At 43.5% G+C, this 72089-nt stretch overlaps 1 protein-coding gene across 1 annotated transcript; it reads right to left on the reverse strand.

Annotated features, from left to right (window-relative positions):
* Positions 1–5694: 5694 nt before the first annotated feature.
* LOC126413232 (uncharacterized) lies at positions 5695–44747 on the reverse strand. Its single transcript, XM_050083130.1, has 4 exons — positions 44722–44747; positions 36750–36879; positions 23113–23285; positions 5695–5875 (listed from the first exon to the last, which is right to left on the reverse strand). The coding sequence occupies exons 1-4, from the start codon at positions 44733–44735 to the stop codon at positions 5695–5697; spliced, it is 498 nt and encodes a 165-aa protein (XP_049939087.1). The 5' UTR covers positions 44736–44747.
* Between the last annotated feature and the right edge of the window lie 27342 nt (positions 44748–72089).

Below are 72089 nucleotides of genomic sequence, written 5' to 3' on the forward strand. Positions count from 1 at the left end.
TCCTTTTGAGTGCACAAACATTTCCGACCCATTCGCTCACGGAACAAAACACCGAGCCCGCACAATCATTCAGCACAGAAGCCTCATCAATAAATCTGCATGTGTATCCGTGTATCCGTCGGTAAAATTACAGCCGACTATGTGGTGGTTAAACAGAACTTAATTCTAAATAATGAAGTGGTGGTGAAAGGACCACGGCAGAAGAATTTACCTATTTCACGTAATACTGTAACTGTCCATGTCAGATAAATCCTTTGTGGTAAATGTCTCCAGTTTCTTACTCCCTTACGGTTAAATGCACGCTGAGACACGGCAGGGCTGTATATGTTTCTACTAGGTGGATACGTTTTTTGTATATTTTTGTGTGTCTTAGTTATTTATCTGATGAAGGCGAGCCGGCCGCGGTGGTCTAGCGGTTCTAGGCGCGCAGTCCGGAACCGCGCGACTGCTACGGTCGCAGGTTCGAATCCTGCCTCGGGCATGGATGTGTGTGATGTCCTTAGGTTAGTTAGGTTTAAGTAGTTCTAAGTTCTAGGGGACTGATGACCACAGATGTTAAGTCCCATAGTGCTCAGAGCCGTTTTTTTTTTACGAAGGCGATACTGAATCGCGCCATAAAGAAACTTAGAACACAAAATACGACAAAAATAATGTTTGCTAAACTTGATGGTTGACCTCTGTACGGATTTTACATTCTAAATTGTGATTAGAAATAGTAACATCAATAACGAAGTCAGTTGTGATCAACGTTAGATTTCCAGTGGTTCAAAATAATCGTCTTTCCACAAATAACAGTTCAGACTGCTATTCTAAGTATTGGATCATTAAAAATGCCAGTGGCAAATTAAGATTAAACTTTTTTATTAATACTAATTAGGTATTTGTATCAGAAATTAATAGTTTATGTGGTTGGTAGTACATTATTCCAGACTGATTGTTATCAGTAACAATATGTTTGGGAAGTTTGTAAAACTACACTGCCTGACAAAAAAATTGAAACAGCCAGAACATATGGTCAGGTGTCAATGTAATTTCGTACACATACACACCACCGACAGATACGTAAATGATTAAGAGTTTCAATTATTTGTGACATTTTCCCGGCGGATTGAATATTCCATCTTTATCCGCGAGTGCATACGGGATATCACTAAACATTTATACAATATTTCGACTGACAACCTTTCAGCTATTCTCAAGATTTCTAAAACGCTTTCCACTGTGGAGTTAATGCGCATGTGTTAGAGATATCCGAGCGGTTCTAGGCGCTACAGTCTGCAACCGCGCGACCGCTACGGTCGTAGGTTCGAATCCTGCCTCGGGCATGGATGTGTGTGATGTCCTTAGGTTAGTTAGGTTTAAGCAGTTCTAAGTTCTAGGGGACTGATGACCTCAGAAGTTAAGTCCCATAGCGCTCAGAGCCATTTGAACCATTTTTTGTGTCAGAGATAACACTGTTATCAGTTGACAGTGTTATCTCTGAAGCAAACATGGTGTATTAGTCTTGTTCATGTCCAGCGCTAGTATCAGGCGTGGTAGCGTATACAAGCGGCGTAAACAGTATCATATTTTCAGTGTTCGCTGTGAAGGACACGGAGTCTCCACGTACTTGTGTGAGGCGGTGTTATCAGCACCTGACGGAGCTTGAGAGGGGCCTCATTGCGGGTTTCATTTGGCCAGCTGGTCGAATCGTGCAATGACCACATTTATTGGGCATTCGGAAGTGGCCCACGTTGGACTGCATGGCAACATGAAAGCACGCATACTCGTCCTTATGATTCTGGCCTACCACGTCTGACCACGACAAGCGAGGATCGCAGTGTCCTACACCATGCGTTACCTAATAATGTTACACGTACCCTGATATGGCGACAGATGAGAACACGAAAGGCATCTAGGAACATTGTCGAGCATGGTCGTTTTGTGGTCCAGGCATTACGTTGTCGGGAGCCATAATGTTGCAGGGGCGTAATCACCTCTACATCTTTCAGCTCCGTTGATATTTATTAACGCCTGTAAAAAAATTTAAAAAATCGGTCAAGGTTAATGAGACACTGATCTCCATCCCCATGTGGGTCTTTTTGGGTGCACATTCGGCCCCGACCGCAGCGATCTACACAAGTGGAGGAACTCTTGGAAAGTGAGGAAATTCGGCGAACGGACAAGCCTGCCCGCTCCCCCGACGCAAATCCAGTCGGGTGCATGAGGAACGTATCGCAGCACGCCCACGCGCACCAAGGGCCGTCCAGCAGCTGTCCACAGCGTTGGTGGAGGAAGAACATGCCCCACCACCAGAACATCTCTCCAACGTTGTGGCCGAGATGGGGAGCACGTTGCTGTCCGTGGTTATCAAACATCCTATTCAGAAACACGCCTCGCGTTTTTGTGGTGTGCAGAATAGCATCACAAATCGACGTGACTTCAGGGTAATTATCATCTTGGAATAGCAGTAACGTTTCTGTTCGTCTCATTGTATTCATTTCAGTTACTTTCTGTACTACATTGTAGCAGTTCTTTCTAGCTTCTTCGAGCTGTGTCAGTTGGCTGTTACACTTCAGGCGAAAGTTACTTTAGTGCTTAAATTTGCACATCAGTGTATGTTCCCAAGGGACTAAAGCGGGAGACGGTAGTCCAGTTTCAGGTTGTCTGACGGACGGGTTCCAGGTGCAACGAGAATTTGACTCTCGATGTTTCGTGGAACTATTGACCGAATTCAGAAACTTGAAGTGCTGTCATATTCGGTTCATTAAGAGGCATAATCTTATGTTAGAGGCGTAACACGACGACACGAGCATTACAGTTACGAAGCGTGTGTATCTCATGAGGCAGCGCAGCTCAGCTCACGTCGCGCAAATTACACACACCATGTTCATCGAATATTTGAGAATCAGAGCACTAAGTGACTGCCCAAAAACTTTATACACAATTTAGAAAATTTTCGAAACTTTTTGTTGCTGCCGTTTCGCCTAGGTTGTATGGTCTGCCTAAGTTGCATAAGGAAGGGGTTCCTCTACGCCCTATTGTTAGTAATTTGGGTGCACCCACTTATAACCTGGCACAGTATTTATCATCTGATCTCAGACCATTTGTTGGCAAGTGTGAACACCATATATCCAGTTCGGTGGATTTTATTCGACGAATGGGATCTTTGAAGTTGAGTCCTTCAGATCTGTTAGTGAGTTTCGGTGTGGTACCCCTATTTACACGAGTTCCTCTGGAAGAGTCCCTTAGTTTGATCAGTGAAAAACTGGATGAAGAGCTGGTGAAGCTTTGTCGTCATGTGGTGACCTCCACGTATTTTTTATTTAACGGTTACATTTTTGAACAGAATGACGGAGTGGCTATGGGTAGCCCTTTGTCATCCATAGTCGCCAACTTATTTATGGAGGACTTCGAGGACATGGCACTGAGGACTTCAGCTTTGCAACCAACGTGCTTCTGGAGGTACGTGGACGATACCTTCTTCGTCTGGCCGCATGGACGTGATGCTCTTAACAGATTTTTGGACCACTTCAACTGTCTTCATCCCCGTATCAAATTGACTATGGAGGTTGAAAATGAAGGGATGCTTCCATTTTTAGACGTAATGGTTTATAAACAACCAGATGGAACTTAGGGACACAGTGTTCACCGAAAGCCGACACACACAGATTGGTATCTGCACCCTAAGAGTTGTCATCCACCACACCAACGTAGTGGCGTCCTTAGGACTTTGGTACGGAGAGCATATGCCATTTCCGACGCAGACAGCTTAACCCAAGAACTTGAGCATTTGATGACTGTTTTTAAGGAAAATGGATACACCGAGAAGCAGGTTCGTCGGGCTATGGAGTTTGGACCATCTCCGGAGGTGTACGAAGAGGAACATAGATCTGTGGCCTTTGTTCCTTATGCTGGAGGCTTATCGTTTAAGATTGGACGAATTTTAAGGAATTTTAACATTAAGAGTGTGTTCCGTCCACCTTCTAAGATTAGGGCCCTGCTCGGCTCTGTGAAGGATGATTTGTGGCTTAGGAAACCCGGGGTGTACAAAATTCCGTGTCAAATGTGGGAAAGCTTACGTTGGCCGTTCTATTCGCACAGTGCATGACAGGTGTGTGGAACATCGCCGTCATACGAGGCTACAACAACTGGAAAAATCGGCGCTAGCAGAACACTGCCTAAAGGAGGGACACAAAATGAAATTTGAGGAAACTTTTGTGTTTGCCAACATTTCCGGTTTTTGGAACAGTGTCTATAAGGAGACGATTGAAATTAGGTTGGCTAATAATGTAATCAACAGAGATAATGGGTTTCCTGTTAGCAAAACGTGGAATCCTGTATTATCTCGCATCAAAACTGAACGTTCTTCGGTGCGGCCTTGATTGCGATATATCGTTGCCAGCAGTGTTTCACTAAGGGCGGCGCGACCTCCCTGTTTTTGAAGGCAGAAACCGTGATGGCCGGCGCGTGCGCCGTGTACTGAACGATGGCCTATATAGGACGTCGATTTGCAACCTGGCGTCAGTTCTCAGCGGGACTCATCAGCGGAAGCAGCATTTTCCTGAAGATGGCGACCAGTTGGATCGCCGAAATATCGAGACAAGTTGATTTTAGGATCCGGCAGCAAACCCGAAGAGACTTTCAGTTCCTTGATGCCTTAGGCTGTGTCATATAAACGGATCGCTTCTTTTGGTCAAGTTGTGCCACAAATTTATGTTCTCTCCAGTTCAGTTCAGCATCTTCTTATTAGTTAAATGATCTACTCATCTAATTTCCAGCTCTCTCGTGTAGTACTATATTTCAAAAAATTCTTTTCTATTCTTGTCTGAACTGAATGAGACTTTCACTCTGCAGCGGAGTGCTGACTGATATGCAACTTCCTAGCATATTAAAACTGTGTACTGGTCCGAGATTCGAACTTGGGACCTTTGCCTTTCGCGGACAAGTGCTCTACCAACTGATCTACCCAAACGCGACTCACGACCCGTCCCCACAGCTTCAGTTCTTCCAATAACTCGTCTCCTACCTTCCAAACTTAACAGAAGCTCTTCTGCGAACCCTGCAGAACTAGCACTCCTGGAAGAAAGTATATTGCGGGCCATGGCTTAGCCACAGCCTGGGGGATGTTTCGAAGATGAGAATTTCACTCTGCACTTGAGTGTGAACTGAAATGAAACTTCCTGGCAGATTAAAACAGTGTGCCGGACCGAGACTCGAACTCGGGACCTTTGCCTTTCGCGGGCAAGTGCTCTAACCACTTGCCCACGAAAGGCAAAGGTCCCGAGTTCGAGTCTCGGTCCGGCACACTGTTTTAATCTGCCAAGAAGTTTCTTGTCTGAACTATTTATCACCTACATTTCATATCCGTACAATGCTACACTCAAGACAAGTCCGTTCAGAAAAGTGTTCTTACCTCCCAATTTAATAATCGATGTCATTCACACTTCTCAAAAATTAAACTTGGTTTCTCACTGTAGCCCGGAGAAAACTAAGAGCAAACAGTTGTCAATCTTTCTGTGCTAATGATCACTATCCGTAAAAGGGAGTAAGTGCCTTAACTTTATTAATGGGAAATCGTAAATCAGATCTGGCGTTCACTTACGTATATAATAAAGAGGGCAGATTTTCTTTTCAGTTTCCTTTAATGTTTCTTTTTCACGGACAGAAAAAACTGGCACACGTCAGCAGCATTCGTTTGGCTGCCACAGCTGCTCAGCGATCCCAGTGCTGTGAGTCCACGGACAGGGTGGAGACGGCGTCGAGCGGGCCTCGACCCCTGGGGCAGGCCGCGTACCGCCGCCGGCACCCTCCGCCTCCGCCGCCGCCGCTGCCGACCCTGCCCGCCTCCCGGGCCAGCACGTGCTCTGCCAGACCGGCGTCGCCGTCGCTTGGCCTGCGCACACCACTCGCTCACTTTTAAATCTGCTAATGATTGGTCCTCTTTCAAAATCTTATTTCATGCCGTTATGATCCTCTGACCAAGCTTCCACTATCATTGTATGAAATCAAGTATGTTAGTTAACTTAAATAATGTTTCGTAAAAGATCTGAATGCAAAGCGTCTTTAAGCTGTTGTAACCAGTCGCATTTATTACACTGAGGCGCCAAAGAAATTGGTATAGGCATGCGTGTTCAAATACAGAGATATGTAAACAAGCAGGATACGGCGCTGCGGTCGGCAACGCCTATACAAGGCAACAAGTGTCTGGCGCAGTTGTTAGATCGGTCGCTGCTGCTACAGTGGCAGTCTATCAAGATTTACGTGAGTTTAAACGTGGTGTTATAGTCGGCGCACAGACAATGGGACACAGCATTTCCGAGGTAGCGATGAAGTGGGGATTTTCACGTACGACAACTTCACGAGAGTACCGAGAATATAAGAAATCCAGTAAAACATCAAGTTTCCGACATCCCTGTGGCCAGAAAAAGATCCTGCAAGAACGGGACCAACGACAAGTGAAGAGAATCGTTCAACGTGACAGAAGTGCAAACCTTCCACAAATTACTGCAGATTTTAATGCTGGGCCATCAACAAGCGTCAGCGTGCGAACCATTCAACGAAACATCATCGATATGGGCTTTCGGAGCCGACTCGTGTACCCTTGATGACTGCACGACACAAAGCTTTGCGCCTCGCCTGGGCCCTCAACACCGACAATGGACTGTTGATGATTGCGAACATGTTGCCTGGTCGGACGAGTCTCGTTTCAGATTGTATATAGCGGATTGAAGTGTAGGTGTATGGAAACAACCTCATGAATCCATGGACCCTGCATGTCAGCAGGGAACTGACGTGGCTGGTGCAGGCTCTGTAACGGTGTGGGGCGTGTGCAGCTGGAGTGATATGGGATTCTTGAGACGTCCACATACGACTCTGATAGGTAACACGTACGTAAGCATTCTGTCCGATCACCTGCATCCATTCACGTCCATTGTGCATCCCGATTGACTTGGGCAATTCCAGCAGGACAATGAGACACGCCCAGAATTGCTACAGAGTGGCTCCAGGAACATTCTTCTGAGTTTAAACATTAGTCGAGTCCATGACACGTCGTGTTGTGGCACTTCTGCGTGCTTTCGGCGGCCCTACACGATATTAGGTAGGTTTATTACTTTCTTTGGCTCTTCATTGTAAATAATAGTTTATATTACGTGTTTCGGAGGATCATACCTCCAGTCATCAGGTGCCTTTACATCGATTATTAATAGCGTAAATTTTAAATGTGCCGCGTAATGGTGGCAGACTGCAGCGAATCAGCGATGCTGTTTTTCTCCACTGCAGGCAGTGCTATAATTCTGTAAACTGGGATATGTGACCTAGGTTTAACACTTCTGCAAACAAAACTAAACTTGCGATTAAACTTATTATCTATTTGACATGAGCTCAGTAAATTAATTACATTACGCTGCAGACCTGTATAAGCAGTATACGTTAACGCTTCGGAAGACAGCCAGAAAGAGAGCGCGGGACAAAGATAGAAAACCTTGTCTATATATAAATCGGTTGAAGACTGCAGATGAACACTTATCAGTACAATGATATCGTTTAATTTTTGAAATACCGTTATTGTCTTTGTTAAATTACACGAAATGCGGAAATAACTGTAAATTTTCTAAGGCGCACACGTCGCCACTACAGAGAAAAGAGACGTATACTACAACTTAGGGTATGGATCGTCTTAGATGCCGGATATGGCTGGCAATTTTAGTCGGAATTTTGGAACAGGAAAACAAGAAGGAAAGCTACAACATTGTAGCACTGAGCACACAATACAGAGCCAAGATGGTCGGTTTTGCGAAAGAGAGTTCATACGTGCAGCACTGTTCGTGAACAGATAGAAGAAGAAAGATTTCTGGTTGTATTTCAGATTGAAAGATCAGTTTGGTTGCAAGAGGAAATTAGGGACGAGAGAGGCGGTACTTGCAGTTAGCATTCTGCTCCAAATGCAAATACGGAAAAATAAGCCATCCTAAGTCGTCTCTGCAGATCCGGAAAAGGTGTTTAAAATGCCATATGGCAATGGAAGTTCAGAGTGCTGAAGAAAGCTGGCTTCAAATACAAAGGCACTCGGATGAGCTTCAGATTCTGCAAGAATGAAGTTGCTGTCGTTAGAAATCATCGTAAACAAGAGAAAGGAAGAATTAGGGAAGATGTCAAAGAATACTATGCTTCTTCCATTGCTGTATACAATGCTTGCATCCAGTAAGTTATAGACCATGTTGGCGATGCAACTGAGGTGGGGATGAAAGTCAGTGGACGGAAGACAGACGTGGTGACATATACAGATTGTGATCACGGATACGAAAGAATTTCTAGAGAAAGTTTTCACCAAAGAAAGAAATTTATGCAGACAGTATCGTATGACGATGTATGAGGGAAAGACTAAACTGATGGCGTGTAGAGCTGAATAGTATGAGCCTCTAAGAAGAGGAGTTGGAAGATGAGAGTTAGAAGAATTAAAAGAATTTATCTATTTGGAAGAGGCGGAAAGATATGGTGAGCAGAAAGAGAGCAGCAGTGGTAGTGGTAGCAGTAGTAGCAGCTTTATTCATCCATAGATCCCTTTTTACAAGGATATAGGACATTTCAAAGTGTTTAATCAGTCAGCGAATCAGTCTTCCGCTTAATTTAAGAAATAAGTTATCCACCAGCTAGATCATCAGTCTAGAGATAAGGAAACGAGCCACGAACGTACTCCTCTGGAATGTACAGATGTGAGACTAAGGTCAAGAGGAAAACAATGGGGAGATTTTGTCTGCAGAAGGATATCGAAGATCAGCTGGAGAGATATAATTACCAGCGCAGATGTGTGGAGACGAATACGGGAAACCAGGTCTCTCTGAAAGCACATCCAAACAAGAACAGGTTAAAATCGTAGGACTGAACATCATTGGAACAGCACCAGATGGAGCTATGAAGTACCGGGATCGCCGGCCAGAGTGGCCGAGCGGTTCTAGGCGCTTCAGTCTTGAACCGCGCGACCGCTACGGTCGCAGGTTCGAATCCTGCCTCGGCCATGGACGTGTGTGCTGTCCTTAAGTTAGTTAGATTTAAGTAGTTCTAAGTTCTAGGGCACTAATGACCTCAGATGTTAAGTCCCATAGTGCTCAGAGCCATTTGAACCATTTTGAAAGTACCGGGATCGCCCAGGACGATCAAGAGTGTCATACAAATAGTAAACTGCGAAAGGTACAGTCGTGGACAAAACGAGCGAGACCCCTTGCCTTTTCGTTATGCTGATCCGCACAGCCTTAAAGTCTGCTATAAAGCATAACAGGCTAGGCGACGAAGTGCTACCGACATACTATGAAAGATCGGTCAGCTGATGTGCTGAGATACCTAGTACTGGCGAATCTCGCGCTTCGAAGACGCCACAGCACCGTCTTCCACCACGTCGTGGGAAACGAAATACCTCAAGTATAAGTCAATGTGTTGTATTCGCATATGTGTGACTATGACTTGGATCTAAACTGTGGTTGTGGACAGTACGTATGCTCAGATAGCGAATCTAACATCACGAATGTAGACAAGGGGAAATGAATTAGGTATCCTTCCACTTCCGTAACAACAAATATATTTTGGTTATTCTTTCTTAAATGAACTGCGCAGAAAATCATTCACCAGAAGTGAATAACATTTTAGTAACAGCAGATGATATTAACAGCTTGCCGGAGCGGGTTAGCCGTGCGCTCAACGGCGTCATATCGCGGCCCGCGAGGCTGCTTGCGCCGTCAGTTCGAATCCTTTCCCGGGCATGGCTGTGTGTTAGATTAGGTAGGTTGAAGTAGTTCTAGAGCTAGGGGACTGATGACCTAAGCAGTTTGGTGGCATAGTTCCTAGAGCCATTTTTTGACGTTTCGCGTAAATTTTATTTACATAAACGACTGTATCTTTAGATTGCGTTGACATAGCTCACTCTTTTACACCACCAAGGGACCGTATACCGCAGGAAGTGCGATACTTTTCCGATTATTATGTCCACCCGTACTCGAGGTAAACGGGTTTTAGGACAGATAGACGGTCAATAAAGTGAGAGTAGTAGGGTTCCATTTTTACCGATTTACGTGACGAAATCCTAACAACGAAAATAGCTATCAAAGTTACTGAAGATAAGGGCTGCATAATAATTTCCCCTACTCTTTACTAGAAATGTTCCAGTTGCAGTCGATAAATAAGCACATTAATCGTAGCTATGCTTTCGATCCAAATCACGTTTACAGGAATGCAAATAAAATCCATTTGCCTATACACGTGGTAATTCAGAGCCCACCCCACCGCGTTTTAGATGAGCGAGCATTCCCATTGCTACCTTATTGAACACCTCGGCTAATGAACGTTTTCTGCCTGTGGCACGTCTAATGGAGAATTCGAAACATTGTAGAATACGTTTGGCAGCTACGTCGCCGTTTATTTCCTGGGGTGGTGCAGCATTATCCTACTAAATTTACTCGCTAATAACAGTTTTTTTGTTATTTAGATAAACATCCCGAATGATTATCACATCATCGGTGAGATAAAAGTAGACAATTCATGTTTTTGAGTCCAGAAAGCTCTATGCAGCGGAAACTGCAGATCATCTTGCCATTTTCATTGCGAAATTGCTGACTTATTCATGTCTGGGGTAATAATAGAGGGCTGTTTGCCTGGGTTGTCTGCTACGTAGTGAAAGGTGTTTGTTACTGCAGGGAGGTCTGGTTTGTTTTCGGGTCAAATCTCGATGAAGGCAGATAGACGATCAGTAAAGAAATTTTAAGAAATTCTAGCGCCTCCAATACGTTTTATTGCTACCTTTATTCTGTAACCGGCGCCCTGTGGATGTCGATATGAAACTCTCGTAGAATTTCATACTTGTTACTGCCTACTTTTTCCGCTTCTGTCAATAATTGAATTTACTTAAGTGTGGCACTGAATGATTTTTAACTGTATTTCGTTATGAATCTTCACGCTTTGCTAAATTTGCACACTTTCATGGTAGGTCAGCAACGGTAATCCAGTATGACTGGTCTGAACGTTGACACAGACCATTTCGTAGCCGAATGCGCATAATATTTTGCTAATTCTTAACGATCTGGGGTACTTTGTCTCACTGAAACAGTTATGTTATCTCGATAAGCTGAAATTCATTTTCATTAGTACAGTTCATACTAATTAGCGTTTCTTATTTCATTTATATCTTATATTTAGGTGTTGTGGTTAACACACTAATCAGCATTAATATAGTCGTACACATGACTGAAAACAGTCTGACAAATTTCGGATAGTTTTTCAATTTCACGCCTATGCATAGGATGTTGGTAGCACTTCGTCGCCTTGCCTGTTATGCTGTGTAGCAGACTTTAAAGCTGTGCGGATCAGCATAACGAAAAGGCGAGTGGTCTCGCTCGTTTTGTCCACAACTGTACAGGGAGAGCTGATTGTCACGAAAACCGTAACGGAGAGGAAGGTCCAGGGAAAAGTGGAATGGCGCACTGCGTCAAGCCAACCTTAGGGTTGAACACTGAAGAGAGGAGAGATTTTGCGTCAGACCGAGATTGCTCTAGGAAGGGTTACTTTGCACTGAATGGATGAAAAGCACACAGCTGACTGTGCGTTCCACCCGGTGTGCTAGCAGCGTGCCGGCTGGAGTACTCACGTCAGCAACAGGTGCGCCACCTCCCCAAACAGTCCGTTGTGCAGCAACGGCGTTTCGGCCGCCTCGCAGACAGCCCGCAGCAGGCACGCGTGGCCGTCCGTGCCTAGCCTGCCGTACAAGATACAACAGTCAGCACTACACGTTTATATAGCAATTACTAGTAACTGTACTTTCTTATGAGATGTAGAACAAAAACTCTTCTGAATCAGTGGGCGTTTTACGTAGCACCCACTATCTAGTTACTGCTTTATTCATATGCACCTCTACGGCTTCGGAAGATGACTGTGGCGTAAACTACAAGACATAAAGAGGAAAAACAGAAAAGAAACAGGGAGTACGAGTAGCACTCGCGCTCCGAGATTTCCGTACAACTTAATTACGTATATAGGTAGTTCATTACTCCCGAGAACCGATAATCTCCGTGATTTTTCACTGTGCCGCTCGTGGTCTCACGGTAGCGTTCTCGCTTCCCGAGCACGCAGTCCCGGGTTCGATTCCCGTCTGGGTCAGCGATTTTCAGCTGCGCCGAGTTGACTGGGTGTTGTGTTGTGTCGTGTTGTGTCGTCTTCATTATCATCATTCATTCCCATTACGGTCGGAGGAAGGCAACGTCAAACCATCTCCATTAGGACATTGCCTAGTTCGGCGGTACGGGTCCCCTGTATCGCTCCCCTAGGCTCTGTGAAGAAGCATGGGACTTCATTTCATTTTCATTCATAGATATATACTGACAAGATATCCGTCCTGGAAATTCCAGAACTTTCGAAAGTATATTAATTTCGGAGTCAAATTTTTATTGTAATTTCGCATTGACAGTTACAATTATTCACTTATTTTATTAATACGCTTTGCTAATTGGTAAGTGCAGATGCATTGACTTTGTCTGTTCTCCGGAAGTCTGTTGTTGTTACGCAAATGTCGTATTGTTCTGTGGAACACACACCAATGGATATTTTATTGGCTATTGAAGGCTCACCACAAGCAATCGAAGTGCAATCACGCTTTACTTGCAAGTATTACTTTACTCTGAAACATTACAGGTGCTTTTCGTGTTGAAAGCATACTCCCTCACGAAATCTCTGTAAGGAGAATGAGATGATGTGGCGGAAGTCGAGCGGCCTTGGCTGTCACTTCTGGATAACAGAGCCATCGTTTTCGCAGCGACAGTGCGCTCCACTCCATTGTGCCAATAAGCACGAAATATTTCTAAATTATACACACAAAGCTTCCTCGTGAATCATTCTAGCTATTACGGAAAATCACATCAAAATCCCTGCGACTTTTAGCAGATCAAGGATGCAATGTAAGTTCGTAATCGCGAAAAAATATTTTTGTGCGATATAATTACAGATTACAATCTTCGGATTTTTTCAGTTACTTTCTCTGTTAAACCGTGCTTCTTGCCAAATTTCATGATTGTAATTCAACCTGCAAGAATCCACCACTCGTACTAAACTTCCAGAAATATCTCAGTTTAGCAGCTGAGTGCGCAGATGGCGGTATAAGGGGAGCACAGTATAACTGCCCAGGATTACCCACACGAGTTTTGCGATAATTAAGTCAGTCCGTCTTTAAACTAAGCTACTGAGCCGCTACGTAGGAATTCTTCCTACATGTGGATATGCTCTCATAGTTTTATGTTCCCTTGCAGAGCCGCAGCAGTGCCGTCGGATTCTCAAAGCCCAGCAGCGCCGTCGGATTCTCAAAATTCAATACTACTGCCTATGTTTTACGTAATGAAGCAGTAAGAAGTTTTGTACAAATAATGTTTACACGGGATGCCATTATGGTGCCTTTATTTAAGAAATACCGTAAAATAAACTTGTTCCCACCGATTATAAGCTAACTATTAGCGGTACGAGAGCATGGTCTACCGCGTGACTAGATCGAAATACATCCCATCGACGACTGCCGAATATGGCGCACAGTCTGTAACTTGAGCGGACAGTCGGCACAGTTCGTATAAGATCGTACATCTTCGGTTATGCCAAAGCTATTCATGTATTTATTAATATCACCGTTTCCTGGCATTGTAAAGTTACTGAAAGATAGTATTTATGACCCGAAGACACCTCCAAATGTCTGAGTGGCGAAAGGCGACTTTATTTAGCATATATTTATTAATGACAATTACTTGATTCATGGCAGAATAAATGTATATTCCATACACATCTCTCTGCTTACGTCACGAGCAATTTCTGCATCGGAACCTCGTCCCACTCGGTCTGAAATCGCCAGATGGCCAACCGCTTCTGCTAGCCAAAATGGTGGGAAGCTACAGCTCGCCCCTTACTCCGCACGTACTGCAGCGCTGATGCATTCGCTTTACGTAGCATCACTGGAAATGAAGTAAAATGCTCTCTTATCTGCAATAAGTATTACCTTACAAACGGGGAGTACCCTATAGGTTTTGATGAGTGAGTCTGCGAGTATCAAAATATGGCTGTATCTTTTTATTGCATTGACTTGCAAGGTTAATTTTTTTTACGCCCCAAAACGCCATAGAGGTTACTATGTGACATAAATTTCAACTTAATATCTCTGAGCATTCCTGAGGGAAAGGGGTCTTAACAGTCGGACAGGCAGATCGACAACGAAGTGATCCCATAATGATTACGTTTCTATCGACTGAGGTACAGAACCCTAAGAATGACAGTTATTCCTGAATAGAGCATATCTCAACGATATACACACCATGGGGTACTTTCATTTAGGAGCAGATGTGTCAGGACATAATGTCGCATCAAATTAGTTCGCACCTGATTCTGTGTTTGTAGAATAGCGGAAAGCTTTTGATACCATTCCTCGCAAGTGGCTTATAAGCAACTTGTGTGCCTGTGGATTTCCTCTTAGTAATAACTGACGGAAAGTCGTCGCGTAAAACAGAAGCAATATCTGTCATTCCTCCAAAGAAGTGTTATACGCCCTCTGCTATTCACACTTCTTGTAAATGATATGGGAAACAATCTGAGCAGACCGCTTACGTTGTTTACAGACGACTCTGGCATTTAACGTCTAGTAAATTCATTGGAATACCAAAACAAATTGCAAAATTATTAATGTGGTTTATCGTGTAACCGAAATTTAATAGATTCCTTTTAGTACTCATGGGGATGACTTCAGTCTTTTCATTATTTATGGTCAATGGTGCGAAAGGGGCCATTGACAATAAATAATGACAACACCGAAGTCATGCACATGAATATTAAAAGGAATCCATTAAATTTCGATTACACGATACATCACATAAATCCAGGGGCTGTGAATCCAGCAAATACCTAAGGATTACAATTATGAGCAACTTTCATTGGAACGTACATGTATACAGGTGGTGTCCGTTCCGTCGGACATGGCCGAAACAACAGAAAATGTTCCTATATGGCTTATTTCAATAGTGGTACAAGTCCATTTGTGTTCATTATGTGATACAGAGTCCTCAAGTTAAATGAGCACTGAAAAATCTGCAGTTGAGATATCAGAAATATTCAAGCATATGGCTTCTTGCTAGAGATGGACCTTTCTTTCTGTTTGTTTGGATCATTAATTTCAGATGCATTATAGGCAGAAAAGTGGGGATAATGGACTTGTACCACTATTGGAATAAGCCCTTCATGTATTACGGGGCTCAATAATTGTGAGTAGGTTAATGGATGAACGCCGTATTGCAGCATGCGATAAGTTGGAAATCTGGATCGATCAGGGACCGCGTCCCGATGGCCGAAGCGGTTAATGCAACAGCTCATGACAAGCGATAGATCCAGGCTTGAGCTCCGGTCCAGCAGAAAATTTCAACTTTCACCATTGCATTTCCAGAGTGCACCCAGCCTTTCCCCTTCCTTCACATTCCTCTATTTCATATTAAATTCGCACGAAAACTTTCATAACCAAAGACTGTGTTTATTGGCAGAACAGTTGGAAGATACTACAAATCCACTGAAGAGGACTACTTACACTGCTCTTGTCCATCCTCTGTTAGGGTATTGCTGTGCGACACTGAATCCTTACCAGATAGGACTGGAGGAGGACATCAAAACAGTTCGAAGAAGGGCAGCTCGTACCACATTATCTCGAAATAGGATAGAGTGTGTCGTGGATATGATACGCGAGTTACGATGGTACGCATTAAAGAGAAGGCGTTTTACGCTGCGCCGATATTTCATGAAATTCCAGTCGCCAACCTTCTCCTCCGGATGCGAAAATATTCTTTACACTCCCACTGCTTAGTTGAGAGGTAACGTGTTTGCCTAACATGAAGCGATCCCGGGTTCGATTCCCGGCCGGATTGGAGATTTTCTCCGCCCATGTACTGTGTGTTAAGTTGTCATGATCATCATCATCATCATCTCATCACCACCAACGTGCAAGTCCCCCAATGTGGCGTCACCTCGAATATGACTTGCAACACGGCGGCCGAACTTTACCGGTTAGGGCCTCCCGGCCAACAATGCCACACGATCATTTTTTTTCTGTTGACGACTACCTACATGGGAGGAGGGGGGGGGGGAGACATAAGCGTCGTAATAAAATAAGAGAAATCACACCTCGCGCGGAATATTTAAGTGTTAGTTTTTCCCGAACGCTGTTCGAATGTGGAATGGCAGAGAAATAGTGTACAGTAGCTCGATGAACCCTCTGCCAGACAATTACGTATGTTGAAGAGTAGTCCCATAGATGTAGATACAGATACGCAACCCAACGAACAAGCCGGCCTGTGTGGCCGAGCGGTTCTAGGCGCTTCAGTCTGGAACCGCGCGACCGCTAGGGTCGCAGGTTCGAATCCTGCCTCAGGCATGGATGTGTGTGATGTCCTTAGGTTAGATATGTTTAAGTAGTTCTAAGATGTAGGGGACTGATGACCTCAGATGTTAAGTCCCAACCGGCCGTTGTGGCCGTGCGGTTAAAGGCGCTTCAGTCTGGAACCGCGTGACCGCTACGGTCGCAGGTTCGAATCCTGCCTCGGGCATGGATGTGTGTGATGTCCTTAGGTTAGTTAGGTTTAATTAGTTCTAAGTTCTAGGCGACTGATGACCTCAGAAGTTAAGTCGCATAGTGCTCAGAGCCATTTGAACCATTTTTTTTGTTAAGTCCCATGGTGCTCAGAGCCATTTGAACCATTTGAACAAATTTACAAAAATATGCTTTCGTCGCGACTTCCCAGACAGTATGTGCTGCCGGTTTCATCAAACTGCACGGACGTGTTGAGCTTAGCCGCATCGTAAATGCTTCCCATACTGAGCAACTGTATTTTGTGTCAAAAACTTGTGCAGTTGTTTTATCTGCTGAGTTGTATCTCTTTTGTGTATATCTGGTAGTTGCTGCATAGCCGTCTTCTGAAACTCTGGAGGTGCTCATTACTAGCCCTATACTTTTTTCGTCACAAAATCGTTCATAAAATGATAATGTAGTTGTAACAAGTGCCTAGACCCAACGCACTTCAGTGAACACCATACGAAGGTGAAGACACAAGCAAATATCAACATATGCTTGCATACAGTGAAATTCTTGAGCTGTTTATTATCAAAAACGGATGTATGGTGATGCTGGAAAAATAGCCTTGCAAATACAGCGTTTCCATGGCACATAGGATTTGTGACATTCAAGAACAAGGTCCAATTCCAACCTTGCGCTTTGACTCATAACATTAGTTTACGTTGCGAAAGATTAGCGACCTGTTATTAAACGTTATCTGTGCTTGCCCATATATCTCGTGTAGTGTGTGATGTTCGCAAACAGCAAGTTTAGCTTAGACTGGCGATAGGGAAACAAGTAGAGCGGGCGGAACCGGACCTTACTGTATTGATGTAGTTTGGTGGCCAGGATAGATTAGCTTGCAGTCTAGTACACTTATTAAGTACATTTGTATCAAAAAATTTATTATTTAATCTAATTCTGAATTTTGTTTCCGAATGGGAATTTTTTTTTATTGTTGGTTTTTATGTTGTGTTTCGTTATTTTCATTTGCAGGGCTATGTTTTTGGTATCAACTGATGTCTTTCAGTTCAATAGAACTGATGGAAATTACGATGTTGCTTCTTGTTCGGTTTCCGGGTTTCGGAATCGCTGTCTTCGCTAGATATATATAGGTCAAAGAAAAAATTCTATTCCCATTGTGCGATTTTTATATTTTTAGGCTTGGTTTATTTTAGACAAATTCGTTTATTTAATTTCTCGATTCTCTTGTCATTTGGGGAGAAGAGTGTCTGGTATCGTTGTCTTCGTTTGAGCTAGGTCAAGAGAATTTTTCATTTTCAGTTTTGTATTTTGTTTATATTTTCGTTACATTTCTTCAAATAAATTAGCGTGTCCTATTTTTGGTATCCTAGTCTTATCTTTATTAACCTATTTTTTAAGTTTGTCCCAGCCACAAACCCCTTCATACCCATAGTTTTCTTATTAATTTCATTTTCTTCATTGAGTGAAATACTTTTCGTATTTTTTACGTTTGTTTGTGAACGTAATGGTCTCTCTTGTCGCCATCTCGAAGGATGTAACCGGCCTGTGTTTTCTGCTGTAGTCTCAGTAACTAACGTAGGCTATCGTCTTTGCGGGTGATACGAGGTCATTGATCAAAGCAGACGACGGAATTGGACAGCACTCTATTCGCGATTCTCTTTACGAGCAATCTAATGGCCACAGTCCGCCGTCTGATCGGCACTCATTCCAGTCAGGTTAGGATTGGAGAAACATGGGAGAAGAGCTCATCCGTGACCTTTTCAGTGGAACGCTGCCAGTCTTAGCCGATTTAGGGAAATCACGGAAAATCTAAATGTGTTCGGGCGATTGGGATAGGAGTCGCTGCCCTCTCGAATGTCGGTCCACCATCCTACCACTGCACCAGGTCGCTCGGTCTTCCATTGGTTTCTCACGAAACTAATTTTAACGGTATTCGTCGATTTTAATTCATGAACTCCTTACATGAAAAGTAGCGTTATACGGGAAAGAAGCAATAACAGATATAAAAATCTCATATGGCCCGTCTATTACTGAGCCTCTTGACATTCGAATTTGTAGGCTGATGCACGCGCCTTCAGTACGAACACATGCCTTTTGTTAACACTCATCTCTTTGCGAAAATAGATTGACAATTTTATACAAAGAAAGACCATAGGTCTTCAGTGTTCGGGCTGTAGACACATTGGTTGTTACGGACCTTTCCCTCTCTGGAGGATGCGGCAGAGTATCCAGGGTTCGGTTTCAGGAGGTGTGGATAGATTGAAGGAGGATCAGGGTTTTATTCTCTCTCTCTCTCTCTCTCTCTCTCTGTCTCTCTATCTCTCTCTCTCTCTCTGTCTCTTTCACTCGCCTCCCTCTCCCTCACCTTCCTTCCCTCCCTCCCTCCCAAAACAGTCATGAATGTGGGTTAAACGCTCCTCCCCTCTAATGTGCCACAGATACCTACAAAAATATTAATAATAAAAGTAAAATTTATTGCCCATCATTTGTGGATAATTTTGTAAGATGGCAACATTTGTCCAACATATATTTAATATTCTGTAAATTCTTTTTCATTCATATTCATATTGGACCAATGCTTGTGATGCACAATCCCATTATTAATCGTTTCATTGGCTGATACCAGCTAGCGCTATGTATCAACCATTTTTGAAGTACTGCGTGTCTGGGTGTTAATTACAGCTCAACACTGAGAGAAAGGGTAATGTTGGCAACACATTCCTCACAAGCTACTATCAGCTAAGGAGAAATGGGAAGAGTGTCGTAACCTGCAGGGGTGGACATTTATTGCCCTGAGAGAGAGCAGAGTGAGAAGGCGACAGTTTGCAATGCTGCAGGCCACAGAACCCCCATAGTGCAGACTGTACGAGATGTTACCCTCTGGTGGGCTGAAAAATATTTCAGAACAGCATAGCTGGCACAGGGGAGGAACAAAGTCAAAAAACATTCTTTGTAGTGCGAAGGGATGCGCGGGGGTTCACAAACGATGATCGCAAGCTGACGTCTAAGGGATCTTCTTACAGGAAACGCCGGATCACACTTCCCACCAAAAAGCAGAGATGAGTACTTGACTGGCGGAGTGCTAAGGATGTAGTTGGGGAAATGGGAACTTCTAGAAAATCTTCTGAAAGGAGTATTATCTTCAGGCGTTTAGCTGGCATATTCATGATCTATGCACTGGGAAGTAACGTTTTTTTAACGGTCACTGGGATTCGTCGCCTGAGCGCAGACGTAGACAATGCGTGTCGAGGAGGGAGCAGGTGTGCAGTGTAGAGACACACTTCCCTGCAAGGATCGATCGGAGACCCTTCCCTCTGTGGCTCAAACCTCGCTCGGGAGAGCCACGGCAGAGAATCTCACGGTTAGATTTTGGGAAGGGTTGATTTTGCCACAAGAAGCATGTGAAGCCGGTTCTCTGTAGACAGAGTTGTTATTCTGTTTACTCGAATGCTTGGCCTCTTTTGAAGTCTGACACAAATTGAAGTGCATCTTTATGGAAGGATACTTGAGTCGAGTTTCTGTTTGTTGAGCAAACAGAAATCTAGACTTGTGTTCTGTCTTGTACTGACATCATTTCGGCTCTCTGAGTTTGCAGATGGCATATAACGTCCACTGTACAGGCAGACAATTAGAGGTACGCCACACACACACCGCCTCCACAGCAGAAAAAGCCGCGGCGGGCAAGTCATCGGTGCAGTATAACTGCTGTCCGTATTTCGACAGGTGACACGCCCGCTTCTGTTCGCCGGCCGTGGTGGCCAAGCGGTTAAAGGCGCTACAGTCTGGAACCGCGCGGCCGCTACGGTCGCAGGTTCGAATCCAGCCTCGGGCATGGATGTGTGTGATGTCCTTAGGTTAGTTAGGTTTAAGTAGTTCTAAGTTCTAGGGGACTGATGACCTTAGAAGTTAAGTCCCATAGCGCTCAGAGCCATTTGAACCGCTTCTGTTCGGCGAGTAGGGAAACACAGTAAATGTGTTCGAGTTCCATTTGCCTGTCCACTGAGCTTGTTCCAGAGTGTATGTCAGTCAGAGTGTATGTCTTCTGTTCCTCACCGCTAATCAGCATCAGCCACTTTTGTGTACGTCTAATAAATGGGGCAGTGTCTAAAGAAAATTAAACATATGTTCTGCCAGCCTCGAAATTACACATAGGATAGAACCTGAGCTTGTGTATTTCATATTTGTACAGTTTTTTACCCTTCGTATTTTTTGAGAATAAATCGTTTACGGTATCCACGTCGTGATTCTTTGTAGTAGATCACGATAGGAATGATTGGTTTGACTTGCTAAACTGAAAATCTGTAGGTGTAGACTGTCAAAGGCAGGGTCGTAATAATAATTTCTAGGCGTGAGAATTTCATTGTGGAGATAACGTTAGGCAACCACAAATAAATGAGCTATATGTTGCATGCACCATGGGGGCTTACATAAAAATATTTTCATGCTATCTGAAAGCCTGATAGATGCAGCAGTGCAAGTCAGTGTTCTGGAAGATACAGCCAACATGACAGGCTGAAGAATTTCTGCAGAGGAAACATGATTTATGGCAAATATCAGAAGTGCTTGGAAATGGAAATTTGTCGTAAGTACTATGGGACCAAACTGCTGATTTCATCGGTCCCAAGGCTTACACACTACTTAACCTAACTTACACTAAGGACAAAACACACACAGACACACACACACACACACACACACACACACACACACACACACACACAAACACACACACACACGCACACATGCCCAAGGGAGGTCTCGAACCTCCGACAGGGTACGGGGGGGGGGGGGGAGAGGGGGAGCCGTGCGAACCGTGGCAAGCCGCTCGAGACCACACTGCTACCCCGCGCGGCCAAAAGTGTTTCAAAATATTTAGTAACACATATTGGGCAAATAGACAAAATAGCAGAATTCAAATATTTGGCAAAGACTATTCAAGAAATCGGTTTGGAAAAGTCTTCTTTAGAGGAAAAGATACATATTAAGGAAAAAACGTATGATATAACTAAGAATACATGCAAAAAAATGTCCTTATCAAAGCTTTAAATAAAGCACTGCAACACTGTAGTGAACAGGAATGCCTATATGAAACCGAATGTATGGTATTAAATTATAAGTTTCATAAACTAAAAACAATAAAAAGAAGAGTTATAAAGAAAGGTTACGTTCTCATCAAAAGGCAGTGTTTTCGATTTTGGGATCACATCACCGAACACCTACTGAAAACTATAAGGATGCGGAGATGACTAGTTTTTGGAAGTATTTACGGAATCAATGACAAAAGAGTCACTGTGTAGATCTTCAAATATCTTAGAAAATAGTAATCGATAAACACCTGGATTCAAGACTTGGAAACGAATAATATAAGAGAAGAAGATGTATTGGAAAGAGATTTTAGGAAAAAGTTCTTGAAACTGGAAGGTGTCCAGAATAGGAAGAAAAGAAAACTAGCCAACGTGGTCTGAAGACAGAAAAAAGAAACATAGTGAAACAATGAAGGAATACTAGACGAAAAGGTAAGAGTAACGAGGGATTAAGAAATGAAATTGGAACGTGGCCTGTAGAAGTACTTAATACAAGAAGAAGAAGAAGAAGAAGAAAAACAATAAAACATCCAATCTGTTTTAATATAATAACAATAATACTTTGTTAACATCAGTGATTCGTACATCGCTTTAGCACAGCTTCGAAGAAATTGTCATTCAGTGAAATGAACTTGTCGGAAAATTTGAGACTTGCATGCGGGACGCCATTACTTTGAGGCCACAATAACCACAAACTCAGATACCATAGTCAACACCAAAATTTGTAAAATATAAATTTGAAGGGTGCATTTGCCAAGTATCTTTATTTCATTTAGGTTGTGAACACATGTGTGCTTCGACTAAGCTAGTGGAAACTAGGAAACCTGTTACCTTCAGCCATTACCGCCTACATTTGAGAAGTTGGTCTTTCTGTATTTCTTTTCTTAGTATGGGTCTTTCCTTTTCTGCCTTGGCTTATTCAACATCAGATACTGTCATCCTGCGAATGGGCACCTTTCCCTGGAAGGTAAGTTCTCTACCTGCGGTCCATACGTAAATGCGTCAACTTGGAATTTTAAGCTGTTAAGTTCCCTGTGTTAAACATTATAGAAATATCTAGAATTCTTTGCAATTTTTGACACTGTTAGTTTTGATGATACATTATTCTCCAAACGTTGACTGAGGAATAATGGATATTGAGTTTTTACTAAAAAAGTTTTTTTGGATTGTCTGCGTGTTCATGACAACTTCTCCTCATCCCTTCCTCTTCTATCTATACCTCCCTCCCATACTGCTCTCATCGCATCCTACAGACACATACGAAATTCTATGGAAGTATTGTAATTGATCACACAGTCCACAAACATCAAGAAATTGTCTTCTAAATCAAATTTTTATTGAGACTAAAAAAATAACCTCGGAACAACAGCACAACAGATTTCTATAGTTGAATGGTACAAGAGTCTCCTTTTTACTGGGATCAAGAGTGAGGGGATGGACGACACCAGCTGTTTTACTTACGCGTTCATTATCGAAGTGAAAACTGCATAGATGGCAGCACGGCCAACATTCAGAGGGAAGTGTTGTGATATCTCGCTTATGTTTGACGGATGCGCGTACAGCCCTTGGAACTGCAGGAGCATCCCAACCGAGCGGTTGGACACCTTCACCGGAATAGACAGACCGACGACCCACTGTAACAAAGCGGTTCATGTTAGTTTCAGTATGTAAATATAAATTAAAATATGTCATACATATTATCTTAAATTGCGGACAACAGCAGCTAAACGTTCAAATTTTTCTGGGAAGGGGAAAAAAAATTTAGGCACATCCGCCTGTGAGCTAAACAGCAAATATGTGTTTTACATTTATTTTTATTTTTACACTGGCCTAGTAAATACTGCAACATGGAATAGGATTGTCCTGCACATTGAGTAATTTTATTGTGTAAATTCTACAACATTAGCTAGAGCCCTGTGCAAGCACCCGTGGGGAAAACAGCATTGGCCGTGGTATCCGAAAACCCAGCGAGATGGCGCAAGAGAAAGTGCGGCTAGTGCACCGAACGGCGAAGCGTGAAAGAGGAGGTGCTTTTCATAAATCACAGCTTAAATCAGCAAATGATATAAAACACCGTCGATTCATGTGTAGAAAAGGATTGTAACTTGGTAAGTGTTCTTTATGACCGTGCCTACTTCACCTCCAGCTGATATCGTGGTATGTTTTTATAGGTGCTTATATACGCTTTCGCAAGTTTCGAAGGGTTTTCTCTCCGACTAAATACTCGCTTTATGTTGTTTTAGGCAAACTCACTTCTTATCTTCTAGAGGTTTTTAATTTCTCAGTGGCGTGGACGACGGGGAGAGGCTTCAAGAAAGTGTAAAGTTATGTTAACGGCACAATCTATATAAGTACCTAATGTGCAGGATTATTCTATTATTTATTTAAAAACCCGGTGTAAAACGAAAAAAAATTCTATAATTCTTCCTTTCAAGTCCATGTTCAGATCACCTGACGATTCCTGTAAACTGGCATGAAACTAGTCGTGGTTTTAATAAACTTTCTTCCTTGCGTACCTCAACGATACAGATAGCCGCACCGTAGAGGCAACTACAGTGGAGTGGTATCTGTGGAGAGGTCAGACAAACACGTGGTTTCTGAAGAGGGGCAAGAGACTTTTCAGAAGTTGCAGGAGGAGGAGATCAGTGTTTAAAGGATTTACCTTAATATAAAAATGTGAACATATTATTATACCATGTTTTTCATTCATACTGCGACAAAATATTCGTTCAGCTATACCAAATTAATCACCGCTGTTAACAAATTTTATAAAATATAACGCACAAAGCAAATTTCTGATATGTTCAAAAATGTAATTCAAAAGAAAAACTAGTATATAGGGCTGTACAGATTCACCTTACAGTTAAATATCAATGAATCTGTTCCAGTTTTGCAAGAATGGTCTTTTCTGCGCTGCCCTTCCCACATCTCCTTATTCCTTCTCTTCGCCGGCCGGTGTGGCCGTGCGGTTCTAGGCGCTTCAGTCTGGAACCGCGTGACCGCTACGGTCGGAGGTTTGAATCCTGTCTCTGGCATGGATGTGTGTGATGTGCTTAGGTTAGTTAGGTTTAAGTAGTTCTAAGTTCTAGGGAACTGATGACCACAGGTGTTAAGTCCCATAGTGCTCAGCCATTTGAACCATTTATTCCTTCTTTTTTCGAGCAACATGGAACAATGTTTCATCCACTGGAATCGCATTTAGGAGTAACGAGGTTCGAATCCTCCTCTACCCACCTTGATTAGATTTTCCATTTTTCCCTAAATTGCTTAAGGAAATGTTGTACGGGCCAGTTTCAAAAGAAAATCGCCCTCTTCCCTTTCTCATTAGTACAAGGGGTTCTTCTGTAATGTCATCGTCATCCCCCACCCCTGCTCCATCTCGCTCCTTCTGTGTGTGTGTGTGTGTGTGTGTGAGCAACCGTGCGACAGAGAGAGAAAGATATGAAAGATTGATGGAAAGAGAAAGTAAGTATGGAAATGAGAACGAAACGACGTATATAAAAATGTGAAACACCTTATAGCGCTGATATAGATGGATCTGTGTTTGTGACAACTATAGCTCCACATATTTTACACGTCAATACCAATTATATCTTGCCGTTCTGAAAAATTTAAATTAAAAAAGAAATACAAAGTTGAGGAAAGTTTAAAAATAATTTGACGGGGAGTGTGCTTGTCCAGCCCACGTTACAACACACTCTGAACATCTCTCTGTGTGACAACTAGTGGGATATCGGCGAGGCAAACAAATAGTGCACAAAACATCAACACTTTGTAAACTCTGAAACTGGAGTAATTGCCCCTCGTGAAGATGAAAGAGCGGTACGTAAACAAACTACAATGTTTTGTTAAAGGGCGTTTTGTGCGCGTAATATTGCGCTCCTGCGGAGCTTAATTGCATGACGCAAAATACACGTTAAATGAGCAAACGGAAGAGAAACCGACCGCGCGGAAGTGTAGTGGTTGGTAGCGATGTGTATCGACACTGGAGAATGGAAGCCGTGCTTGATGATTATTGATCTGCTGATTCTTGTGGAGAGTTGACATTACGTTACGTAATTATTTTAACAGAGATACAGATCGAGGGATTGTTTTCTAAACAGCTAAATCTCTGACGACCAAAAAATTGTATTCCGATCCGTCGGTTTATAGAAGAGGCGTGATAACGGATTCACCTAGACACAAAGTCGGTTCGTAGCAAACTGGATAACTGTCACCGACGAGAAATTATGTGATAAAAATATGTATTATCGGGTGTGCAGAAACGTCATCTAGTACACTTCAGAAAACGAACAAATCCTTAACTACTGACGTCTTCGTCATGTGCCGCGGGTAATGGCCTCACAAAGAAACACCAACTTGACCTCATATTTTAAGGGGAAAAGAATTGCACTACGAAAACATCAGCTTCAACAATCGCTCCGGGCGAAAATTGGCCATAATTCCGGTAGTGTGCAGTTACGAACATCTGGATGTACACTTCACCTAAGAAGCAGGCAAAAATACTTGCTCTTCAGGAACACACACAAATGACTATAAGAGAGACTGCTTCTGTTGTTGGTGCGGGAAGAATCTAGTGTTTCAGTAATGATTAGGGCATATAGTGATACTGCCTAATTGTCTCCAAAGAGAAAAGGCTGATGTAGGTGGGAACGAAAATCTGACAAAACTCTACCTCGAACCAGTAGAATTCATCGTCACAAGGCAAGTAAAGACATTCAGAGATATTTATTGGCTACTGGGATTGCAACTGATTCTTCAGCCGTACGGTATAATCTTCTTGATTTTGGGCGAAAGGCACGAAATCCAACGCAGAAGCCGTTGTTAACATCTGCCATGAAGAAAAACAGTAGGCATGGGCCAAAATATATCAATGTTGGACCTCCAATGACTGGAAACGTGTAATTTTCAGTGATGAGTCACATTTTATTGTTCAAGGATACAGAGCAAAGGTTGTCAGACAAGCACCCAAAGTGATAGCTGAGCACCTTGAACAGACTGTAAAACAACCTCCCAAAAAATGTTTTGACATTTCTTCACTTCTAGTGGTCCTGGGGCACTAGTTCCAGTTGATGGCATGATGAATTCAACTAAATACTTTGAAACCCTTAGGTGCAAGATTGTGCCATTCTTTGGAGATGTTGGAGGAACATTTCAACATGATCTGACCTCAAATCATACTTCTAAAGCACTCAAGACATTCCTGAAAGAAAACAGTATTAGTGTGCTTCAGTGGCCTAGTAATCCACCAAACTTAAATGCCATCAAGAATTTGTACAGTGGTTTGAAAATGCTTCTTGGTAATGCGGACTGTTCAACAAATGAATGTATGATGATAAATGTGGTAAAAGTCAGGTTTCATGACGATGAATTACGAAAATTTTGCTTTAAGCTGGTCGAATCCATGCTACAACGTGTTCAGAAGCTCGTTAAAGTAAAAAGAAGACATATTGGTTATTAATATTCAGTAAGCTACTATGTTATACATATACACTCCTGGAAATGGAAAAAAGAACACATTGACACCGGTGTGTCAGACCCACCATACTTGCTCCGGACACTGCGAGAGGGCTGTACAAGCAATGATCACACGCACGGCACAGCGGACACACCAGGAACCGCGGTGTTGGCCGTCGAATGGCGCTAGCTGCGCAGCATTTGTGCACCGCCGCCGTCAGTGTCAGCCAGTTTGCCGTGGCATACGGAGCTCCAGCGCAGTCTTTAACACTGGTAGCATGCCGCGACAGCGTGGACGTGAACCGTATGTGCAGTTGACGGACTTTGAGCGAGGGCGTATAGTGGGCATGCGGGAGGCCGGGTGGACGTACCGCCGAATTGCTCAACACGTGGGGCGTGAGGTCTCCACAGTACATCGATGTTGTCGCCAGTGGTCGGCGGAAGGTGCACGTGCCCGTCGACCTGGGACCGGACCGCAGCGAAGCACGGATGCACGCCAAGACCGTAGGATCCTACGCAGTGCCGTAGGGGACCGCACCGCCACTTCCCAGCAAATTAGGGACACTGTTGCTCCTGGGGTATCGGCGAGGACCATTCGCAACCGTCTCCATGAAGCTGGGCTACGGTCCCGCACACCGTTAGGCCGTCTTCCGCTCACGCCCCAACATCGTGTAGCCCGCCTCCAGTGGTGTCGCGACAGGCGTGAATGGAGGGACGAATGGAGACGTGTCGTCTTCAGCGATGAGAGTCGCTTCTGCCTTGGTGCCAATGATGGTCGTATGCGTGTTTGGCGCCGTGCAGGTGAGCGCCACAATCAGGACTGCATACGACCGAGGCACACAGGGCCAACACCCGGCATCATGGTGTGGGGAGCGATGTCCTACACTGGCCGTACACCACTGGTGATCGTCGAGGGGACACTGAATAGTGCACGGTACATCCAAACCGTCATCGAACCCATCGTTCTACCATTCCTAGACCGGCAAGGGAACTTGCTGTTCCAACAGGACAATGCACGTCCGCATGTATCCCGTGCCACCCAACGTGCTCTAGAAGGTGTAAGTCAACTACCCTGGCCAGCAAGATCTCCGGATCTGTCCCCCATTGAGCATGTTTGGGACTGGATGAAGCGTCGTCTCACGCGGTCTGCACGTCCAGCACGAACGCTGGTCCAACTGAGGCGTCAGGTGGAAATGGCATGGCAAGCCGTTCCACAGGACTACATCCAGCATCTCTACGATCGTCTCCATGGGAGAATAGCAGCCTGCATTGCTGCGAAAGGTGGATATACACTGTACTAGTGCCGACATTGTGCATGCTCTGTTGCCAGTGTCTATGTGCCTGTGGTTCTGTCAGTGTGACCATGTGATGTATCTGACCCCAGGAATGTGTCAATAAAGTTTCCCCTTCCTGGGACAATGAATTCACGGTGTTCTTATTTCAATTTCCAGGAGTGTAGTAATAAATGTAAAGTTAAAGTGTAATTAATTTGCGCACTACTGCACATTGCGAATCACAAATGCGTTAATTTATTTGGAGTGAAATTAAAGTGAAGCACGTTAACAGTAGTCGCTCTATTCTTGAACGTGACTGCCATGATCAAATTATACTTCGAAAATCATTAATTTCATATCAGTGTTATTACTCAGGTGCTTGTATTTATTCATTTTGATTTTGAGACATACAGATATAGATAAAAAAAATATTGTTGAACAGCATGTGTGCAAGGATAATATATTATGTACTATTTTCGCTTAAAATAACGTATTCTCGATCAGTGTTTGAAAACACGTTTAGCAGACGTACCTCCCTCGCCTTCATCATCACACGATAAATTATAGAACAAAATCCACTTCATGTGCCAGTAATTTCTTAATTTATTGCAAGACCGGTTTCGAAGGTGCCACGAAATAATTACGAAATCATAAATGGGTGATGGTCAGGGCAGTCAATCATGGGGGGCTCACGCCCACGCCAAACAAACGCGTGGAAGCGTAGAACCAGCAACCGCAGCGTCCGCCTGAGCAGCACGACACGGGACTGGTTAAGTGCAGACACTCCAGGAGCCAGCTGACCGCAGCGGGGGGGGAAGCGATGTAAATCTACTACTTCAGTTCCCCATCTTACTGTCTCCCATGTCTGTCGCTTCCGCAGCCGCTGTCAGCTGATCCCTTGATTTCTCAGAATGTGGCTAGTCAACCGATCCCTTCTTTTAGTCAAGATATGCAACAAATTTCTTTTCTCCCCAATTCTATTCAGTACCTCGTCAGTGGTTACATGATCTATTCATCTAATTTTCAGCTTTTTTCTTGTATCACCCCGTATCAGAAGCTTCTATTCTCTTCTCTTCTGAACCATTTGTCACCCATGTTTCACTTCCACACAAGGCTACACTTCAGACAAATACCTCCAGAAAAAACTTCCCAACAGTTAAATCTATAATCGATTTTGTCAAATTTCTCATCTACAGGAGCGCTTTTCTTGCCATTGCCAGCCAACATATTATATCCTCTCTACTTCGGTCATCATCAGTCATTCTCCTGCGCAAATAAAAAAAAAAGCCTCATCTACTACTTTAAGTGTGTCGTTACCTAATCGTATTACCTGACCATCACTTGATTTAATTCGAATGGTTCAAATGGTTCTGAGCACTATGGGACTTAACATCAGAGGTCATCAGTCCCCTAGAACTTAGGACTACTTAAACCTCATTAACATAAGGACATCACACACATCCATGCCCGAGGCAGGATTGGAATCTGCGACCGAACCGGTCGCGCGGTTCCAGACTGAAGCGCCTAGAACCGTTCGGCCACAACGGCCGGCCGCTTTAATTCGACTAGATTTTATTGTCCTTGTTTTGCTTTTAATAATGTTCATCTTATAACCTTGTCTCTAAACATTGTCAATTCCGTTCAACTGCTCTTCCAAGTGCTTTGGTGTCTCTGATAGAATTACAGTGTCATCGGCAAACCTCTATTTTTTTTTAATTTCTTCACTCTGAATTCTAATTCTTTCTCCAAAGTTTCCATGATTACTGCTTGCTCAGTGTATAAGTTGAATAACGTTGGGAATAGGTTACAACCCTGTCTCACTCCCTTCGCAAGTACTGCTTCTGGAAGATAAAGGCGGAGTAAAAGCAGGCATTCGTAGTGTGCACCCAGTGACAGCTGAAGACATGTGTGTAAACGCTAAGACTATTAGCTCGGGTAAAGCCAAGAAAATGTAACGTAACTGTAGTTCAGACAAATGCTCCTGAATGAGGCGCATAGTATTACCGTTCTCTCGACTGACATGGACAATGCCACAATAGCTATAAATGTGGCGGGCTGTAACATGGATAGGCGCTTCGCAATTAATATTGTGGGCTTCTAGAGGCTGGAGAGCGAAGATAGAAAATAAAGTTTTGACAAGGAATCCATATCCGGAAATGTTTTATTTGGATATAAAATAAATTTAAAAATGGGATCACTTCAGACCCCTCGCTTCAAGTTAGGCGTACAAACTGAGAAGACTGCGCCATAGACAGTCCTTGTAGTAATTATGAAAGCACATAGTTATCGTCTGAGAATAATTACGGCTGCGATAAACTGGCACGTTAGCATCTAGGAGGGTCCACTGTTGTTCTCCACGGACGCTCGTTTTGAAGAGGTAATCCTTTGTCACGTAAAAGAGAACCCGAGGACGAGTACTTGAAATACTGCCTGTATTCGTCGGCTTTTGCAGAGCGCAAAGGAAAAAGTTTTTTGTCTCCGACGAGTGCATACCGTGAAGCGGGAGATTTGAAAGTGATCCGTTCTTCTAAATTATTTCACATGCAGATGGCACATTTCCGGACTCGGATTTTTTGTCAACACTTAATCTACTAGGTCTCCTCTATAATGCCTAGATGCCTGTAACAGAAATTTTGAAATGTTAAACAGCGTGTAGACACCACGAAAAATTCCTCAGAATTTTTCTGCTATTGATAAAAGGATTTCCTCGGTCGAAATAAGAGCTCTGAAAAGTCTGTCCATTTCAGTTGCGATACCAATTAGTCTATACAGGTTGATGAAAATTCTCACATAAAACATGCTTTTAGGGTGTCATTGGTTCGACCACCCATTTGATTAACAAATTTATGAGAACACTTTTACGACCACATGCTGGCCTGTCAGACTCATAGAGCTAGAATTCCACACAGTTTATCAGTAGATTAAATGGCATAGTGGTCCAGCCGGATACTACCGACGCTATAGAGGTTCATGAAAATTCTCACATAAAACGTGAATTTACGGTACCATTTGTTCGACCACCCATTTCCTTAACAAATTCATGAGAACACTTTTACGGCCACATGTGAGCCGATCGACGTTTACAGCAAGAATTACCCAGACTTTATCAGTAGATTAAATGGCCCAGCCTAGGGCGTATTAGTCAGCTTCGAAGGGTCACCGTTCTTTATGATGGTTCTGCTTTATGATGTGTTGGAACAGATAAATAGATTTTTCCTGACGATATTGCCAAGGTGTTTAAATGCTGTCACTCGATCACGTACTTTAAAAGGACGACCAGTTTTACGAGCAGATCGAGGGGAAAGGAACCGAACATCTAGTTTCGGTACGTACACAACACGTCTACGTCATGGAGACAGACTAGATCATTTTCATAAAAATGAGATTAATCTGAAAATTCAGTTGACCGAGGATGAGGAGGTAGAGTGGAGGTCACATCTTAGTAGATGCGTTAGCCTGCAAGAAACAAAATAGTAACTTGGGCCATACGGTTCGCTGAAAAATGAACTGGCACCTACAGTGGGATCAAACCACCATTCACAACAAAAGCGCAGAGTTTTGAAAATGTTAGCAGATAGTGCGTGGAAGATATGTGCACAGCTGCTACCGACGTAAACATGAAAATCTTATCAATCGTTACTGAAGAAAGTAGATGCGTTAGCCTGCAAGAAACAAAATAGTAACTTGGGCCATACGGTTCGCTGAAAAATGAACTGGCACCTACAGTGGGATCAAACCACCATTCACAACAAAAGCGCAGAGTTTTGAAAATGTTAGCAGATAGTGCGTGGAAGATATGTGCACAGCTGCTACCGACGTAAACATGAAAATCTTATCAATCGTTACTGAAGAACGTATTTTAGCCCGCTGACATAAAAAGGACGCTGAGACTGTAACGAAGTCAGTGTCCTACCGTGTATTAAAAATGGTTTTTAAATATATTAATGACTTTTTTAGACATCGCCCACACAGTAAGCCTCACGATGATTTCTGAACACCTAAATGCGTAACAGCCTGAAACCGTTAACAGGAAAGATTCGGCGCAAGTACCGTTATAACGAAAGCTATGGAGTTATCCTCATTTAACCTGAAATGTAGCGTATGACTTGACAAAATTCAAATACATTGATTAATAAAATATGAAAGTTGATAACACGAAGCATACAAATTCAGTTAGTATATTATAGTGTGAAAAAATCATTTTTCGTGTGTTCTTATTTGTAATTCTGCTATACAATGCTACAGTACATTACACAGTTTTAGGTCTTCTGTCAGTAAAAGAGTTTGAATGTTCCTTGGTAATACATTGCCAAAGTAATTCAGATGGTGCATTACTATCATGGCTTCTTGATACCTCCTGATGCAGCCATAAGAAATATGGTTAACATCTTTCTGACTGCGGCATCCACATGAAGAAGATGAGATAATGCCGAGGCGATAGCGAGGTTGTCGGAATCTTCCGTCATTAAATCAACAGTGTGGCAGTGCCCGTCCCTAAGAAGTGGCTACCGTAGTTGCAATTCTGTTATCGAGGAGGTGATGGGAGATAGTTTCTACATTTAAGCTACAGGTTTCCGTTCAATAGGGCCCTGATTCTAGTGCTTACTGTATGGAGGGGAACGTCAAGTGTAACTTTATTGTACTTTACTAAATCAGTGTACAGAGAGTCTTTGCATTTGCACCCAGAACATAATGGCAATATAATTTAGGCTAGACAGCTCCTGAACTGAAACTTCCTGGCAGATTAAAACTGTGTGCCCGACCGCGACTCGAACTCGGGACCTTTGCAAAGGTCCCGAGTTCGAGTCGCGGTCGGGCACACAGTTTTAATCTGCCAGGAAGTTTCATATCAGCGCACACTCCGCTGCAGAGTGAAAATCTCATTCTGTGAGCTCCTGAACTGCTTCTATTAAGATACACTTCTGGCCATTAAAATTGCCACACCAAGAAGAAATGCAGACGATAAACGGTTATTCATTGGACAAATATATTATACTAGAACTGAAATGTGTTTACATTTTCACGCAATTTCGGTGCATAGATCCTGAGAAATCAGTACCCATAACAACCAACTCTGGCCGTAATAACGGCCTTGATACGCTTGGGCATTGAGCCAAACAAAGCTTGGATGGCGTGTACAGGTACAGCTGACCATGCAGCTTTCACACGATACCACAGTTCATCAAGAGTAGTGACTGGCGTATTGTGACGAGCCAGTTGCTCGGCCACCATTGACCAGACGTTTTCAATTGGTGAGAGATCTGGAGAATGTGTGGCCAGGACAGCAGTCGAATATTTTCTGCATCCAGAGAGGCCCGTACAGGACCTGCAACATGCGGTCGTGCATTATCCTGCTGAAATGTAGGGTTTCTCAGGGATCGAATGAAGGGTAGAGCCACGGGTCGTAACACATCTGAAATGTAACGTCCACTGTTCAAAGTGCTGTCAATGCGAACAAGGGGTGACCGAGACTTGTAACCAATGACACCCTATACCATCACGCCGGGTGATACGCCAGTATGGCGATGACGAATACACGCTTCCAATGTGCGTTCACCGCGATGTCGCAAACACGGATGCCACCATCATGATGCTGAAAACAGAATCTGGATTCATCCGAAAAAATGACGTTTTCCCATTCGTGCACCCAGGTCCGTCGTTGAGTACAGCATCGCAGGCGCTCCTGTCTGTGATGCAGTACCAAGTGTAACCGCAGCCATGTTCTCCGAGCTGATAGTCCATGCTGCTGCAAACGTCGTCGAACTGTTCGTGCAGATGGTTGTCTTGCAAACGTCCCCATCTGTTGACTCAGGGATCGAGGCGTGACTGCACGATCCGTTACAGCCATGCGGATAAGATGCCTGTCATCTCGACTGCTAGTGATACGAGCCCGTTGGGATCCAGCACGGCGTTCCGTATTACCCTCCTGAACCCACCGATTCCATATTCTGCTAACAGTCATTGGATCTCGACCAACGCGAGCAGCAATGTCGCGATACGATAAACCGCAATCGCGATACGCTACAATCCGGCCTTTATCAAAGTTGGAAACGTGATGGTACGCATTTCTCCTGCTTACACGAGGCATCACAACAACGTTTCACCAGGGAACGTCGGTCAAGTGGTGTTTGTGTATTGGAAATCGGTTGGAAACATTCCTCATGTCAGCACGTTGTAGGTTCAAATGGTTCAAATGGCTCTGAGCACTATGGGACTTAACATCTGTGGTCATCAGTCCCCTAGAACTTAGAACTACTTAAACCTAACTAACCTAAGGACATCACACAAATCCATGCCCGAGGCAGGATTCGAACCTGCGACCGTAGCAGTCGCGCGGTTCCGGACTGCGCGCCTAGAACCGCTAGACCACCGCGGCCGGCCACGTTGTAGGTGTAGCCACCGGCGCCAACCTTGTGTGAATGTTAATCATTTGCATATCACAGCATCTTCTTCTTGTCGGTTAAATTTCGCGTCTGTAGCACATCATCTTCGTGGTGTAGCAATTTTAATGGCCAATAGTGTATTAGGTCCCTTTATTTCTCGGTCAAAAAGGTGGCCAAGTACGTAGGGCTTTACACCGATCATTACATCACATTAAGCGCGTAAATAAAAAATGTGAAGGTTTCACAAATCCCCTTCGTCCTTTGGGCGTTTCTTGGGGAGCAGGCCCGAGAATCTGCGTCAACATACAGGGTGTTTCAAAGTATCTGATCAAACGTCTAGAGGTGAGAGACAACGTCACTGGTAGCAACTTTCGTTGCAGCCAAAATGTCGGTGACTCTTCCCAGCGACGACAGGCGTCCTTTAGTATTCGCCGGACCTCGATCGACGAGATTTCACTGAACTAGTTCGACTGCTGCCCTGGCCATCACATTCTCCGGATCTCTCACCAATTTTAATCGTCTGGTCAGTGCTGGCCGAGCAACTGGCTCGTCACAATACGCCAGTCACTACTCTTGATGAACTGTGGTATCGTGTTGAAGCTGCATGGGCAGCTGTACCTGTACACGCCATCCAAGCTCTGTTTGACTCAATGCTCAGGTGTATCAAGGCCGTTATTACGGCCAGCGGTGGTTGTTCTGGGTACTGATTTCATAGGATCTATGCACCCAAATTCCGTGAAAATGTAATCACATGTCAGTTCTAGTATAATATATTTGTCCAATGAATAACCGTCTATCAGCGGCATTTCTTCTTGGTGTAGCAATTTTAATGGCCAGTGGTGTATTTTGTTCCTTACGTCGTTTGTATCTGGTATATACGCATAAAGCTCTTTTAATGAGACTATACACCGAGGCAGTTATCATTCATTTCTCATTAAAGATGTTACCGACCGCACTGAAAATATCTTGAAGAAACGCGATATCGGCTTACTATAGAGACTCACGTAGAACGTGCGGAAACTCCAAGGATCGGCCAAAGATTCTTTCATGCCTGTGGAATAAACAGGAATTTGCAGGGTACCGTGTAGTTGTGGAGTCCTCTTCGTGGCTAGTAGAAAACGAACAGTATAAAAGCGACTGGATGAACATTAGAGTAAGAATAGTAGGGGAGAAACAGGTAGAGCAGCAACTGTGGAACATGCTTCGTAGCCAGGGCACCACCAGATTAGATTTGACGAGAATCACGTAATGGCTGCCGCAAGTGAGTATTATAATACATCTTTCAGACAGAGTGTCGAGATTATTAAACACGCCAATAAGTCGAAAGAGGGAGGTTATGAAACTGATTTGTCATTTGGATGCCGGTGCTGAAGAAGATGTGTACCTGTTTTCCACGTGGAGAGACAGAAAAAGCGGACGACAGCCGTCGATAATGAACAGTTGTTCTCCAATTTTTAAACCGTGTTGTCAAACCTCTGCACGGAAACAGGTGGAAACGAAAGTTCACTTCAATCAGTGGCGAATCGGTCCTTGAAGACGTCCGCCGCTGATGGGGTCCGTTAAGTTTATTTAAAAAACAGCGTGGGATTTTTTAATAAGTGTGAGCTTGCCAATAGGAAAACGCATTGTAAAACCCCAGAAGACTAACTCTGTGGCACCGACAGGACTGCTGGATTACGTGGTGTCACAGAACAGACTGAAATGGAAGAATGTGGAAGTCGAATTATCGCACACTTTTCATGATCAACTACAATGAAAAGCTCTATAAGTTTTGCATTTCATCCTTAGTTCTCAGTTACGAGTAAATGACTCACTTTCTTTGCTAGTGGAACATAATTACCTTAAAATATTTTTATAGTTTCATCAAGTATATGAAATAAAATGTTTGACAATATTACGGTTTTCTTTGTAATTTCATTTGCTATCCACTCAGACTGAAATAAGTACATTGAGCTGTAGTCAATTATGTGTGCGTCATAGTTACCTTAAGAGCTCCTCCATTTGGATAGACAAGGAGCGGTATGCTCTTGGAAGCCCTCTCCGCCGTACAAATGTTGAACGTACAAGATGCTGTATAGAGCAGCAGCAGACACACAACGGCAGTGATGCAACGCCTGTGACACGACAGAAATGTTGAAAGTATTGAGGAGGGGTTTACTTCGTTTATTTTACCAATGAAATTTGATATGAGTGAAAGGAAACAGGGCATTTGGCTGTAAAACGTACCTGACACCTCATCTCAGTGGCACTATTTCTAACCTACCGTTCACAGTGGAATTACTAGAGGTAGAAGAACGACATCAACCCCCTTATTTGTACTGAACTGGGGTTCTAACGATATTGTTCTCCCCCCCCCCCCCCTCCTCCCCCCGCTCCTGCGCTCGCTCTCTCTTTCTCTCTCTCTCTTTCCACTCCTGTATATACCCATACACACGCCCATGCACACAATTATACTACTATCGACAAAAGTATGACGCAGTTTATTGTATCCCTTATGCACGGCTGGTTCTCTGGAACTTTCGAAGCTGGCTTTTTTGCAGCAGGGGCATTGTCTCCCTGTCTTACGTTCACCAGGCGCTAATGGTCACGCGGCATTATGCGAACGGGGAGTCGTTCCTCGGGTTTCGTGCAGAACAGTCGTTTGTAATCGTTCCGTGATGATGATGATCCATACTCCTTCAAAGAGCGTGGGGGAACGATGCGGGAGACCCGCACCGTCGTACAAAGCAAGGCCCTAGTGGAGGTTGTTTGCTATTGCCTTCCTCCGACCGTAATGGGGATGAATGATGATGAGTCATTTCGAGGCAGGTGAAAATCCCTAACCCCGCCTGGAAACGAACCCGGGACCCTGTGCTCGGGAAGCGAGAACGATACCGCGAGACCATGAGCAGCGGACAAAAATAATTTGAACAACTTGTTAAAGTGATGAACTATGAGTTTTATAGTATTACGCCCCTTGGTAGGACAACAATGAGTAATGATTCGGTTTCTATGCGTAAGGTGTGCGTAAATTACCCATGATATCAGTGGACGAAACTGTATCGTCGTTCATGCTCAGTAGATTCCATTGGCGGAACGTATTACTTGACAGTTATTTTATTTGAGTCTGAAACAAATAAAGGAAAGAATAATAAAGTTACACTAATCCTGACCAAAACCTTGCAGTGACAGTTACTCTCGGAGTCAGAAGCAGATCTCCTTATATGCAAGATGCAGGACACAGTTGACAGTCAAGTAAGTGCTCCGTGAACGATGGTACTCCGGAGTCACAGTTGGTGGTATCCTCAGGAATGTGCCGTTACTGGAGGTTACTCGTGGATCTTCCAACTCCAGAATGGAGACGGGAGAGTTGTTCGCAAGTCGAGACGAGAAATCGACGATTGTTTCCTCGCTGTAGCTGCTGCTGTTTGCAAGACTCGAATGGCCTTGTGGCTGCTAGAACGTGCCTATGTAATGGATTGGCTCCCTGGTGAGTCTGATTTATTCTCCCTGCGTTGTCAGCTACTTCTCGGCGGATAGCTGGCGGAACTATGCCTGCGAAATGGTAGAATTTTACAAGAGATGTAAGCTTCAGGCAACCTGTGACAGGCCGACATGTTTAGTTTAGCGCCTTCTTAGCTATACGTGCTGGGATGTATTTGGACCAAACTGGAAGCACGTAATCTGCAGCTCTGTAACATGTTGCTAGTGCTGTGGTTCTCAGAGTTTGTGCTCGAGATCTCCACTTACTAGCGGCGATCTTGCGAAAGATATTATGTCTGGCTTTCACCTTCGTTCATGTATTCTTGCAACAACTATGGAAGTGCTGTTCGGGACAGTTATAACATGAAAGATTAATTCGGAAAAACAGTACAAAACAGCAAACTTCAATCTGGAAATGGAATACTTTTAATTATTAACACGAGCATGGCTGGGTCTAGGTAGGCGTGCCATCACTTAGGTTGCCGACCGCGAATGTTTGGATCAAATCGGATTATTTTCCCGAACATACAGGGCGATTCCACAAGAGAGTACAAAAATTTAACATGACATTGAAGATGCTCCACTGAACAGTTTGAGGTAGGAAATCTGGGGTCGGAGAAGCAAGTTAAGGAGATAATAGGAATAAAATCGTATTACTGTGTACTTTTTTATGTACGTTAGTCACAGTTAACTGAAAATACCATCATTGACACAATGAACTTACCTTTTGTGCTGTTTCTCACAAAATTTGCTGAAACTGACGACCATCAAACTCAATACAAGCATGAAATTGGTGAACAAGCTTCTGGCGCAGCCCGACAAATATCCGTGGTGTGTTTCGAATCACATTACTGGCAACTACAACTCTGGCGACTAGTTCCACCTACGTATCTACTGGGGTCTCATACACAAGTGACTTTGGATATCCCCATAGCAAGCAATCAAGAAGATTCAGATCAGGAGACCTCGCAGGTGATGGAATTGGACCTCCCTTTCCAATCCAGCGATCGGGAAATACGGCACGGAGATGTTTTCGGACATCCACACTGAAGTGAGGCGGTGCACCGTCGTGTTGTATCCACATCCTCTCACGAACAGCCGCGGGTACGTCTTTCAACAACTTGTAACGCCGGAAATGCATATCCTCCTACTTCCATCTATTGTACTATAATTTTTTTTCCTTATTTTGTTACCTGAAGATATGACATTTCTGTGTCTTTATATATTGTAATTGTTATACTATATATATACATATATATATATATATATATATATATATATATATATATATATATGCATTTATGTCGATGTATAAATGGTTTGTTTTGTAAATATTAATTGAATTTTTACGCTGGGTCTTGCCTAGGGAAAAATATGCTATCGAACGATTACATCGATAGGTCGTGTGAAGAACCAAGGTGTTTAGGATCTTTGGTAGTGTTAACTCTGCTGCGTGGAGCGCGGGCAGAGCAGTCTGGCTGGAGTAGGGCGGTGGAGCAGGTGTGTTGTGTGACGCTCCGCGAGTTGCCGCGCTTTCGGGGTTTTGCAGCATGTAATTGCGCTCGACTTGCTATGATAGTTTCTGACACGGTGTCGCGGACGCTGGCGCACATCAAGAGCCCGTTTTGCTTGGTGACAGTGTCGAGAAGAAGGCGCGCCAACATCCAGCTTCTTCAACAGCGACGGCCGACAATGAGTGACTGTCGCCATCTCCTCGACCGACGACTTCAAACCTTCAATCAACCAACAAGGAAGACTGGAAGCACGTAAAGTTTTAGACTGTATGGCAGACCTCAGCTATTAAAATTGTTCCATTTGCCTCACAAAATTACAGCAAATTAGCATGAACCTTTGTTGCTCATCGTTCCAACTGCATTACCAAGCAGGGTCCCTTCCTTTTCCGAAATGAACCCGAGTGTCGTTGAAATTCAAACGCCAGCATTAAAATCTTATCATTCCATTTCACTGCTTTAATTTCAAAGTTCAGTTAAGGTACTCATAGCTGGCTACAATATTTAGATTACACAAGCACATATTAAGAGTGCGAGTTTTGTTACCATATTTTAGCTTACATGTGACTACAGCTCAGCTTCGTATGTACTAAATTTTACTATTGTTAATTGTTCAGAACCATTTAATTCAAGTTCAAAGTTAAATCTCTTATTTCTAAATTGTGCAGATTCAAGTAGCTTTTGAAATGAATGTTGAGGTAGCCCAAGATTAACCTTTTTTTTTTTTTTTTTTTAGTTTCGTAGTGCTTCAGAAACAAAGTTCACTATTAATTTCAGTCACTAAATTAACTTTCAGTTTTCCGGTTTTATTAATTCTTTTCCTAAATTAAGTCAGAGTGTAGCGAAATTTACTACTTCTGACAAACATTCAGTTTTCACACAACACTTGTCAACCTTCAGTTGCCACGCTTTTAGTGCTAATTATATGTGCAATAACCTTTCTTTTTCAGTTATTATAGTAGTTGTCCATAGGACTGGCGACCGTAATTTTCCCCAAATCTCAAATATCTAATTAACGTCAGTTAATTGTTAACGCAACGACCGCACATTTACTTTCTTTATTAACTGTACCCCTTTTCAAAATTAATTTCCACCAGTTTCATTTGCATTTTTCCTTCCATTTAGATGTAACCCTTTCCTCCCTCTTTACCTACAGATTAACTTCGGTGACGATTGCTTTTCCCAAATTTCCATTAGGTACACGCGGTTTAATTTTACTGTCATTCAGGTCGATAAGTGAGGGAGAGGTTACAAACTTTGGTAAAACTGTTTGCACGAACAAGTAAAGTAAACAAAACCTGCATCATGATTTCCTAGTAATCAGGCTCGTCCACTTTGTTTACTTGTAGGAAATAAAGAATATACATGTTAATTAACAGCACAAAATGGTTCAAACGGCTCTGAGCACTATGGGACCTAACATCTGAGGTAATCAGTCCCCTAGAACTTAGAACTGCTTAAACCTAACTAATCTAAGGACATCACACACATCCATGCCCGAGGCAGGATTCGAACCTGCGACCGTAGAGGTCGCACGGTTCCAGACTGAAGCGCCTAGAACCGGTCTTCCACTGCAGCCGGTTAAACAGTACAGTTCGGGTACATTTGTACCATATTAGTTGCAAATAAGCTGAGAAAGAGCAATGCTAGACTAAGCGGTAGACAAGTTTACTTCCATGTCTCCCTAAGCTGGCTTCTCCGTGTCCAGGTTCCCTGTCTCAAACTGTTCAGTGGAGCACTCTATGTCCTGTTACATTTTGCACCCTTTTGCGGAAACACCCTTATATACTCTGTCACGACAAACTGGGCGTTACAAATGAAAGAATGTCTAGTTAAAAAATCTTAACGAATATAAACGATACAAATTTACATATGTGCGTATTCTGCAATATCGAGATACTACGTCTGTGGTACGAGCGTGATGAGTGAAACGTACAGTTGTACAATTGACTTCTCTGCGGACAACTATCCGGCGGATAGGGCGACGTCGCGGTGCACCCGATCGTCGATTGCCGCCGGTTTCTCACTGTCTTCAGTAAAGATTTATGGAGAATATGTTTATAGGAGTGTCCCTAAACAAGTTTGCCGTTAGTTTTTTTAAAAATAAAACTAACGAAATTACCTGCGTACCAGTCTTGATTTAGTGAATTTTAGCTAAGGTTTATTAACATCTATTTATTTCCAATCAGTCGAATTTCTCCAGAAGCGTCCAGGCTTACCCACGACGAAGCCCTCAGAACTGAACAAATCCGCGGTAAGCCGGAAGTATGCAGCTCTGGGCCTAGGCATTGTTAGGAAGTGCGTTACTTGTAAAAAGTCCATAAACTATAATGAATCTTGCTGTTATTCGTTCAAACAAACATTGTTCCACTTAGAAAACTGAAAAACTCTAATATTCATAAAGTAAAGTAATGCGTTGTCGTATTAGACAAGGAGGGCAAATTTATTTTGCAACGAATCATTTTCTCACTGTTAGCCATCCCCAGTCCACGTCCAGTCACCAAAATTAATATAAAAATTGGTAAAGGAAGCGGAGGAAGGGGAACTTACGAAACTTGCGTGCATACACAGACTCTCACTTACATCCCCCCCCTCCCCCCCCCCCACCCCCGCACACATACATGCATAAACATACACTGTGAACTTTTTTCCGAACTCGGTTTATGACTATGTACCTGGTGGTTATAATTAAAGTGCAGCCACTCACTAGGTATAGTGTCGGCTGTAATTATCGTACGGCAGCGATACTTGGAAGATATGATAACGCGTTAATGCAGAACAGATTTAGGCTAGAAAATGAAATTCCAGTTGTCAACACCGCATTCAAGTCTGGCGCTGTACACTGTTTTTATGACGGTATGGCATCCAAGCTGCGATTTGTAAGGCGTAACGTGAGTGAACAGTGTGGCCACCGAGAAGTGAGACCGTGCGCTGTTGGTGAAACTGTTATACGTGAATGGCAGCAACTACAGCGTATGGCCGACTGGAATGTCTGAGGAGAGGCCCGATGTCATTAAATTGTTTAAAGAAGATGATGAAAACACGGATGAGTTTAGTGTGGCACCTGGAAGAGGAAGGTCACCTATCCCGGTGGAAGTTGATGACGATGTTGCTGTTGCTATAACCGATTATGCAGCACGTTTCCCGGGTCCTGTTATTGCTCGTGCAGTGTCACGAGAATTATACATCCCATGGGCAACAGTATGGAAAGTTTTTCGGTCTGTCTTCCACTGGTACCCGTACAAGACCCAGAAGGTGCAATAACTGAAACATCATGATCCGCGACAAGATTATGAATTTGCTCTTCGATTTCTGGCACGAATCGGAGTTGATGACATGTAGCCAGTCAGTATTCTGTGGAATGATGAGGCACATTTTACACTACAGGTTGCCGCCAGTCGAAATCCTGGGAGAATCTATCCCATGGAGTGGGACGGCGAAATGCCTAGGGGTTACCCTAGACCGCAGGCTCACATGGAAGCATCACATCCGAGATGCGAAAGGGAGAGCAATAGGACGCCCTCGCGCCCTATATCCACTGCTAAACCCGCAGTCGTCATTGCCACCGCAACACGGCATCACGCTTTACCTAACATTGTTTCACCCACTATTAGAATATGCGGCCGTGGTCTGGGGGAAAGCCGCAGATGCTCACATTGTCACTCTGCAGCGGATACAGAACCGCACCCTGAAGACTGCTATGCATCTTCCGAGGCGCTTCTCGACGCGCCAACTCCACGAGGACACCGGGATCCTGCCGCTCCGAGACAGGATTCGCGCCATCGCCAGGGAGTTCTACGAGAAGACGGGACGCTCCCGCAGCCGGCTCATCCGTGGACTGGGCCAACAACCTCATCACAGGCCAGCCACGCGTTGACCTGATCTGCTGAAGGATTAAGTTTTACTAATCCCTCACCAGAGTGTGTCTTTCTCTTTTTCAGGCTACCTATACCAGCTAGGACCAATCAACAATATCAATAATATATCTTTTACAGGAACAGCAGTAATGACAAATTTTGTCTAAACTGCACCACCTCGAGCCAAGGACAGGCTCGTCTTTTCAGCGTCAGCGTCTACAAGTTGCAGTGAATACACAGAAATGTCGAATTTGGGCCACTGTTAAAATTCGGGTTGTTCACGGTCTTATTCCCTACTTCTTAGAGAAGAATACACCAGAGGGCCTGTCCGGTGTACCATGACGTTTGCACTGGACGTTATCGAAACCTCCTTGTGTGGCAAGTGAGTGCTCTAGCGCAACTGTGTGGAGAGTTCTTTTGCATGAAAAATGAGGCAACACCTCATGTCCCTCGCCCAATTCAAGATCTGCTTAATGCAACCTTCCACGAACGTGTCATCTCTACAGATTTTCTAGGTGCATGGCCGTTAAGATGACGTCATCTGAAACCATGTGATTTCTGGCTCTGGGGTACCTAAAAGAAAGCGTTTACCAGGGACACATTCGGTCTCTACTTGATGTAAACGCCACTATACAGGAACGAGTTCCTCAGATGTCGCGAGAAGTGCTGTGAAGAACAGTCGATCACGTCGCTTTACGGAAGCAGCAGCTCGTTGACATTTCCGGTGCTCATACTGAACAAATTGTGTAAGCGTTGCCTTTCTAACTTGTTTGTCCTTTCCTGACCACGTCCCTGTCCCAATCCAACACATATGGCAACATTTTTATACGTCTTCCTTCCATTCACAGCGCCATATTTGCACCTGGTGGCGAAAATACAACTAATTTTTTTCCCGGCGAAAATCGGCTCCACATTAACGCATTAGAATATTTACCACGTTTCGCTGCCACACGATAGTTACAGCCTACACCTCTGTGAGTAGCTGCAGTTTAATTATAACCATTCGATATCATCGACTTTCAGTGTAAAACGGTTTGTCTGTGATCTTGAAGAAGAATAGGCAAGAGTAAATGAAAACGAAAAGGAGAAAAATAACTGGAAGTGACTTAAGCTGTTGGTGACTGACCTGGAGTTGTCCATTGCAGGCGCCGGTCTGAGCTGTAGTCAGCTTTCTGTGCGGGCTGACTGCAACCCCAGACGTCGGCCGGCTAGGTCCAGGGCGTTGCCCTGGCAGTATGACCGAGTATGCGCCGTCACGTACAGCTTTTGAAGGCACCACCAGCGACGTGGGCTAGCGTGCTGCATACGCAACAGAATCCACTTCTCCACCGCAGCAGCCTCTTTCTCAGTCACTAGCGACAGGTCACTGACGCGCTATCTGTGAAGGCGATGGCATTGTAACAGTGTTTCGTCCATTTCGAAGGTGGCAACCAAGTATGGCAGTCGTAAGGATTTTACTATCAACTTGAAAAAATATCAGTCTACGACATTAAAACTGCTACTGATGTTAGTCCTCTTGTCGTGGAACGTTCCATCTCGAAATCACTTTGTCGTCATTCTGTATGTCATGACCAGATAAAACTACAATCGTCCGGCTGTAGTTGCAGATTCTTTGATTCCTTTGGAAGGCGGATCACTGGAACTACTACAAGAGACATATTAGTTCACTTTATTACTTGAATGAATAAAAAGATTTACTTTACTTTATACAATCCATTGCCATAGGTGTGCATTGACTATCAAAGCATCTACATCTACATATATACTCCGCTAGCCACCAACCGGTGTGTGGCAGAGGGCGCTATTCGTGCCAAAGTCATATTTCCCCTCCTCTGTTCCACTCGCGGATGGCGCGAGGGAAAAACGACTGTCTGAATGCCTCAGTACGAGCTCTTATTTCCCTTATCTTTGAATGATGGTCATCCGCAATTTGAAAGCTGGTGGTAATAATATATGCTCTACGTCCTCGGCAAAGATCGGATTCTGGAATTTACTGAGCAGCCCCTTCCGTTTAGCGCGGCGTCTATCTGCAAGTGTGTCCCACTTCAAACATTCTATGTGATTTGTAAGGCTCTCGCGATCACGAATCTTGCAGCTTCTCTTTGGACCTTCTCAGTCTCTTGAATCAGACCCAACTGGTGAGGGTCCCATACTGACGAACAATATTCTAAGACTGGGAAAACTAAAGTATTGTAAGCAATTTCCAAGGTTGAAGGACTGGATTGCTTCAGGATTCTACCAATAAACCGCAATCTAGAGTTCGCCTTGCCCGTTACTTGTGTTATCTGATCCAAACTTTTTATCCAACCGCATATGTCATCGGATAGACCGTAAGCGCGCACTTTTTGGGGCAAGTGACAGCGCGGAACTATATCGAACGCCTTTCGAAAGTCGAGAAATATGGCATCAACCTGGGAGCTGGTATCTAGAGCCTGTTCTATATCATATCAACCTGGGAGCTGGTATCTAGAGCCTGTTCTATATCATGCACACAAAGAGGGCCAGCTGTGTCTCACTTGACCGCTGTTTCCTAAAACCATGCTGTTTTCTGCAGATGAGCTTCTCAGATTCTAGAAAGATCATTAAGTCTGAACACAAAGTGTGTTCCATGATTCTACAACAAATCGATGTCAGTGAAATTGGCCGGTAATTACGTGCATCCGATTTTCTAACCTTTTTTTAGATTGCTATGTCCTGGGCCTTCTTTCAGTCCCGTGGAACTTTCCGCTGTTCCAATAATCTCTGATAGATGATGGATAAGAATGGTGCTATATTTGTATATAGTCGACATAAAATCTTACGGGGATACCGTCCGGGCGAGATGCCTATCTGGCGTCTAAGGATCTTTACTGTTTTACAATCCCAGATACACTAAACACTATGTCAGCCACCGTAAACGAGTTTTTGAAAGCTAGGTTTAAAATTTCGACCTTCTCTTTATCATCATCTGTTACATTACCCGTACTGTCAGCAAGAGAAGGTATTGAATTATTTGTAGCATTCATAGATTTTACGTACGACCAAAATTTTTTGGGGTTATTTTTAGAATCTGCAGATAAAATATTGCTTTCGAATTCGTTAAAATAATCCCTCATTGCCCTTCTGACAGCTGCTTTCATTTCGCATAATTTCTGTTCCTCAGCGGGGCAGTGACTACGTTCAAAACGAGTGTGTAAAATTCTCTGCTTTCTCAGCAACTTCCTAATGTGTTTCTTGAACCAAGGTGGATCCTTCCCCACACCTATATTTTTGCTAGGCACATACTTATCTAGCACGTGGTGGACAATACTTTAAATTCGGACCAAAAAATGCTCACTATCTTTGCGTCCCACGCTGAATGCTTGGAGCTGACTATGAAGATATTCATTAATGACACTTTATTTGCTTTCCCAAACAAGAAACCTCTACGCTGTTTCTTTCGTTTTTTTGCAACGTCCACTGACATAGAAGCTTCAACGACTTTATGGTCGCTAATACCTTCTTGTAGATTAACTTCCTCAAAAAGATTAGGTCTGTTTGTCGCCAAGGTATCTGATATGTTCCCATCTCGAGTTGGTTTTCTAACCAATTGCTCAAGGTTGTATGATGAGAGCGTTCCTAGAATAACTGTACACGTGTTTTTGCATCTGCTTCCTCTAATAAACGTGTAATTTTCCCAGTCAATAGGCGCCAAATTAAACTCTCCGCCTATAACTAATGGATAATTTGCATATTTGTTTCCTACGCACTCAAGACTTTCCCTGAAACGTTCTGCGACGTTTGTTGCGGATGCTGGTGGTCTATAAAAACATCCTAATACAATGGTCACTCCTTGTCTGATTGACAGCTGTATCCATACTATTTCACAGTCCGTCCCAGTATCGATCTCAACTGCGTTTGAACAGCTTTTAACTGCAACGAACACACCACCTCCCATGGCATCATTCCTATCCTTCCTAAACATTATCCAATCCGAGCTCAAAGGTTCACTGCTATTTATGTCTGGTTTCAATCAGCTTTCGATAGCTGATATGATATTGGCATTACTACTGTTTATTTCGGAGACTAACTCGGTTATCTTGCTCTATACACAATTCGACAATTTACTAACATGAGAGTTAGTGTATGTAAATCCTTTGGAATGACCTGCTTAGGCGAAATAACACTTTTTACAGTTGGCACACCCACATCAGTGTCATGAACTGGTAATTTTTCAGGCCAACGGTTTGTTTCCCGTGGGGAGTAACCTAATCTAAAAAAAAACCATGCGCACGCCACAAGTACTGTGCTACCCATGTAGCTGCTTCCTGTGTGTAGTGCAACCCTGATCTATCTAGGGGCGTCCTACAAACTTCCACCCAATAGCGTAGGTTGAGGAATCTACAACCATTTTCGTCACAGAGTCGACGTAGCTGGTTTAGATTCTCCACTCGACTCCAAACCAGAGGACCCCGGTCCACCCTGGGTAAGATGCTGCAAATCGTCAGCTTGGCTTCCACTCCTCGAGAGATGGAGGCCGCCTTCGCCAATTTAGCCAGCAGTCGAAAGGACCCAAGGATTTCCTCGGAACCCCAACGACAGGCATCGTTGGTGCCGACATGTGCAACAATCTGCAGCTGGCTGCACCTCACACGCTCGATAGCCGCCAGAAGAGCCTCTTCCACATCCTGGACAAGGCCCCTCAGCAAACACACAGAGTGAACGTCGGACTCCTTCCCCGCCCTAGCCGCTATTTTCCTGAGGGGCTCAATGACCCGCCCGACATTGGAGCTCCCAATGACTAACAAATCCCTATCCCCATGTGCCTGCCCGGACCTTGCTGAAGGAGCGGCCATGCAGCCTTTGCCTTGAGGCTCGAGACCTCTAGATAGTCCGCCACCCAAACTGAGGTGGGAGTGGGCCGGCCGGCTCAGTCGCACCTGAGGTCGAGTCAGTGACAGAGAGCTGTGACATCCCCCCCCCCCCCCCCCCCCGTGCACATCTAGTACAGCAGAGGCTACCCCAGGCACCCCATCTCCACCGCACCTCAAGGTGACACACTCTGGAGCCTGTTGACTGTGGCCAACAAAGCTTCCAGCTGCGTTTGGACTGCGGCCAACTCTTCCTGCATCCGCACACAACAGACACAGTCCCTCTCCATCTAGCTAATATGTGGTTAACTATTAGAAACTTAAGGAAACCTACCACCACACAAGGTTAACAGCTACACTCTAGTTGGGAGAGACAGACACTCAACAATGAAACACAATAAAAATATATGGCAGAAGCTAGATCTGGTGCTTATTTTCCTGCTAGGGGCAGGTGAATACTAAAGAAAGAAAAAAAACAATAACGTACGGTAAACTGCTAGGGCCTATCTAGTGAATATTATTAAAGAATTAAATAGTATCCTACGGTAAGCTACACTTACTCATTATCCCTCGTATTTATAACGTAAACAAACGCTTACGTACATGCGAAAATGACCTAATAAAATATAAAAACTGCTACCTTCAATGTATCGAGTCTAAATAACAATAATAAACGTAAATACTGAGTATTGTACACTGATAGATGCAGGAACAAAACAAAACCTTTAGCTAACAATAAGAGTTGAGAATGTAAAGCAGCCGGCCGCGGTGGTCTAGCGGTTCTAGGCGCGCAGTCCGGAACCGCGCGACTGCTACGGTCGCAGGTTCGAATCCTGCCTCGGGCATGGCTGTTTGTGCTGTCCTTAGGTTAGTTAGGTTTAACTAGTTCTAAGTTCTAGGGGACTAGTGACCTCAGCAGTTGAGTCCCATAGTGCTCAGAGCCATTTGAACCAATGTAAAGCACAAATACTAACTCTACTCTATAGGAACAGATGGGCTTACAGTACACTATCACTGAAGCCCACAACAAGCTAAGGAATTTAAGCAGACGGCGAGGTGAGTTTTAGCTTTCTGCTAATTAAACCGTATGTAAGATGGTCTCAGAAGTTGTATTATAACACTGATTTACTCAGATATTGTAGTGTAACACTAATTTACCACGTACTTTACGTTTGATTAACTGTTAACGCTCACAGGTTGCGATAGTCAAGTGTATACAAATCAGGTTAGAATTCACTGTCAGTATCACTTTTCCTAATAAAACGTATAAAAACTGCTACCTGCAACGAATCGAGTCTAAATGACACTAATAAACGTGAATACTGAGTATTGTGCACTGACTTAATTGATAATCACGCGTATTTAACGTTAGTTGGGAATGTAACCAAAAGTTTGCCTACACGCGAAACTGTCCGAAACAGAAACTACCCTTTTCCTATTCAGACGCAAATAAAAACTGAAACCTTCAATTTATCAAGTCTATCTGACACTAATGCAAGTGAATACTGTAGAATATACAGCAAAACAATTAATTACTAGCTAAATTACTTATCTTGTAACACAGCAACTGGAATCACTCAACAGAGGAAAGTCCACTGGACCTGACGGGATACCAATTCGTTTCTACACAGAGTACGCGAAAGAACTTGCCCCCCTTCTAACAACCGTGTACCGCAAGTCTCTAGAGGAACGGAAGGTTCCAAATGATTGGAAAAGAGCACAGGTAGTCCCAGTCCTCAAGAAGGGTCGTCGAGCAGATGCGCAAAACTATAGACCTATATCTCTGACGTCGATGGGTTGTAGAATTTTAGAACATGTTTTTTGCTCGAGTATCATGTCGTTCTTGGAAACCCAGAATCTACTCTGTAAGAATCAACATGGATTCCGGAAATAGCGATCGTGTGAGATCCAACTCTCTTTATTTATTCATGAGACCCAGAAAATATTAGATACAGGTAGATGCTATTTTCCTTGACTTCCGGAAGGCGTTCGATACAGTTCCGCACTGTCGCCTGATAAACAAAGTAAGAGCCTACGGAATATCAGACCAACTGTGTGGCTGGATTGAAGAGTTTTTAGCAAACAGAACACAGGATGTTGTTATCAATGGAGAGACGTCTACAGACGTTAAAGTAACCTCTGGCGTGCCACAGGGGAGTGTTATGGGACCATTGCTTTTCACAATATATATAAATGACCTAGTAGATAGTGTCGGAAATTCCATGCGGCTTCTCGCGGATGATGCTGTAGTATACAGAGAAGTTGCAGCATTAGAAAATTGTATTCAAATGCAGGAAGATCTCCAGCGGATAGGCACTTGATGCAGGGAGTGGCAACTGACCCTTAACATAGACAAATGTAATGTATTGCGAATACATAGAAAGAAGGATCCTTTATTGTATGATTATATGATAGCGGAACAAACACTGGTAGCAGTTACTTCTGTAAAATATTTGGGAGTATGCGTGCGGAATGATTTGAAGTGGAGTGATCATATAAAATTAACTGTTGGTAAGGCGGGTACCAGGTTGAGATTCATTGGGAGAGTCCTTAGAAAATGTAGTCCATCAACAAAGGAGGTGGCTTACAAAACACTCGTTCGACCTATACTTGAGTATTGCTCATCAGTGTGGGATCCGTACCAGATCGGGTTGACGGAGGAGATAGAGAAGATCCAAAGAAGAGCGGCGCGTTTCGTCACAGGGTTATTTGGTAACCGTGATAGCGTTACGGAGATGTTTAACAAAGTCAAGTGGCAGACTCTGCAAGAGAGGCGCTCTGCATCGCGGTGTAGCTTGCTGTCCAGGTTTCGAGAGGGTGCGTTTTTGGATGAGGTATCGAATATATTGCTTCCCCCCCTACTTATTCCTCTCGTGGATATCACGAATGTAAAATTAGAGAGATTCGAGCGCGCACTGAGGCTTTCAGACAGTCGTTCTTCCCGCGAACCATACGCGACTGGAACAGGAAAGGTAGGTAATGACAGTGGCACGTAAAGCGACCTCCACCACACACCGTTGGGTGGCTTGCGGTGTATAAATGTAGATGTAGATGTAGAAGCGCTCATAGCCAGCGTCAGGGCTGCCAACGTCACATCGTGTGGCGCAGTAATTTTCTAACTCTTCTCTTGAAGTAATGTTCAGTATTTACAGAACTACATTTCCCTCTAAGACTTGAATAATTCTTTAGTACTACTCGTCGATCATGACTGCTTCAGCTGAGGTCACGAACTGGGGCAGAGCTATTTCACACTCGGCTCTGTATTGACCTCCGTGTGAGTGCCCTGCTGTGATGGGAGAGAGGGAGTGTCGTCGTTTAGGATTGCAGTGAGTCATCGCTAATGTCTGTGGTGTTGATGCGCATTGCTAGCAGTGGCGTGGGACCGCGATCTTTTGGCGTTACAATACCGGAAATTCCTGCCAAGCAATGGATTTTCCATGTGAGGAAAGCGGATGTAGTCATTTGGCGACACTTCAGAATACAGGTGGGGAGGGGGGGAGGAGGAGAGAGGGCAGAGGGAGAGCAAAATCTGATGGCCCATAGAAGCAGTAAGTGTGACTGGTTCCTGTGCGGGAATTAGCTGTGGCATTGTTGCGGAGCATCAAGACTCCTTCGGGCACTTTCCCTCGATGATTCGTCTTCTTCGTCTTCACTGTCTCCTGTAACCCTGTCAAGAGATTTTGGCAATATACTTGGTAATAGAGTCACAAATAAAAATTCAGCATAGGCTCAGCAGGTGCTGGTTGAGAATTCCCCTTTTTCGGCGGTGGTGAATGCACCTGTTTCCACTGCTTGCTTTGCTCCTTTTTTGACAAGTGCTTATAAGCTGTCGTGAGTGACTTACCTTTTCCACACTCATCAAGTGGTGTATGACGCTGAAAACTGACCATGGACTGATTTTCTTAAAATCTTCCCATACAAAATGGTCAATATGCTCTGTAATAAACCTACAGGCTAATCGCAGTCTGTTCATATCGACAGCTACACAGAAGTTGCATTAACTTGCAGGCACATCCACGCTTGACATCAGGCGTGAAGTGGCTGCTGATTTGGGGAGGCAACAGGTTTATAACGTCACCGCCCGTCCCCTTCATGAACGACAGCTCGAGTTAAGTCCAGAAGTAGTTTCTTGCAAGCTTCTGCTCCACGTCAGTCCAATCCAACAAAAGCCAGGGCTGAACATGCGACGTAAAGCGCTCTTTCGCACATCGACGTCGGTTCTGCAACATAAATTGTCCACCTACCTCTATACTGCTGCTGATCTGCACACGTAGCTCCTGACTGCAGCTACTTAAGAGATCTCAGAAAAGCAGTGCTGAAGAAACCGAGATCTCATAGCTACACGTCGGAGGCCGCTATAAGTACAAAAAGCTGAAAATAGTCTTGTGAAATCTAAAGAATATATCGGAAATGGGTTTCTGTTCAAATTTCTACGTTCAAAGTTCCTTTTAAACTTGCATCGCGATTTTTTATTGTTATTAAGCAAGATCATCAGCACACATGTGCTCAAATCATTAAAGTTTCTGTTCACAGTGCTCGTCACACTCAAACAGCCAGAACTTTTCCTATCCAATTCCGAAACCATTTACTAGAGTAACACAGTCAATAAACTGCTGTTTACTTTTGCACACGGCATTCAGTGGTTGTCTTTAAATAAAGTTTTTTCTCGCCTTACATACTCAGTAAAAAAAAAATTGCTTAGTACCGCCACGCTTTTAGTTCAAAGTTTACACACGCGATTTTCTCCAGAACAAAATATCTCTCGACTCTTAAAATTTCACAAATAGTTAATGGTAAACACCAGCTACCTTTATCACCGTACCGAAACGCGGAAGTCACAATATCACTTCATTTTACACATAACGCGGACACTTTCAGCATGACCGTCTCCTTCGAAAGCTAGTCCACCAACTCCTTCTTCTTCTCTCTCTCTGCCTCTACAAGCACCTCTATCACCTGCGATAGGTGGCAAGCCGTCTCACTTATTATTGGCTGTACTGAATTACGGCCAATCAGAACTGACTTTCAGGGCGCAGCTAGCGCCAAAATCTAGCAAGAACCAACCACTGCTCTCAGCTCACTGACGTCATTAAAATAAGCAACTCAAAACTTTCTTGTTAAACAAATAAAGTGAAATAAACTTTAAGCTGTACTTTACGACTGGAATTTAACTATATAATCGCGAATGTTCTGGCTGTCTCTTACATATTCAAACATGCTTGGAAATCCGTCACCCACTAGTAGGGGAACCACTGGTGGATTTGTTCCGACGATACAAAGCTGGAACACTTGCAAGTTCCTATAGAGAATTACAAACTGAAAATTTAATATTGGCGAATGCCCCACATATAGTCACACAAGTACTCTCTTTCACACTCACCCTAACACAAAACACAAATATCTATTTGAAATTCTTAAAGTTATTACTACAGGAAAATTACGAAAGGCTTTCTAAAATGAGAACATTCCAAATTTGATTCTAAACACTGAAGGTGTTATCATATCTTTTCAAATACTCGCAGTTGGTGAACTATTAAGACACACACACACACACACACACACACACACACATATATATATATATATATATATATATATAGTCTTAAGTGTCGGATAATTACGTTTTTTGCTGACTTTTCTCTTTGTTCTTTCTTTTTTTTTCTTTTTTTTTGTAACCTCCAAATTGTGAGAGTTATGACCAGATTTTGACAGATTGTTCCTTTAGACAACAGAAGATTATGTACCTAATATGAAGTTCCTCAGACTATTTCTAGATCAGTTATTAATTTTTATAGTTCTAGAGAATGTAACTACTCATTAAGTGCCTCACCGCTGCTTTCACATGCTGCAGTCACGTCGTATGGTCATGACGCACGTGTGCAGGACACAGCTCGCCCGTTGCAGATCGTTTAAGATTCTGACTGCTTACACTGGAGCCCACATACATTCATACAAGAAAGCTCTAATAGACAAATTGGTGATCGCGCCCTAGCTGCGACGCCTCAAACAGTCGAGTGAGGGGTATGCCGATAATCCGGAAGGTATGAAAACTGATGAACAATAGCCATCTGATCACGAGCAAGGACAGTGTACGTGGAAGTCGTCAAACAGACTGCGTAAAGGCGTTGCCATGTCCAGGACAATCACAAGAAATGCTACATTGTCAATGATGAATACTCATCTTGCGAATGTGACGAGGAACAACTATCTAGTTATCCCATGAAGCGCCGCCTTTGTGCTGGTTCATGCATAAGGATCGAACAGCACAGGCTGAAGCTAGTGCCACCAGTAGACAAATAGCGGACACAACTTGTGTAAAAAAATATGATGCAAATATTTCATTATGTCCATTTTCTTTCCACGTAGTACTGTATATCTTTCGATTTTAAATTTCTTTGTAAATTTTTCCTGGGAGCATTACGTGTTCCCACCTCTCGCTATATGAGTGTACGTCCAGCATTATAGGACATGATCTATGGTCGAAGTGGATACGGCGAGCGGAGGCATAACGTAGCACCGGCGTACTGACATCCAGATCTTTTAACACGATACACTAACATATCATCGTTTTTGTATCACTGCACTCCTTCCCAAAGTGTGTGTGTGCGTCTTTTCAGGGCTGCATCCGACCCTGACTTCATTTTTGCATAACAGTGGGCGACTGCATCAACCAGAGGATATTCGGCGGATGGACTTATCTACCCGTTCGCTCGACTTAAATCCCATAGATCCCGTGTAGGATTCGTTGGGGAGACGTATTGTAGCATGTCCACAAGCACCAAAGACCATACTGCAGTAGTCAGTCGCTCTGTTGGGGAAAGAAGTAAGAGTGATTTCAGGTGTGCCGCAGGGGAGTGTCATAGGACCGTTGCTATTCACAATATACATAAATGACCTTGTGGATGACATCGGAAGTTCACTGAGGCTTTTTGCGGATGATGCTGTGGTGTATCGAGAGGTTGTAACAATGGAAAATTGTACTGAAATGCAGGTGGATCTGCAGCGAATTGACGCATGGTGCAGGGAATGGCAATTGAATCTCAATGTAGACAAGTGTAATGTGCTGCGAATACACAGAGAGGTAGATCCTTTATCATTTAGCTACAAAATAGCAGGTCAGCAACTGGAAGCAGTTAATACCATAAATTATCTGGGAGTACGCATTAGGAGTGATTTAAAATGGAATGATCATATAATGTTGATCGTCGGTAAAATAGATGCCAGACTGAGATTCATTGGAAGAATCCTAAGGAAATGCAATCCGAAAACAAAGGAAGTAGGTTACAGTACGCTTGTTCGCCCACTGCTTGAATACTACTCAGCAGTGTGGGATCTGTACCAGATAGGGTTGATAGAAGATATAGAGAAGATCCAACGTAGAGCAGCGCGCTTCGTTACAGGATCATTTAGTAATCGCGAAAGCGTTACGGAGATGATAGATAAACTCCGGTGGAAGACTCTGCAGGAGAGACGCTCAGTAGCTCGGTACGGGCTTTTGTCAAAGTTTCGAGAACATACCTTCACCGAAGAGTCAAGCAGTATATTGCTCCCTCCTACGTATATCTCGCGAAGAGACCATGAGGATAAAATCAGAGAGATTAGAGCCCACACAGAGGCATACCGACAATCCTTCTTTCCACGAACAATACGAGACTGGAATAGAAGGGAGAACCGATAGAGGTACTCAAGGTACCCTCCGCCACACACCGCCAGGTGGCTTGCGGAGTATGGATGTAGATGTAGATGTAGATGTAGAAATGAAACGCCCTACCACAAGAGCTCCTTACCAACATTGCCGCCGGCATTAGAGCACCTACACCTACATCTACATATACATTTATACTCCGCAAGCCACACAACGGTGTGTGGCGGAGGGCACTTTACGTGCTACTGTCATTACCTCCCTTTCCTGTTCCAGTCGCGTATGATTCGCGGGAAGAACGACCGCCGGAAAGCCTCCGTGCGCGCTCGAATCTCTAATTTTACATTCGTGATCTCCTCGGAAGGTATAAGTACGGGAAAGCAATATAGTCGATTCCTCATCCAGATACGCACTCTCTCGAAAACTGGACAGCAAGCTACATCGCGATCCAGAGCGCGTCTCTTGCAGAGACGGTATCTTCACTGTAATTTTATTTGAATAAAAGTGTCGTTTATGTTCGTCTCATTGCGTATTTGTATCATACACCTCATTACTGTAGCATTTGTTCCTATCGACCACTGCCGCCGGAGGTTCGAGTCCTCCCTCGGGCATGGGTGTGTGTTGTCGTTAGCGTAAATTATTTTAAGTAGTGTGTAAGTCTAGGGACCTATGGTCTCAGCAGTTTGGTACCATAGGAATTCACACGCAATTTGAACATTTGTTTCTATGAGTAGTCCAACTTTCATCGACGTGTGTTACATACCAGTCACACGTCACGCGAAAGCTACTTTGTCCCTAAGTTTTACATATCAGTGTATTTTGCACGTTGACTAACAACGCTGGTATCGTCTTTATATTATGGATTTTCAGTATTTAGAAGGAAGTCATCCAACTAGAAACTAGAGGTAGTTACAGCATTATAGTAGTCAATCCCTACAAATTGTCCGATAACAAATGTTCAGTTTTCTCCATTTTTTACTCCGAGAGATACTTATTTCAATTTGGGTTTTTAAGCTCCGCCTTGTGCCAAACATAATTTTTATTTTTATATTTAGAGCAACGTGTTTCGACACGTGCGAGAGATCTTCTGTGGTTCTTGATTTATTTCCGTAAAAAATATTGTGAAAACTTTCGTGGTTGTTCTACTATAGGTCTAAAAGTTATAACATTCATGTTTCATTTGTTTTATTTCGATTACTCGCCTGGACCTACATTTACCTATGAAAAGTCGATATCTACAATTTGGCTCGTTTTTGTGCTTTTCATCGTTTGACGGGATCTCATCTGCAAAGTAGTGACAAGGAACTTGCTTATTTTTTAAAATACTATTTAGTGAGTAATAGTTATGTATGTCCTTTACTTACGTTTTTCTTTCAGTTGTATGTCTCTTGTTTCTTTTTCTGTTGAATTATATCTTTTAACACTTCACTCTCACCTGCGAAAGTATTGGCTTGCTGACTAAGAGAAAAGATAATTAATGAAGGAAGGCAGGATATAGGAGAAGTCAGTCGACTGATGCCGCTTTCCTCTGTGTATGTCTCATAGAGAGATTTTGTGTACACATATACATCACTGTCCTCACCTTCAAAATATAGATGTAAAGAAAATTACCACCAATAATATCAAATTTTATTGACGTTTCTTATTTTACAATATTCTGGAAATATACTTCTTATTCTTGCAGATAAAGACATAACCAACAGAACATTATCATAAGTTCTGCTGCTTCTAATAAACACCCAGCGACAGCATTAATTGTGAACTTAAATGGGGGAACTGAACGTATATTACAATTTCTGAAGTCAGAAGCGTCTATTAAAGCATTACACTCTACCAATCAATTTTTGTTAAAAGAGAACACCCACATTAAAGCTTTGGCCTTTTGTCGAAAAATGTTTTGCCAACATGTCTTCAACATTCTGAAACCAATTCATCCCACGGATGGCACAACGCTACAGCTGAAACGCTATGTACTCAGCAGTGCTAATGGGAACGAGGAAGTTGCTGCATATTCGAACGGTGCATATTTCTTGTATGAATGGATTAAGTCAAAACATATATGTAAATTATTTTCTACTATTCATAAGAAATTTGGAGAAAAATGTCATAAAATCAATGTAAATCACTACTATTTGTTTCCGAAACAATTGTTACCATATTTATGTGATTTCACACAGATTTCCCAGGCTGCGCTAGTCTCTCTGACTGATCACTTTACCTCTCAATATTCATATTTTTGTGAGCATAACAACATGAATACCAGGTGTGAGACTGATAGTTCACATCGTATTATACTGGACTGTAGATGTTGCAAAAGAGATATTCTTATGAAAACAAAAGGAAACCAGTAATTATTATGAGTTTATTTATTCTTGCACAGTATAATGAACTATGACCTTTATCGTTTTTTACCGTTTAGTGACCCCATATTAGGATATTAACCTTATGCTCTAGTACCATCCGTTTGGTATCGATTGCTGATAATGCTAACTTAAACTGCGACTTGCTGACAACTCCACGAAAAGTTTGAGTGACTTTGGAGGAATAATAATCCAGCTTCTTACCAATATGAATGTGTATTACTGCTCTTCAGTTCTATCGTGTGATAGTAGAATATGATACCATCCTGAATTCCAAGATGACGTCAATACCATAGCACGGGATCACCATAATGTCAAACACGTAATATTTTTACTTTATTTCACAATACAAAATTACTGTACATGTCGAAAGGATCACAATTTGTTTGTATGTCGTGTGTGTGTGTGTGTTTATTTGCGCGAAGAAAAAGAAAGGAATTAAATCATTTCAAATACAATTACCGGATTACTTTTTAAGGGAGATGACATATACAAGAAGTATAGGATTTGAAGTATGAAATACATAGGTGCGTGCGTTAGTGTATGCGTGTCTGTGTGTCTATTCACGAAACTCAGAAGCAAATATTTTGGAAAAGATGCCATTTTACGTAAATATGTTTGACCTTGCAATTTGTGAAGGTTACGTAATTTATTTGTATATCTGTGAACGTGAGGCCATTTTTATGCAATATTTAATCCTACACTGTGATTGGCTGGAGATGGGGAGGGCCAGTGGGAAGCGGGAGAGGGGGGGAGGAAAGGGAGAAGAGAGGGCAAAAGGGGGGCGGGGCTTGCCACGTCATGATGATGATGAAGACGTCATTGAGAAGGCGGGTATGGTATCGCCACAAATATGAACAAAGTGAGGACGAACGTCCAGTGTAAACAAAGCGAGCAAGGTGGTATTTAGGCATTGCTGCCGTTCACCAAGTCTGATAATCGGAATAATCGCAAAACCAACAGGGCCGACCATGTCCAGATTCCGAGCTTCATGGGCAAAGCACAATCTAGATGACGTATTTGTGTTGTAATGACCAGTTTACACCTGATGAGGCCGTCTTCAGGTCTATTGGATGAATATTCCGTCGGCATCAGCTGGCGCAGCACCTGATAGCCACTATGCTTCACATCTCAAGATGTTCTGACTCGGCCAGAACCAGTCATTGCAATACGAATATGTGCTCCAGAGTCTGCTTTGTTCACCACGTTAGAAAACAAGGTCACTGTTTTCTCATAGTCAGAACGGCACCTCTCTGTAAGTCTAAGCATCCATTCCTGTAAGGACATACGCCACTTGTCAGATGATTTACCTCTACATCCGTGGCTTTGTGTACGACACACGTTTAACGATAACGGTTCTGAAGACTACAGAAGGCTCAGCCTATGAAGAAGCAAACGATAGTAATAGACAGTTAGCACCAGCAGATTCACAAGTATGATAAATGAGGTTTTGCTCTGTTTTGGCCGATGTACTTTCCTGGTTAGTGCAGATCGTCTTTCGACAGATAACTTGCATAAATGTTTTCGTGCACATCAGTGGTTTTGTACTCGCATCCATGACGGATGGTGACGACGCTCCAGTGGCTTACGTCATATCGACAATGAGTGTGCTCTCCAGGTATCACGATAACATTTGCAAGATGTCGCAATTTTTGGTCCAGCGGTATGTAGCAATGACGACAGCTTCCCACTGCCAAGTCTTGGTGGCGCATAGTGCACAGGGTGTGAGTGCGGGCAGGTGAAGAAGCGTCAGGCGGTGAAAAGCTTGGACACGGCGTCGAGCAGCCCGTGGCCCGGGCGGCAGGCGTCGTAGCGCCGCAGGCACGCGCCGCCCCTGCCGCCCCCGCCGCCTCTGCCCGCCTCCCGCGCCTCCCTGTGCTCCTGCAGCTCCTCCTCCTGGTTGCCCGGGCTGCAACACATCACACCACTGTCCACGTCTGCAATCCTGTAGGGAGGCTATCTGTATTAACAGACGACTAAAACTTGCAGGTTGCCTGTCTCTCAGGGGCAACAAAAATTTGATTTTCAGTGTTTCATATAATTATTGCCCGAATTTAAAACTTTAGATACCTTAAGGGTTTAACACTTTAAATCAACTACATAAGTTAGAACGAAGTGCTCGTATTAAGAAGGGTGTAAGACAAGGCTGTAGCCTTTCGCCCCTACTCTTCAATCTGTGCATCGAGGAAGCAATGATGGAAATAAAAGAAATGTTCACGAGTGGAATTAAAATACAAGGTGAAAGGATATCAATGATACGATTCGCTGATGACATTGTTATCCTGAGTGAAAGTGAAGAAGAATTAAATGATCTGCTGAACGGAATGAACAGTCTAATGAGTACACAGTATGGTTTGAGAGTAAATCGGAGAAAGACGAAGGTAATGAGAAGTAGTAGAAATGAGAACAGCGAGAAACTTAACGTCAGGATTGATGGTACGAAGTCAATGAAGTTAAGGAATTCTGCTACCTAGGCAGTAAAATAACCAATGACGGACGGAGCAAGGAGGACATCAAAAGCAGACTCTCTATGGCAAAAAAGGCATTTCTGACCAAGAGAAGTCTACTAATATCAAATACCGGCCTTAATTTGAGGAAGAAATTTCTGAGGATGTACGTCTGGAGTACAGCATTGAATGGTAGTGAAACATGGACTGTGGGAAAACCGGAACAGAAGAGAATCGAAGCATTTTGGTGCTATAAACGAATGTTGAAAATTAGGTTGACTGATAACGTAAGGAATGAGGAGGTTCTACGCAGAATCGGAGAGGAAAGGAATATGTGGAAAACACTGATAAGGAGAAGGGACATCTGCTAAGACATGAGGGAATGACTTCCATGGTACTAGAGGGAGCTGTAGAGGGCATAAACTGTAGAGGAAGACAGAGATTGGAATACGTCAAGCAAATGGTTGAGGACGTAGGTTGCAAGTGCTACTCTGAGATGAAGAGGTTAGCACAGGAAAGGAATTCGTGGCGGGCCGCATCAAACCAGTCAGTAGACTGATGACAAAAAAAAAAAAAGTTAGAAACTGTGCATACGCGTTGAGGCATGGCATTTCCCAGCGCGAAAATTACCCAGCCTGTATTCATCCAGCACTTAGCTGCTCTCATCAAACTTTACGCACAATTTGAAACTTTTTCGAAACGTCTGCTCGCTGGGATTCACCACCCCCTAAATAATGAAGAAAAAAAGTTTATCACTTATTACAATTTAGTATTTATGCAATAAAACTACAGCATAAGGCATGACCTTTTAATTTATTACTTCTTTACTACAAAATCTATTCGCAACACACTTTTCAAACGGTATCCACGTATTTCCTTGAATGAACCTCCAAAATTATAACACTGTGTGGCACATGATTTCAGGAAATACATTATAAAATGTTCAAATGTGTGTGAATTTCTAAGGAACCAAACTGCTGAGGTCATCGGTCCCTAGACTTATACACTACTTAAACTAACTAATGCTAAGAACAACACAAATACCCATGCCCGAAGGAGAACTCGAACCTCCGACTACTCCGCGCGGCAAATACATTACAAAATTTGAGATGTGAGATAACGAGCTTTACTCAAAATGGTGTAAAATTACCAGGCTATACTCATCTAGTGTTTGATAATGATTTTTACAAACTTTGAACAGAATTTCAAATAACATTTAAAACTTTTCTCGCTTACACTCCACAAGCTAATGGAATTTTCATTGTTCATGTTGTAAAAATATAGTACCAAGCTTGAGTTTAAATTTATTATTTATTTACTACCAATTATCTTCGCCATCGATAGCTGTAGAAGTATCACCGTAGTCAGGGCTCTGCGTCTCTTAAACCATAACGGTTTTACATGCTTAACGTCAAATATTCAACAGATTAACTCATTTGTAAAGCAATCTGACGTCTGAAACTGTTTTAAACGTGGAAGTTGGATTCTTTATATTAGATGGCGGAGGGTGGGGGGGGGGGACAGGGGGAGGAGCCGTTACTGGTCATTAACATCCGGTCACAGTCAAGCATAGTTTATTATCATTTTTTTTATCTAGTAGAGATAAACATACACAGAAATGCTGCATGTCATTAGAGAGTTGTTTGGCGGAGGGCACTTACTATACCAGTGCCACATTCCCTTGTTCGTGTTTCAGTTGCGTATGGTTCGAGGAAAGAACGGTTACTGGTAAACCCCCGTGTGGGCTCGAATCTCTCTGATTTTATCTCCGCGGTTTTTTCGCGAGAAAGCAATACACTGCTTGACTCTTCTAGGAATGTACGCTCTCGGAACTTTTGTAGTAGATCATAACGTGATGTAGAACACCTCTCTTGCAGCATCTGCCACTAAAGTAGGCTGAGTATCTCCGTGACCATTTCTAGTTCACTAAATCAAAGTGTAACGAAACGTGCTGCTGTTCTTTGGATCTTCTCTATTTTCCCGGCAGTCCTCTCTGCTACGGAATCCGTTCTGACGAGCAATGTTAAACTAAATTACTGGTCGAACGAGTGTTTTCTAATCTACTTCCTTTGTTTATCGATTACATTTTTCCTGCGATCCTTTCAATGAATCCCAGCCTGGCATCCGTCCTACTCGCGACTAATTTTATGTGAGCGTTACACTTCAGATCGCAGGGCACCCGTGCTCGTAGATATTTTGTGGAAGTAAATGCTTTCAGCAATGGTTCTCTGATATTGTGATCATATAGTAAAGGGTCTTTCCCTCCGTGTACTCGCTATACATTACATTTGTTTATGATGAGGGTCAGTTGCCACTCCCTGCACCAAGTGTCGATACTCTGCAGATCCTCCTGCATTTCGTTACAACTTTTTGTCGTTGCCACTTGTCTGTATACAACAACAACATCCGCGAAATGCCCTGTGGAACCTCCGACGTTATCTAATGGGTCATATATATATGCACACACACACACACACACGCACACACACACACATACACTGATAAGCGAAAACGTTATAACCACTGCCCACCGCGACGTTGTATATATATTTATATATACCACATAAATTAATAAGTGATGGTACTGATCCCCAATGGTACACAAAACGGGTCAGATCGTTGTTGCAGAAGCAACGAAAAAAGCATGCCAAATTTAAAAGAATGCAAAATCCCCAAGATTGGCAAAGTTTTACAGAAGTTCGAAATATGGCGCGTACTTCAACGAGAGATGCTTTTAATAATTTCCACAACGAAATTCTATCTCTAAATCTGGCAGAAAACCCAAACAGATTCTGGTCATACATAAAGCACACCAGTGGCAAGACGCAATCAATACCTTCACAGCGCGATAACAACGGTGAAGTCACTGATGACAGTACCACTAAAGCACAGTTATTAAACACGGTTTTCCGAAACTCCTTCACCAAAGAAGATGAAGTAAATATTCCTGAATTCCAATCAAGAACAAGTGATAAGATGAGAAACATAGAAGTAGATATCCGAGGAGTAACGAAGGAGCTTAAATCGCTTAATAAAGGCAAGGCCTCCGGTCCAGGTTGTATACCAGGCAGGTTCTTCTCAGAGTATGCTGATAAAATAGCTCCATATTTAGCAATTATATACAACCACTCGCTCATAGAAAGATCCGTACCTAAAAACTGGAAAATTGCTCAAGTCACACCAATACCCAAAAAAGGAAGTAGGAGTAATCCGCTGAATTACAGGCCTATATCACTAAGGTCGATTTGCAGTAGGGTTTTGGAACATATACTGTATTCGAACAATATAAAGTACTTCGAAGAAAACGATTTATTGACATATAGTCAACACGAACCCAGAAAATATAGTTCTTGTGAAACACAACTAGCTCTTTATACTCATGAAGTAATAAGTGCTATGGACAGGGGATGTCAAATTGATTCCATATTTCTAGATTTCCAGAAGGTTTTCGACGCCGTTCCTCACAAGCGTCTTCTAACCAAACTGCGTGCCTACGGGTTTTCGCCTCAGTTGCGCGACTGGATTAGTGATTCCCTGTCAGAAAGGTCACAGTTCGTAGTAATAGACGGAAAGTCATCGAGTAAAACAGAAGTAATATCCGGCGTCCCCCAAGGAAGTGTTATAGGCCCTCTATTGTTCCTGATCATAGGAGACAATCTGAGTAGCCGTCTTAGATTGTCTGCAGATGATGCTGTCATTTACCGTCTTGTGAAGTCATCAGATGATCAAAATGACTTGCAAAATGATTAAGATAAGATATTTGTATGGTGCCAAAAGTGGCAATTGACCCTGAACAAAGAAAAGTGCGAACTTATTCACATGAGTGCTAAAAGAAATCAGCTAAATTCCGATTATGCGATGAGTCACAAAAATCTGAAGGTTGTAAATTCAACTAAATACTTAGGGATTACAATTACAAATATCCTAAACTGGAACGATCACGTAGATAATATTGTGGGTAGAGTAAACCAAAGGCTGCGATTCATTGACAGAACACTTAGAAGGTGCAACAGGTCTTCTAAAGAGACTGCTTACACCACGCTTGCCCACCCTATCCTGGAGTATTGCTGTGCGGTGTGGGATCCGCATCAGGTGGGACTGACGGATGACATTGAAAAAGTACAAAGAAGGGCAGCTCGTTTTGTAGTATCGCGAAATAGGGAAGATAGTGTCACAGACATGATACGGTAATTGGAGTGGCAATCATTAAAACAAAGGCATTTTTCGTTGCGACGGGATCTTCTCATGAAATTACAATCACTAGTTTTCTCCTCCGATTGCGAAAACATTCTGTTGGCAACTACCTACATAGGGAGAAATGATCATCACGACAAAATAAGAGAAATCAGGGCTAGCACAGAAAAATTTAGGTGCTCGTTTTTCCCGCGTGCCTTTCGAGAGTGCAATGGTAGAGAGACAGCACGAAGGTGGTTCATTGAACCCTCTGCCAGGCACTTTATTGTGAATAGCAGAGTAATCACGTAGATGTAGATGGGTGCCGCCTGGTGGCGTTGCGGGCACGTGGCGCGGTAACAAAAGTACGTAAGCGGAGCAGACGCCGATGGGGAATCACAATAGCGAAGATATGGGCTGCAAATTAGCAAATCTAACGACTTTGACAAAGGGCAAATTATTATTACGCAGAGCCTGTGGAAGAGTATCTCAAAACGACGATGCTGGTCGAATGTTCACGTGCTACTGTCGTGAGCATCTACGGAAAGAGCTAGAAGAATAGTGAAATCACCACTAGGCGCTAAATAGTTTTTCGTCCACGACTCTTCAAAGAACGTAGGCTTCGGAGGCTTCTCTGCTCTGTAAAGTAGGCATTTCTGTCGAAAGAGCACAATTTTGATGCACGCACAAGTGTTTCGGAGCACACCGTTCATCGCACATTGTTCAACATGGAGCTCCTCAGCAGACCACCCCTACGTTTTCACATTTTGACCCAATAGCGTCAGTTACCATTGCAGTGGGCACAGTGAAATGTGTTAGCTCTTCGGGTGAGTCGCATTTTTGCTGCACTAGGTCGCTGTTTGTCTCCACAAACTCCGTCATAGAGGTGAAAGATGGCTCGAAATGTGCAACGCGCCACGGACGCAGGCTGGTGGATGCAGTATTTTGCTATGAAAGACATTCTCCTACGCTTCCATGGGACCTGTGGTAGTATTCAAAGACACGCTGATAGCTAGAAACCACCTGCATTCCTTCATGCTTGGTGTCTTCCCCGACCGCGATGTCATCTTCCAACAGTATAATTATTCGTGTTTCGGAGCCAGAACCGTGCTACAGTGGTTTGAGGTGCATTGTGGTGAACTCACGTTGATGTCTCCGGGACCAAATTCGCCCAATGTAAATCCTATGCAACCCATCTGGGTCGCTATCGAGCGTCGTCAACGCGTACGCAAATCAGCAGCCTATTGTTTACGCGAATTACATGACCTGTGCGTAGACATCTTGTGTCACATACCTCCACAAACCTCAACAAACTGTCGGATCCCTGATACGCAGCACCACTGATGTATTTCGATACGAAGTTTGACACACATGCTATTAAGCAGGTGATCATAATGTTTTGGTTCGTATATGTAGCCTACGTTAGTTGTCGTCGGGTCTGTGTGCCTTATTATACAGTACTATCAACCCTGGGTACGTACCATGGTGTTTTACTTTCTTCTAAACGCGAACTCACTTATGTGTTTAGTTTTATTGCGCTGTTTGTACTTACAAATGGTGTAGTACGAGGGGCTGGAACTTAAATAATGGCAACTATTTATTCACAACCGATACAAAAGAGTCACATTTTTGCACCTGTTACTGTCCTTCAAAGTAGTAACCAGCGTTGTATAGAACCCGTTGCCTGCCAGCGATGTGGAAGGCGTAGTATACCGTTAGCAGAGCCTGTTCTGTTGATGGTGCGAGTGGAGCAGTCTACTGCCTGTCGAATCACTGGAACAGTTCTGAAACGAATGCCACGTAGTGGTTCCTTAATCTTCGGAATCAAATCAAAGTCACAAGGACTTAAGTCCGGGGAGTATGGGGCATGGTACTGTACTTCCCAGTCCCATCGACCGAACAGAGCAGCTACAGCTTGCGTGCAAAATAGTGGGTGAGTTGCGCAGAAAGTGTCGCCGCTTCTTTCGCAAAGATGTCATCATGTGATGCTTCAAAAGCGAACAGTAATACTGTGCATTGACAGTCTGCCGTGGAGGAATGTAATGCGTTGGGATAACACCATCACAGTCGTACAAGACAATCACCATAACTTTCACCATACTGGGACTCTGACGCACTTTCGGCTTTCGCGGCGATCCATAATGACCCCATTCGTTGGATTGGCTTTTCAGTTTTGGCTCGTACGATTTGGCCCATGTCTCATCCAGTGTTTCGATACGGCGTATGAAAACCTCTCCTTCCCGCTCATAGCGCTCCAAATGCGTCTGAGCAGCGTCGTAACGCATCCATTTCTGCGTTTTCGTCAATTCATGCGGAACCCATCGTGATGCAATTTTTCGTATGCCCAGGCGTTCCTTCAGGATGCGAAGCACAGTCGTATGCGCTAATCCGGTTTCGTGGGTGAGCTCACGAATCGTATGGCGTCGATCACTGTCCACTAACGCGGCAACAGCATGCACTTCTTCTTCAGAGACGCTAGGACGACGTGCCAGATGCATGTCTGCCACAGTTTGCCGACCTTCCTTGAAGGCTTTTACCCAACGTACCACTGTTCTGTACGGCAATGCCGATTGCCACCACGCCTCATGAAGACCTTGATGACACTTGTGCCGTACGACCTCTGGCACATTCAATCTTGATCCAACTCCGTTGTTCCTGTTTCGAAAACATAGTGACACCGTTACGTTAGACCGCTCGCTCACAAGTGACTGTTTTTCCCTCTATTGTGCGCACGCCGGTGACGTGGGACGGGCGAGTCCATTTGCTCGGAGATAAGGTAGGTATGTCAACAACGTGTGGTATCAACGACAATACTAGATTCCATTGCATAGTGTCTCCACAGCAATGTTGCCACTATTTAAATTCCAACCTACGTACATTCAGATTTTCTCTCTTCCACCACTTTTTAGCAATGAAAGCTTGCTACTCGACAAGTGGAATGAGGGGTATAATATTCTGCTGTGGCTTAGCAAACGGACATAGAATGCGAGCCGTCTAGGCTGAACAATGTTCACAGTGCAGAGTGCCCCCTGATAAGCTGTTCGGCAGACTTTTCCAGCGTCTGAGGAACACTGGTACCTTTGCGTGTCGGAAGACTGACAGTTTCTGCCCCTGACAGTCCTCACGCCTGACTTGTAGGAGCGTGTGCCGCGTTCGGTGGAACAAACCCCGGCGACTAGTGTGCGACGATTAGCAGCAGCAGCAGAAATCGTGTCACACTCTCTCATATGGGGAGGGGGGAGGCGGCGAGGGTACTCAATGAAAAATTGCTCTCCCCATGTCAATTACAACGCGGATGATTCTGTCAATGGCTGTTGCAAAAGTGTGCCGCAAATACACTGTTCACGTCCAAGATTTTGTTTACCGTTGAGGTGGGGTTCACAAGAGATGATGATGTGAATTTCCATTACCAGCATTTATGGGCAGATGTAAGTCCCCAAGCAATTCAGGAAAGAGTGCATTAACACCGACACTAAATCAACGTATGGGCAGACGTGCTTGGCGGCTGTGCCATTGCAGCAACGAATACGCATATGGTTCATACATGATGAGGCACCAGCAGACTTAACATCTGACGCAGACATTTCAGGACCACTGCATACTTCAAAGGGTGCGTCATTCCTTGAGCCGGAGGGTAGAGGGGTGCATAAATCAGATGCGAATAATTATAGGCCTATTTCGCTTACGTCAATCTGTTGTAGAATAATGGAACATGTTTTGTGTTCTCGTATTATGACGTTCTTAGATAATACAAATCTCCTTCATCATAACCAACATGGATTCCGCAAACAGAGATCATGTGAAACTCAGCTCGCCCTATTTGCCCAAGAAATTCACAGTGCCGTAGACACTGGCGAGCAGATTGATGCCGTATTCCTGGACTTCAGGAAGGCATTTGATACGGTTCCGCACTTACGTTTAGTGAAAAAAATACGAGCTTACGGAATATCGGACCAGGTTTGTGATTGGATTCAGGATTTCCTAGAAGAAAGAACACAAAATGTCATTCTTAACGGTTCAAAATCTGCAGATGTAGAGGTAATTTCGGGAGTACCGCAGGGAAGCGTGATAGGACCTTTATTGTTTACAATATACATAAATGACTTAGTTGACAACATCGGTAGCTCCGTGAGGCTATTTGCAGATGACACGGTTGTCTACAAGAAAGTAGCAACATCAGAAGACTCGTACGTACTCCAGGAGGACCTGCAGAGGATTAATGCATGGTGCGACAGCTGGCAGCTTTCCCTAAACATAGATAAATGTAATATAATGCGCATACATAGGGGCAGAAATCCATTCCAGTACGATTATGCCATAGGTGGTAAATCATTGGAAGCGGTAACGACCGTAAAATACTTAGGAGTTACTATCCGGAGCGATCTGAAGTGGAATGATCACATAAAACAAATAGTGGGAAAAGCAGGCGCCAGGTTGAGATTCATAGGAAGAATTCTAAGAAAATGTGACTCATCGACGAAAGAAGTAGCTTACAAAACGCTTGTTCGTCCGATTCTTGAGTATTGCTCATCAGTATGGGACCCTTACACAGGTTTGATTAATAGAAGAGATAGACATGATCCAGCGAAAAGCAGCGCGATTCGTCATGGGGACATTTAGTCAGCGCGAGAGCGTTACGGAGATGCTGAACAAGCTCCAGTGGCGGACACTTCAAGAAAGGCGTTACGCAATACGGAGAGGTTTATTATCGAAATTACGAGAGAGCACATTCCGGGAAGAGATGGGCAACATATTACTACCGCCCACATATATCTCGCGTAATGATCACAACGAAAAGATCCGAGAAATTAGAGCAAATACGGAGACTTACAAGCAGTCGTTCTTCCCACGCACAATTCGTGAATGGAACAGGGAAGGGGGGATCAGATAGTGGTACAATAAGTACCCTCCGCCACACACCGTAAGGTGGCTCGCGGAGTATAGATGTAGATGTAGATGTAGATTGTCATTAAAGGACGCCACGTTGAACACCTCCTGTAAATAAGTGTTTGTAGCGGAAAGTGTGCATTTCTGGGCACTATTTTAACACCATATATATATATATATATATATATATATATAGCACCCTCCAGCGAAAACGTGTCGCAGTACAAAATTAAACTGTATTAAATTTCCTACAAAAAAGGTCCTATTCATTTTTTTCTCTAGAACTAATGGATTGTGCGAAGAGAGCGCGAGAATGCTGAAAAACTCGCTCGTCGCACATGCGCTGTAACTTACGTAGTTTTTGTAGGCCAGTTTGAGGTAAGCATATTGAAGTAGCAAGTTGAGACGAACAGTTTGGTACGGGACGCTTGTGATCTATCAAGTCGCGAAGCAACCTCAAATTGGCCCACCAATAGTACGTAAGCTACAGAGCATGCGCGTCGAGCGAGTTTTTCATTCTCGCACTCTCTTAACATGAGGTGTAAGATCGGTTAATGACGTCACACTGGCACCAGATTTTACCAAAATTCAGCCCAATGCCACCGTGGACGTGTCACACGATGGGAAGGTCGTCACATCTCCCCTTACCGACATCTCACCCCTTTCCTGACGGCTCTGCCATGAAGGTCAAAACTGAGACGCCCAACTTTGAAATCACGCGATATTTTTATCGTCAGCTGAGCTAAATATTTCAGACACACCGGTGCTGAGAATCGATACAAGAGGTGGCATAAAGGTGCACCCATGGAAACACCCCTTCCCTTGTGGCGTTAGTTTACACACATTTCGCGGTCCAAAACGACAGTTTGCCGTGTGATGTGCAAAAGGACGATGTTCTAGAGACCGTTCACCACTGCTATCATCATGCAAATAATTCAACCCTTCCCTTAGATTATCATTGTACTGAAACTCTACTGAATTCAGTATCACTCTATGGGGAGTAGCGTCTACTCTCTAGTATAGAGAGTAGAACCACTAGCGACCGTTCAAATTCGTTCGACGAAATCTGATCATGATTCGAAGGAGCAAGAGGTGTTTATGCTTTTCCAGTCCTCCTGCTTCATTCACGTCCATCTACGGCGTGTGCGTGAATGGGTGAAATATTGATACATGTGTTTACAAAATGGCGAGGAGTCTCCCTAAGACCTCCCTCTCCCCCCCCCCCCCCCCCCCACACACACACACTAGTTCGGCAAAATCCTCGGTGCCATCGGTGCACCTTTCCTGAGCATTTTAAAAATGTTGTTGTATGCGGCAACCATTCACTACTTCCTAGTTGTCTGCAGGGCAGAAAATCCCTTTAGCACCCTTCAGCGCGGTGATACTACACTACTGCAGTAGTGCCTGCTTACGGGGATGCAATATCTGAGGAGGGGTTTCCTGCCCACAGGCGTTTAGGAATCACTAAATGGTTGTCCCTGTACAGGTATATTTCTAAAGCGTTCAACAAATTTGTACTGGTGGCACCTTGGGTGTTGCCAACTGGGAGTCTTAGAAGAACCCTTTGCTATTTTATTCACATGTATGTCAATGTCGCATCCCTTCATGCACACGTCGCAGTAGGGTGCGAAACAGCAGGCTAAAGAAGTATAAACACCTCTTGCTGCTTCGGATTATGTTCAAATTTCACCGAATGGTATTGAACAGTCACTAGTGGCTCTACTCAATATACCAGAGCAAAAATTGCAATCACGCTACTGTACAAAGGGGTGATATTGAATTCAGTAGCGTTCCAGTATGACGACGTCCTTAAACAAGGATCTTTTGCGTCCATGCTACATTTTTCCAAAATAACACTTTGGAAATCAGCAGCTGGTCAAATGGTATAGTGGAACAGTTTTCGGTAGTTAGTCTGGGTAGGAAAAGCTTCCACAGCAAAAATGTTATTCACATGTTTACAAATGACAATCTGCATTCGCCAGTGAAGTGTGTCACTGAAATTACGTCCTAGGAGGTTATAGTGGTTGTCATTGTAATATGTACAATAAACTACAGCAGAAATTTTCTTGAAGATTATTTATATTTTTCGATTGCTTAACGTATGCAGAGAGAAGTTAACGTTGTGCTCCCTGGGGCTTTCTAATTGACAAAACTCC

The sequence above is a fragment of the Schistocerca serialis genome, chromosome 7, assembly GCF_023864345.2.
Source record: "Schistocerca serialis cubense isolate TAMUIC-IGC-003099 chromosome 7, iqSchSeri2.2, whole genome shotgun sequence".
NCBI classification, from domain to species: domain Eukaryota; kingdom Metazoa; phylum Arthropoda; class Insecta; order Orthoptera; family Acrididae; genus Schistocerca; species Schistocerca serialis.

Excerpts from the sequence above, each read along its gene's own strand:
- LOC126413232 (XM_050083130.1), bottom strand. Across the intron at positions 23,286-36,749 it reads CAAATGGAGGAGCTCTTAAG|TGGGTCGTCGGTCTGTCTAT; the intron begins GTAACTATGACG and ends GCTTTGTTACAG. Across the intron at positions 5,876-23,112 it reads TTCACTTCGATAATGAACGC|GCCAAGCGACGGCGACGCCG; the intron begins GTAAGTAAAACA and ends TGGTGTGCGCAG.